At 28.3% G+C, this 72,089-nt stretch overlaps 7 protein-coding genes and 1 pseudogene across 14 annotated transcripts in view; 6 read left to right on the top strand and 2 right to left on the bottom strand.

Annotated features, from left to right (window-relative positions):
* The window catches only part of LOC107644759 (uncharacterized), a 2,359-nt gene extending 2,340 nt beyond the window's left edge, over positions 1–19 (top strand). Inside the window, exon 1 of the mRNA XM_016348684.3 lies at positions 1–19. This exon is cut by the window's left edge and continues 2,340 nt beyond it. The gene's annotated coding sequence lies outside the window, so the exon portion shown is untranslated.
* An 850-nt stretch (positions 20–869) lies between these two features.
* Positions 870–5,261, top strand: LOC107644758 (hydroxymethylglutaryl-CoA synthase). The gene is made up of 12 exons (XM_016348682.3): positions 870–1,220; positions 1,324–1,430; positions 1,874–2,006; positions 2,310–2,453; positions 2,982–3,140; positions 3,321–3,394; positions 3,477–3,552; positions 3,645–3,700; positions 3,800–3,887; positions 3,982–4,122; positions 4,243–4,392; positions 4,857–5,261. Exons 1-12 carry the CDS (start codon positions 1,146–1,148, stop codon positions 5,028–5,030), a joined length of 1,377 nt encoding a protein of 458 aa, XP_016204168.1. The 5' UTR covers positions 870–1,145; the 3' UTR covers positions 5,031–5,261.
* Positions 5,262–6,144: 883 nt separating this feature from the next.
* On the top strand, positions 6,145–11,980 carry LOC107642210 (peroxidase 66-like). Its single transcript, XM_088488143.1, has 4 exons — positions 6,145–6,363; positions 6,461–6,649; positions 8,241–8,507; positions 11,654–11,980. Exons 1-4 carry the CDS (start codon positions 6,163–6,165, stop codon positions 11,978–11,980), a joined length of 984 nt encoding a protein of 327 aa, XP_088344269.1. The 5' UTR covers positions 6,145–6,162.
* Positions 11,981–14,114: 2,134 nt separating this feature from the next.
* Positions 14,115–14,914, top strand: LOC148566354 (peroxidase 66 pseudogene; annotated as a pseudogene).
* A 14,682-nt stretch (positions 14,915–29,596) lies between these two features.
* On the top strand, positions 29,597–39,216 carry LOC107642209 (MADS-box protein AGL42). Of its 8 annotated transcripts, none has more exons than XM_088489179.1 (9): positions 29,597–29,722; positions 30,520–30,713; positions 33,699–33,774; positions 34,810–34,871; positions 34,993–35,092; positions 35,189–35,230; positions 35,351–35,392; positions 35,888–35,932; positions 38,624–39,216. In XM_088489179.1, exons 2-9 carry the CDS (start codon positions 30,529–30,531, stop codon positions 38,753–38,755), a joined length of 684 nt encoding a protein of 227 aa, XP_088345305.1. In that variant the 5' UTR covers positions 29,597–29,722; positions 30,520–30,528; the 3' UTR covers positions 38,756–39,216. The 8 variants fall into 8 exon arrangements, with proteins under 8 accessions (XP_088345305.1, XP_016200995.2, XP_088345303.1 ...); XM_088489177.1 differs by lacking the exon at positions 29,597–29,722 and adding an exon at positions 29,761–29,895; XM_088489176.1 differs by lacking the exon at positions 29,597–29,722 and adding an exon at positions 29,781–30,324.
* Positions 39,217–48,382: 9,166 nt separating this feature from the next.
* Positions 48,383–51,610, top strand: LOC107644757 (uncharacterized). The gene is made up of 4 exons (XM_016348681.3): positions 48,383–48,781; positions 48,859–48,947; positions 49,170–50,285; positions 50,756–51,610. The coding sequence occupies exons 1-4, from the start codon at positions 48,550–48,552 to the stop codon at positions 51,533–51,535; spliced, it is 2,217 nt and encodes a 738-aa protein (XP_016204167.1). The 5' UTR covers positions 48,383–48,549; the 3' UTR covers positions 51,536–51,610.
* A 12,836-nt stretch (positions 51,611–64,446) lies between these two features.
* On the bottom strand, positions 64,447–68,446 carry LOC107644754 (putative fructokinase-7). The gene is made up of 7 exons (XM_016348679.3): positions 68,061–68,446; positions 66,996–67,204; positions 66,585–66,797; positions 66,303–66,500; positions 66,031–66,171; positions 65,729–65,845; positions 64,447–64,797 (listed from the first exon to the last, which is right to left on the bottom strand). The coding sequence occupies exons 1-7, from the start codon at positions 68,098–68,100 to the stop codon at positions 64,660–64,662; spliced, it is 1,056 nt and encodes a 351-aa protein (XP_016204165.1). The 5' UTR covers positions 68,101–68,446; the 3' UTR covers positions 64,447–64,659.
* A 2,654-nt stretch (positions 68,447–71,100) lies between these two features.
* Positions 71,101–72,089, bottom strand: part of LOC107644756 (agamous-like MADS-box protein MADS3) — a 5,403-nt gene continuing 4,414 nt past the window's right edge. The window contains exon 9 of the mRNA XM_088488949.1: positions 71,101–71,619. Coding sequence (XP_088345075.1) covers positions 71,520–71,619 — 100 coding nt within the window. The 3' untranslated portion in view covers positions 71,101–71,519. The remainder of the gene's footprint in view (positions 71,620–72,089) is intronic.

Raw genomic sequence — 72,089 nt, 5'->3', positions numbered from 1 at the left:
AAGTATTTGTTTCAGGAAGCTCCTTTACTCTATAGTGCACATATTACAAAAAGAAAATTAATACAAATAATAATATTATTAAACAAAAGTAAACAAATGCTTGAACAAGACAGTGTTACTATTTTATTTAACATGGGAAGATGTTATTTTATTCAAGAATCAAGGTATGTCAAGGGAACAATATTTTACTTACTAATGAAGATACTCCCAACCTAAGCTCTGTGTTAACTTTGAGTTTGCATCACTCTATTATTGTTGGTCCAATCTATCCTATTCCTATGTAGCTATCTATGGACCATGATAAGCCAAAAGGACAAAGACAAAGACAATAAACATGTCTTCATCATGGAATTTTCAAACTACACATTAATAGCTTCTTAATTTTCTTATCCTCTACCTAAATTTCTGAAAAGAACATAAAACAAATTCTAATTAGCTCATTTTAGTTAATTCGGCTATAAATGCAATAAAAGCTCTTTAGGTGAATAATCTTGTAGTCAAATTTTTTATTAAGTAGTCATTAAGTCTAGTATCTAAAAATTTAATTTTAATGCATTGTCAAAAAAAAATAATTTTATAAATACATCTAATTAGATAACGTCAAATTGATAAAAATAATTATATTTTAAATTGATCATATAAATAATTATTTAAAAAATAAATATACAAGATGTTTTAGTGTTTTACACGGTTAATTTATCAAAATTAAATTCTATTTAAAGATCAATTAATGATGATCAATCATTTGAACCAATTAAATAGTAATGATTAAGAAATCTAATTTCACCCACAGATAAGAATGACAATAGTAATTAATGGGTAATAATGAACCCCTCATTCAACTCAAAGACCCATCAAAATTTCCACATAAGGAGGGGTTAGTTGGGAAGAGGCACAAAATCTACCACACAAAACAGAGCGCCAAAGAAAAATGGCATCAGCTGAACAGGGCAACTTCCAAGTCAGCATCTTTTTTGATTCAATAAGCCACCATTTACTCTTTCTCTTTCTTTCTTCCATCACACTTACAAGTTACAACTTTCCACTTGCACCACCTACTCCTCCTTCTCCTCCACCTCCTCCGTCTTCTTCTTCTTCTTCTTCTTCTGATCTTCAACAAGTGAGAAAAAATCTACCCTTTTTCCATGGCTTCTTCGCACCCAAAAAATGTGGGAATCCTTGCTATGGACATCTACTTTCCTCCCACATGCGTGAAACAGGTATGTCTGATTGTGATTGTGATTGTGTTTTGTTGCTATTTCGTGATAAAGTTGAGATTTTTAACGGTTTTGATTTGTGGGGTGTTGCGTGATTCTGATGCAGGAAGCTTTGGAGGCTCACGATGGGGCCAGCAAAGGGAAATACACTATTGGGCTTGGACAAGATTGCTTGGCATTCTGCACTGAGGTTGAAGATGTTATCTCTATGAGGTCACTTACCAATTTTTCATTGCCATATCCCATTTATCAATCCTATTTATCATTAGATTTGAATTTCTTTAATAGTTTGGTTACAGCATAATATGTTGTCCTGAGATTCTAAAGAGAAAAGAAATTTTATTTACTTGGAATTTCTTTTATATATATTGAGGTGTCTGTGTCGAATAATACATAATTAGGAGAATTCTATTAAGAGAAATCAATAACAAATTTAACATGTTTAGGATGATAATATTTGATATGCATAAACATAGATGAGTGAAAATTAAGTATTTGTGCATCATAAGGGGGTGCCGTTTATTTCAGCTTTGATAGTTGATCAATGCTGCTTTGTGAACCTGTATGATGGAGCTGCAATGGCTTGGCTTACAGTGATTTTATTTTATTTTCTAATGTTATTCTTTTTGCTTTTGTTTTGGGCTGTTGAACTGCAGCTTGACAGCTGTATCCTCGCTTCTTAAAAAGTATAAGATTGATCCGAAACAAATTGGACGCATGGAAGTTGGTAGTGAAACTGTCATTGACAAAAGCAAATCCATTAAGACCTTCCTGATGCAACTCTTTGAGGTATCTCTATCTCATTCTCTGTTTTGGTTTTGAGTGTTGACCATAGGAAACAAACAGCATACCGATGGGGACTCACTTTAAAAGATTGTAGATCTTTCTGCTTATAATATTAACTTATGTTGAATTTTACAAACATAGAAGCTTGTAGCAGCATTCCCTATGGCCCTATCCCCTACCACTTTTGTCCCAATTATTGTTTTCTGAAATATAGATGAGTCAAAATTCAAGGATAAAAAGGAAGGAAATATATCTGTATGTGCTTATGTGATTCCTGCATCTTATATTAACTCATGTAACAATCAGGAGAGTGGTAATACTGACATCGAAGGTGTTGATTCAACAAATGCATGCTATGGTGGAACAGCAGCTCTGTTCAATTGCGTGAATTGGGTGGAGAGTAGTTCATGGGATGGTCGCTATGGACTTGTCATATGTGCAGATAGCGCGGTATGAACTCGAATCTATTTCATGGAAATCCAAGCACTTGTCACTTGTGACTAGTATTTTTTAGAAATCAACAATTACTTTACATATATCAAATGATAACTAACTTGAAGAATAACGTGGTTGTGAAAGAACTTAAAATTACAGAAATTCCTAGCTAATGCAAGTTAGATGTGGTATTTCTGATCTTGCGATTTCCTAGAATCACCATTTTAGGTTTGAGTTGGTTGTGAAATTTCTGTGGCACAGCCTCAACTTATAATTCAATTCTATAATCTGCATGTTTATAAGTGAATTTCACCATCTTTTGCTCATTGATGGTACAAAATTAACTTCACAGGACAATGTTTTAGGAAGGCAGTATGTAGCAGATTTCTTATTTAAAAATGTCTTCATGTCTCAACATTTGTTAAAAAATTCTTACTACTATTTTAATCCTGTTACTTTCTCCTCAAACAATGAATCAAATGCTCGATTGCACATCTATATACACCATCGAACAATTATGACAGTTATGAACTTTATGTTCAGGTCTACGCTGAAGGACCTGCACGTCCTACCGGAGGAGCAGCTGCTATTGCCATACTTGTGGGGCCAGATGCTCCTATTGCTTTTGAAAGCAAGTTCAGAGGCAGTCACATGGCTCATGCCTATGACTTTTACAAGCCAAATCTTGCAAGTGAATACCCAGTAATGCTCTGTCATTACCTCTGAATTTTTGTGCAGATATTTAGATAGGTTTAGATTTAGCCTCTGATTTATGCCAATTACTTGTTACTCGTGGGTGCTTCTTGATTTGTTCGGTATATATATTGAATAAAGCATAGACTAGTTATGACCTTGCTACCCTTTTGGTTTGGCCTGCTATAGGTTGTTGATGGAAAACTCTCGCAGAATTGTTATCTCATGGCACTTGATTCTTGCTACAAGGTTTTCTGTGAGAAGTAAGCATGGACTGAACTTGAAAGCTTTTTCAACTTTTCTCCTTTTGGTTTTGGTTCTCCTAACATCTTCTTCCATGTTTAGATTCGAAAAGTTGGAGGGGAAGCCCTTTTCAATGGCAGAGGCTGATTACTTTGTGTTTCATTCTCCATATAACAAGGTAATGCAGGCTTTATGTTTTTTCGATATTTATGACATGAATAGACAATGATTACCTATAATGTTTCTCTATGTAACTTGTTCTTCTTGCAGCTTGTCCAAAAAAGCTTTGGTCGGCTGTACTACGATGACTTCCTGAGAAATCCCAGGTTTCAGTGAACCATAAAAGACTCTATGGTTATAAATAGATGTTTTCAACTTCCAATTTATAACTATTTTGTTCTTTTCATTTTCTTCATGCTATACAGTTTTGTTGATGAAGCTGCCAGAACATCCTTGGAACCTTATAAATCACTATCGGGTGACGAAAGCTACAATAGTCGTGATCTTGAAAAGGTAGCTAATTTCATCGAGTATGAGTGTCGTTAATTGACGAAAACATTATCATAAATTGAACTCCGGTTGGTTTGTGATCATTGTGATTCTACAGGCAAACCAGCAAGCCTCGAAAAAGATATATGACACGAAGGTGCAGCCCAGCACGTTAATACCGAAAGAAGTTGGTAACATGTACACTGCATCTCTTTATGCAGCATTTGCATCACTCCTTCACAATGAGAACAGCTCACTGGTAAGGTTTTTCACCCTTAATAGTTCCATTCTTTCTTTGTTCTTCCTAGAGCATCTTTTATGAGGTGAATGGCTGATCCCAAATGACTGATTATTTTCTTTATATTTTTTTTAAATGTAGATTGGTAAACGTGTAGTTATGTTCTCATATGGAAGTGGTTTAACGGCTACAATGTTCTCCTTCAAGATTCAAGAAGGTCAAGGCCCCTTTACTTTGTCCAACATTGTAACATTGATGGATGTGGCTGGCAAGTTGAAGCAGAGAGTTGAGGTATGCTGTCTTTAACAATTTGATTAATCAATCTCTCATGATCATTTTACATTAAACCTGACATTCATAGAGCTTTGCACTTAACCATTACATTTCAATAACAATATTGTATGAATCATTATAAAGTTGCTCTAAGCATCTCATGTTAACAACAGATGTCCAAAAAGTTTGTAAATAAAGAAATCAGATCAAACTCCTCTGAAGTGAGAAAGTAATTGTTTAGTTACTCTTAAATTAAGATAGAGGCTCACATATGATGGAAGTTATAAATACGTACCATTTCGGTGCGCAAGGCACGACGAATGTACAAAAAAACTTCTCTTTTGTTATATCATTATTGAGATTGAAAGCATATGCATTTAGGCAAGCTACCCATGTACCTAAATTACTTCATGTTTTGACTATGATCCTTTTATACAACATGCAACTAAAATACTAAACTAGAATATATGTATTTGTTTCAGTTTCCTCCTGAAAAATTTGTTGAAACAATGAAGCTGATGGAACACCGATATGGGGCAAAGGACTATGTGACAAGCGGTGACTGTAGCAACTTACCTGCAGGCACCTTCTATCTTACCAAAGTTGATTCCATGTACCGGAGATTTTATGCCAGAAAGGACACTACCAGCACATGACATGATTTTTTAGTTAATCATCACTTATATATTCAAATATTTATACTTCATTTTTTTTCTTTCTTTCTTGATTCAACTTCTGTATTTGATCCCTTGAGCTTATTTATCTAATTTGTTTATAAAAAATGTTTTCATTTCTTTTTGGGGTAAGTTTGTACTTTGCACACAAAATCACTTTGTTGATTTGTCAATTAATTTTAAGCTCAGCTCTCTAATAATGCAAATAGAAGAGTATATTTCTTAATGCAAAAAGGTCCATAACCATATATCATATGATCATACATTAGTAGCTTTATTTCCAAATAAATGTGTAATAATTACAAATATAAAAGTAGTCGATATATATTTTTAATCAAAGATCTTCAGTTTATATCTAATATAGTAAAATGTATAATTTATTTTATAAATTATGCATCAAATTTCTTGTATTCCAATTATATATTATAGATTTAGATGTACAGATTTAAATATTATTTCCTACTCTTAGACACCAACTACGATAGTCTTCTTTCTTTTTTCGTTTTTGAAAAAAAAAATCTCTATCTATGCACAACACATGATTCTTCAATAATTATTTGTGGAGAACTATGATGATTGAATTGAACAATCCCTTTCTTAGTTTGTTTTTATTTCTTTCTAGTTATCATTAGATAAGATAAAAGTAACCTTTCTAAGAAACATAGCAATATAATATTGGACTCCACGCTCTCATCCATCATCACCAACTTTACAACTTGATAGGCATAAACCAATAGAACAATATTAATTATTAATCATCGATCAATAAGAATATATTATGCAACTTTAATGGTATATATATCCCTAAATATTGTAGTAGCTATCAAATAAATTGCTTTGTATATTGGCCAAGAAATATATATGTGTTATGTGTTTAGTAGGTAGTGAATTGAATATACTTGATTCTAAAGCAGAACAAGAAGTAGAGTCAAATATAAATTGCACGTATACACTAATTTTCCAATCTTGAGTTGCTTCAAAGCACATTATTATTAATTCTCAGATAATCACCTAATCTTATTGAGTTTGTTAGTACCGACTAAATTTTCATTCTAGCTATATATACACTACAAATTTTGTTCCAATTTTCATCAAATCACTTGAAACAAGAAGCATGAAATTTCCAATAATAGTTCTTCTCTTGTTGACACTATCAACAACACTATTGAAAGCAGAACTTGATGCTAAGTATTATGAGAAAACATGTCCACAAATAGAGGACATAATTTCAGAGACGGTTCAAAGTGCTTCTAAGCAAGACCCTAAAGTGCCAGCACGTATCTTGAGGATGTTCTTCCATGACTGTTTCATAAGGGTATGCATGTGTATATATAAAAATGGATAATGTATGTACATATTACTATATCTTAGTAGCTTTTTTTTCATATATATATATATGGTTATGATTATAGGGATGTGATGCATCAATATTGTTGGATTCAACTCACACAAACAAAGCTGAGAAAGATGGGCCTCCAAATCTGTCGGTTCACTCATTCTATGTAATTGATGATGCAAAAGCCAAGCTTGAGAAAGCTTGCCCTCACATTGTTTCTTGTGCCGATATAATCGCTATTGCAGCTAGAGATGTTGTAACCTTGGTACTCTAATCCCTTTCTACTAAACATTCTGAAATCAATTAAATGTTGTTGGGTAGTTTTATCAAACTATATAAATTCAGGGACGGATCCAGAGGACAAATATAGGCCTTGGCTCCTCTAATTTTTTTGAACAAAATTAACAACTTTAAGTAGATAAAGTTATTATATATTATATAATTTTATTTAAAAATAGAGTAAATATTTATTTTAAATAAATAATTAAATTATTAAACTTAAAAACAAGTAACAATTCTTAAATTGAGAAAAACATTATTGCCAATCACTTTTTGATTAAATAAATTTTTAAATCTTTAAATATTTAAATTTTTTTTTCTTTTTAAATATTTTTTCTCTTAATTTTCACACCTATTATCATATAAAAATATTTTAATATTTATAATAACTAAAATTTTTTTATATATTATAGTACATACATGAAAGTAAATTATTTTAAAATTTATTTATTTTTTCATGATATTATATTAATAACATATTAAGAAATTTTATTAAAATAATTATATTTTATATATTTTATTCATAAATATATTTTAAATATATATAATAAAGTTATTAGAATAACTTATTTATATTATTTTACAGTATATTTTTTTATGATATAAAGCATAAAAATATAACTTACCGTCATAATAATACTCAACAAAGTAAACTAATAAAAAAAAGGATAATTTTTATATTTTATCGAATCTAAAATAAAAAATGACAAGAACTAAGATAAATTTTTTATATAACAAGCATTTATTAGTAATTTTTAATAAAAAATATTAATTATAATTATATATATTAATAAATATATAATATTATATTTAATTATATAATATTTTAAATTTTTGGCCTCTCTTATACCAAAATTTTGGATCGTCCTTATATGTAATCTAATCTTTAATCGATATCAATTATTTTGCATATTTAAAATTATCGGTTTTTTAAAATTTGTGTTTAAAATAGTAATTTATTCTTTTAAAATCATGAAACTTTTAGAATAGAATGAGAAATAGTTTCATTTCTTTTTATGATATTCATTTCCAACATATTAAAAATGTAAAAATATTTTATATAAATATCTATTTATATATATTGGTAAATCGACACAATATACTTAAATTAATTAAAAAAAAAGGTAAAAACTTAAATGCAATTAATTTAATATGAAATTGATAGTTGAGAACTATTAAATAATAATTTAGTCAAACTTATTAAAATATTTAGCAATTCTCAACTATTAATTTCATATGAATTATACCTAAATTTTCATCTATCTAAAACCAATGAAAGGTATCAGAGAATAGAGAGCAGAGCTCAGAATTGAGATTTGCGTCTGAGTTGTATTGTTGTGTTTTCTAGAATGAATGATAACGGAGTACATGATAGAGTACATAATAGAGTATATAGGATAGATATACACAGTTGCGAGTGTAACAGCTCAACATTCTAGATCAGATTAGAGTATAATAACTAACTAAAAGATTAGAGTAATTTTTACACAATTCTACATACTTTCTTCAATTAAGTTAAACATTATTCTGTTATTCATGGGTTACTAATGATGATGAAATTAAACCTTGGTTATCAGTCTGGAGGTCCATCTTGGGAAGTTCTAAAAGGAAGAAAAGATGGAAGAATTTCAAAGGCATCAGACACAACAAACCTACCAGCACCAACCTTGAATGTTACGCAACTCATTCAGAGTTTCGCAAAGAGAGGCTTATCAATCAAAGATTTGGTAACCCTATCCGGTGGCCACACTCTTGGATTCTCACACTGTTCTTCTTTCCAATCTCGCTTACACAACTTCAGTTTCTTGCACGATATTGATCCAACTTTGAAGGCTCACGATTCGGTGGTCTAGGAACCTTTGGACCACTTAGTGGTCCAAGTAAAAAAACATGTTTTTTAAGATTTTTTAACAACTGTTACATAGTCCTTTAACTAATTTTAATTATAAATTGACCCTATATATTTTATATAATTATAAAAACGATTTTTTATTTTATAAATAATTAATTTATCATGTTCATTAACAATCAAATACAAAAACAACAACAATTAGATCATCCATGGATCCCAATTTTCTTAAAATATTACATTCGATCCGAGACATTCTTGAGGAGTCATGAAATCGTGTTTCGCTGAAATCCAATCGATTGGACTATCAAACCAATCGATTGAAATTTAACCCAATCGATTGGATTTCAGTTTATCACTAAACAATCGATTGTATATTGCTGGTAAGCATGGTTTTGCATAAATCAATCGATTGGTGAAAGTAACCAATCGATTGAACAATGAATTAAATGTGAAATTTATGTAATTCAATCGATTGGTCACGGCTAAACAATCGATTGGTCTCAATATTCAATCGATTGGTTACGGCTAAAAATCGATTGAATTATCATCAATTTCAATTTCAATCGATTGCATATAAAACCAATCGATTGATACTGTAATTATATGTACTCCAATCGATTAAAATAACAAAACAATCGATTGGAACATTGTGTTTAAGTATACTTCAATTGATTGGTGGGGGCTTGATTTCGTTTAATCTATCTACCAATTTTAAAACTTCTTCTTTAAATATGATCCGTCTAAGATTATTATTACTATTAGTTGCCAAATTTTTGAAATTTTGTTAATTTGTTTTTTCCTGCTACTATTATTATTATTATTATTATTATTATTATTATTATTGTTATTATTATTATTATTTTGAATTTCATTTGAGTATTTAGCTAATTAATGATAATTATCTTCTTATTCATCTATCTTATTATTAAAATTCTATCTTGCTTTTGTAAAGTTTTATTTTGATTTAGATACTCTAATCTTATCTTTTCCTTAATATTAACATTATAAATTGGTGAATAATCCATCACCAATTATTCAATCCCACCATTAAAATCGTGTATCACTCTCTTTATAAAAAATCTCATTGTTTTTCTTTCGAACATCCATCCATCTACTAAATATCCAATTTTTTTTATTTTTTATCCGTCTATTTAATATCCACCTTTTGTTCATCGTTAATCGACAATCACCGTTGCACCAATCAATCACCGTTGCACCAATCAGCAAAGATCCAATCAATTTTTTTCATTGTAGTGTTCAGAAAACAATCCATCGTTTTGATTACAAAATCGAGGTAAGTGGATAGAATATCTAATTTTCCTATTATTCGTTTCGATACTTTATTCGTAAAATTGATTATGTAATGAAAAAATATTTTTTTATCTTTTATTAACTGACAAGACATTGAGAATTACTAAAAAGTAAATAGATGTTACATCCACTAACTCTAACAAATAAATACGCACTAACCAAAGTATTATAGTCTATCTAGATTAATTATAAGAACTGTGCATATTCCAAAACTCCTCGACCGATGCTATAATCTGTGGCTTCTTATGGTTGATCCGACTCCGGAGTATATGCACCGCGGTTATCATGCGAATATCGTGATCATCAAGCTACAAATTATACATTATGAATTAGTACCAAAAAATAGGACCTCCATATTAGTTACTGTTTGTCACATCAAATTACCTCCATGTTAGAGAGGACCTTATCCACTCTACTAGACAATTCTTGAACTTTATTTAGATCCTCGCTTTGAATAACATCGTCATTAATAACTTGGTCATCCCGTAGAAAAAAAGAAAAAATTAAAGTTTAAATTACTCGTAATACGTTATACTAGATATTAAATAACCATTAAGGATTACCTTTGCACTAGGAATTGTAGTTCCAAGTTGATCACCAAAATCAACTTTGATAAAATCACAGTCCAGTGACATATTCTGTGTGTTGGTAGCATCATTTGAGACCCCCACTATATCTTCGTTAGAAGGAATATCCATGATTATTATCAACGGAAGAATATATTAGGAGTAGATTTGGTTGAAAGGCAAATAGTTAAAATAATTTGTCAACATATACAAAATTAGTCGGATTGAACATATATATATACCCAAAAAAATAACAAAATTTGAATTCTATCTTTTAAAAAATTTGCGAAACAGCCGAATAATCTTAAAACTGTTTAAGATATCTTATCTTTTAATTAAAAACAAATACTTTTCAATTTCAACTTAAGAACATATTTTCAATTTAAGAAATTAAATTTGATCAATTTATCTAATTATATCTTATCTATAATTATCTTTAATTAGAAAAATACTCAAATGAAATTTAAAATAATAATAATAATAATAATAATAATAATAATAATAATAATAATAATAAACGTAACTTCTAATTCAATACGCATGGTTTGGGTTTAGTATATAGCGATTTTGAAATTTCAATCGATTGGATTACAATACCAATCGATTGAAAGCTGAAAAAACACATTTAGGACACTTTCCAATCGATTGAAGTTTCAAACCAATCGATTGAATTAGAAGTTACGTGCAAAGTTCAATCGATTTTTAGCCGTAACCAATCGATTGAATATTGAGACCAATCGATTGTTTAGCCGTGACCAATCGATTGAATTACATAAATTTCACATTTAATTCATTGTTCAATCGATTGGTTACTTTCACCAATCGATTGATTTATGCAAAACCATGCTTACCAGCAATATACAATCGATTGTTTAGTGATAAACTGAAATCCAATCGATTGGGTTAAATTTCAATCGATTGGTTTGATAGTCCAATCGATTGGATTTCAGCGAAACACGATTTCATGACTCCTCAAGAATGTCTCGGATCGAATGTAATATTTTAAGAAAATTGGGATCCATGGATGATCTAATTGTTGTTGTTTTTGTATTTGATTGTTAATGAACATGATAAATTTATGATAAATTAATTATTTATAAAATAAAAAATCGTTTTTATAATTATATAAAATATATAGGGTCAATTTATAATTAAAATTAGTTAAAGGACTATGTAACAGTTGTTAAAAAATCTTAAAAAACATGTTTTTTTACTTGGACCACTAAGTGGTCCAAAGGTTCCTGGACCACCGAATCCTGAGCCAACTTTGAACACTAACTTTGCCTTAGGGCTCAAAAACAAGTGTCCTAACCCTAATACTACAAACCCTAATGCTGGAGAGTTTCTTGATTCAACTGCTTCGGTGTTTGATAATGACTATTACACACAGATTTTGGGAGGAAAAGGCTTGTTTTCTTCGGATCAATCGCTGGCTGGCGACTCCAGGACTAGATGGATCGTCGAAGAGTTTGCGAAAGATCCGAGCGTGTTCTTTGAGGAGTTTGTGGATTCCATGTTGAAGCTTGGAAATGTAGGGGTGTTGGAGAATGGAGAAGTGAGACTTAATTGTAAGGTTGTGAATTCATGAGAAATTAATAATAAATTCACGTGCAGTTAACTTAATAGAAAGTTGAGAGTTGAGAGTCGTTGAACAATTTGATAATTTGACTAAATTATTATTTAACGACTTTCAACTATCAATTTCATGTGAAATTAACTGCATTTGAGTTTTTAGCATAAAATAAATGATAATAATTTATCATGATGAGTAAGAAGATAAATCGATATGTTGTTAATTTCTTGCAAAATTGTTGTCATAATGATGTGTGTGTTTTGTTACTACTTGATCAAGTTTCAATAAAAATTCACAATCCAATATGGCCTCGTCATTTAATTTAGATGGAACAAGAGTTTATATATTTTGAAATTTAATTTCTCAATATTTTATTATTTTTTATATGTAACTGTGAATTGAAAGCACTATTCTCTCTTTTAAATTTATTTTAGAAAAATATCTTTATTAATAATTATATTATAATATTACAATTAATATTTAATAAATAATACATAATTATAATAATTTAGAAAAATAAAATAAAGTCCAATAATTTATCTTCCGACTGCACACATGTGTAGAATAATTTTTAAGAAGGAGTCATGTATAGTAAATACTGTCGATGATTGTAAAATTGTATACTAACATTGATATAATATTATTTCATGTATATGTTTTGCAGGCATCAAAGAAAATTGTTGAGTTATTTTTTAGTAGATTTAAATTATTTATTGTTTATTACAGAATTTTGTGCATTAGAATTCTCTAATAATTTATTATTTATTTTGAGCTAATTTTGATATGTTCTTACTTGACAGTAAAACAACATATAAAAATTTATTGGTAGATCTAAGTATTATTAAGTTATTTATAGTCACATTGAGTATATATGTTTGATTTATTGAAGAAAGTAGATTACTAAAACCAATTAATAACTATTTTAGAGTTAATATATTTAACACTAGCTTAAGAAAAAACAAATAATACATAACATGTTATATTTTTATTAATTAAATTATTATAATTTAAATTAATCTTAACAAAATCATTTAAAATTATAATTTTAATTTTATTACGTACATGACACGAATTAATACACTTATTTGTACTATTGATGAGTGATCCATTGAATTTTTATTGGTCAATACTCACATACACATGCATAGAATACAGAAAGTAAGCATATTTTATGCTAAAATTATATTTTATTCAAACAAAAATGGGTATATTATAGTACATACATGAAAGTAAATTATTTTAAAATTTATTTATTCTTTTCATGATATTATATTAATAATATATTAAATAAATTTATTAAAATAATTATATTTTATATATTTTATTTATAAATATATTTTAAATGCATATAATAAAGTTATTAGAATAACTTATTTATATTATTTTATAATATATTTTTTTATAATATGAAACATAAAAATATAATTTACCATCGTAATAATATTCAATAAGATAAACTAATAAAAAAATAATGTTTATATTTTATCAAATCTAAAATAAAAAATTATAAGAATTAAGATAAATTTTTTATATAACAAACACTTATTAGTAATTTTTTAATCAAAAAATATTAATTATGATTATATATATTAATAAATATATAATATTATATTTGATTATATAATATTTTAAATTTTTGGCCTTTGTTATATCAAATTTTTTGATGTCCTTGTATGTAATCTAATCTTTAATGGATATCAATTATTTTGCATATTTAAAATTATCGGTTTTTTAAAATTTGTGTTTGAAATAGTAATTTATTCTTTTAAAATCATGAAACTTTTAGAATAGAATGAGAAATAGTTTCATTTTTTTTATGATATTCATTTCCAACATATTAAAAATGTAAAAATATTTTATATAAATATCTATTTATATATATTGGTAAATCGACACAATATACTTAAATTAATTCAAAAAAAAAGGTAGAAACTTAAATGTAATTAATTTAATGTGAAGTTGATAGTTGAGAACTATTAAATAATAATTTAGTCAAACTTATTAAAATATTTAGCAATTCTCAACTATTAATTTCATATGAATTATACCTAAATTTTCATCTATCTAAAACCAATTAAAGGTATCAGAGAATAGAGCAGAGCTCAGAATTGAGATTTGCGTCTGAGTTGTATTGTTAGTGTTTTCTAGAATGAATGATATCGGAGTACATGATAGAGTATATAAGATACATATACACAGTTGCGACTTGCGCGTGTAACAGCTCAACATTCTAAACTAGATTAGAGTATAATAACTAACTAAAAGATTAGAGTAATTTTTACACACTTCTACATACTTCCTTCAACTAAGTTAAACATTATTATGTTATTCATGGGTTGCTAATGATGATGAAATTAAACCTTGGTGCGTGATCAGTCTGGAGGTCCATCTTGAAAAATTCTAAAAGGAAGAAAAGATGGAAGAATTTCAAAGGTATCAGACACAATAAACCTGCCAACTCCAACCTTGAATGTTACGCAACTCATTCAGAGCTTCGCAAAGAGAGGCTTATCAATCAAAGATTTGGTAACCCTATCCGGTGGCCACACTCTTGGATTCTCACACTGTTCTTCTTTCCAATCTCGCTTACACAACTTCAGTTTCTTGCACGATATTGATCCAACTTTGAACACCAACTTTGCCTTAGGACTCAAAAACAAGTGCCCTAACCCTAATACTACAAGCCCTGATGCTGGAGAGTTTTTGGATTCAACTACTTCGGTGTTTGATAATGACTATTACACACAGAGTTTGGGAGGAAATGGCTTATTTTCGTCGGATCAATCGCTTGCTGGCGACTCCAGGATTAGATGGATCGTCGAAGCGTTTGCGATCCGAGCGTGTTCTTTGAGGAGTTTGTGGATTCCATGTTGAAACTTGGAAATGTAGGGGTGTTGGAGAATGGAGAATGGAGAAGTGAGACTTAATTGCAAGATTGTGAATTTATGAGAAATTAATAATAAATTCAGGTGCAGTTAACTTAATAAAAAGTTGAGAGTTGAGAATCGTTAAATAATTTGATAGATTTGACTAAATTACCATTTAACGACTTTCAACCATCAATTTCATATGAAATTAACTGTATTTGAGTTTTTAGCATAAAATAAAGGATAATAATTTATCATGATGAGTAAGAAGATAAATCGGTATGTTGTTAATTTCTTGCAAAATTGTTGTCATAATGATGTGTGTGTTTTGTTACTACTTGATCAAGTTTCAATAAAAATTCACAATACAATATGACCTCATCATTTAATTTAGATGGGAAACAAGAATTTATATATTTTGAAATTTAATTTCTCAATATTTGATTATTTTTTATACGTGATTGTGAGTTGTGTTATTTGAATAATTTGTACTATTAATGAGTGATCCATGATATTTTTATTGGTCAATACTCGCATACACATACATAGAATACAGAAAATAAGCATATTTTAGGTTAGAATTATATTTTATTCAAACAAAAACTGGTAAGACCCACATAATTTATCATTTTCTCTCACCTTTTATGTATTCTCTCTATATTTTATTATGTATAAGAGTAGGAAACATTTTTATTTGGAGTAGAAATATTTGCATTTTCTTTAATATTTTTTTATGTAAAAGAACTTCTTTTTTTTCATTCTCTCACTTACCTTTTATCTTATCAATGACAATTATTTTCCAATTATTGTTCGAGTCAGTGGTGATCTTGCTTGTTCTTGATTGGATCTGCATTGCTCTGTCCTGTCTTGTGTATGTTTGGGCTATCCCCTTTTAAGTTGTGCTTTGGTTTCAAAGCCCAAGCCCAAAAAATATATGCTCAGGAGAAAAAAACAGTGAAAAGACCAAATAATAATGTGTGACAAAAAAAAAAAGTAGATAGTGTAAATAAGATAAAATATGTTTTTTCCCCTTAATATTTTTAAAATTTTTAAACTCACTTCCAACATTTAATTTGATACAACTTTATTATAAGCGTTTAAAATAAGTTTTGTTCCTATCTTTCCTGTTAATTTTTTACCGTCAACTATTAATTTTATTATTACAATTTGAAAGAAGTTTCAATTTTACTCCTTCTATGAGTTCTATCCAAATCCAAAATTATATTCTAATTTTGCCGTCATCTTCTCCAATATTAACTCTTTTTTTTTCTTTCATCTCCTCCGACCTAATTTCTCCATTACCACCACCAAATTCTTCCTCCGCCGCCACAAACGGCCTTACCACTGCCACTCACTTAGATTGCGCATACAAACAATAGTAATAACTAATAAAGGACCTAATTAGGCAAGTAATAATTCTTTCATATTCATAAAAATAAAAAATAAACTTCAGGAAGCCATCAACATATATACGTACTATAATATATAAAAAGAACATACCCAGTTAGAGAAATGGTACCAAAGCAAGAGTAGATACTGAAGGGGTGGTTGAAATAGGAAATTTTGATGTGGTAGCACGTAGCAGTGTTTGTGATGATGGGAGAAAAAAAGAGTGATAGTGGTTTGGTTTTGTTGACCGTGGTTATATAAAAGTTAGACAAGGGAGAAATAAGGAGAAAAAGAGACGAGAAAAAAAAAAATTTAGGCTATAAGTATAAATTTAATTTTTTAAATATTTGAAATAAAATAAAAAAAATTATTGAAATTATTAGAAAAGCTAGAAGAAAATAAGTATATATATATTGTGGATTTTGATATTTTATATTCTAAATATATATTTTTTAATAATATAATAATAATTTTTAATATATACGATATATTAAAAATATTTTATAAAATTTAGTAAAGTAATTTTATAATTTTTTAAAAACGTGTGATGTGATATGGTCATGTCACTGTCAATTAAAAGATCTGCGGCAATATATAGCAAGCATGCTTGATTGCTTTTCCGTCCATCTAACAGTCTTAAAAGCTGCACAAGCTTTTCTCACCAAAGGCCACAGTACTCTGATCATTTTACCATTGACTCCTTCTATTTTTTTTTTTTTTATCAAAGATACGAAAACTTGAACTCGTAACTTCTTAAATGAATATGGAAAAATTATGTCATTTGAGTTATTACTTATTAGTCTCTTTGTATTTTTTTTTTGTTTGTTATTAATCTAAATTTTATATTGATTAATAAATTACTATATATATATATATATAAAGTAAAATTTAGACTTTGATATTTACTTAATTAAGTATATGAACTATTTATTTGATCAACTCAAATTAATTACTGATCAATATTTATATTTAGAAGGAAAAAAATGAAGAAAATAAAAGCTGCATTGCATATGCATCATTTATTTCCCAGTTAATAGCCATCATAATCATTTACAGATTTTTATTCCCAATCTGCATCTTTAAATTAAAAGTTGATGACAAAATCTCATATGTGATATGTCTTTTTGTCATAAAGTAAATAATGTAGAGATGTCATTTCCATTGTTGGTAACTTGGTATTATTATGCTGGTATGAGATATATATGGAATTTGACTCTCTCAAAATGAAAAAAGTGGGGCAGTATACTATTCTTAACTTATTGATGATGTATCAACCTAACAAAAATTAAAATAATAATATAAATAAAAATAATACATTAGTCTCTCACTATTCTTTTATATTATGATTTTTTATTTTTCTTTTCCATCAATTTATATATGTCATATCGTGCGAGTTGACACTCAGATATGATGAGAAAATAAATTAAAGATATCTTCTTTGTCGGGATTCACCTTCAATTTGGGTCTTCTATACCATTAAACCCGTGCCATTTTGAATAGCTTTTTTTTTTTTTAACTAAAACATAAAGAAACTTGAACCTGCAATATCTAACTCGTTAACCCATTTTCAATAACTTGTTATTCATATAAATAATATTTTTATACTTTAATGAAATAAGATCATAAATTAATAAAAAATATAAATATAGTGTTGTTTTTCAAATTAGTTAAAATTGATTTAAATATTAACTAAAAATAATTTTTTATTTAATAAAACATAGCATTTTATTATATGAAATAATATTATTTTATTGAGAAATTACATTTTGAATATAATTGTATTAATATATATACAAAAAAAATAAAATCATCAAATTAATTACTTTTAAAATATATATAAAATATATATTAAAAATTAATTAAATAATATTTATTTATAAATATATAATAATTAATTTAGAAATTATTTTTTATATCTGTATAGTATTTTTTATTTCAATAATGTGAGATGATGAACTTATAAGTGTATTAGTTTAAAGGGTGAATGCGGATCAGATCGGATAGCCAAAATTTTGATCTGATCCGATCCGCACTAAAATCATCAGATTGGATCGGATCCAATATCTATTTTTTTTAGTTTGGATCCGATCCGATCCGATCCGCACATTTGCGGATCGGCACATTTGCGGATCGGATCAGATATATATGCAAAATACAAAAATAATTTTAAAAGTTTATTTTTATTAAAAAAATCAATAAATTCATTTTTTTATTCTTTTAAATATGTTTACACTTAAAATAATATTAAACATACTTTATTTAAATAATAAATTAAAATAATACAATATATATGATAATTATTAATTGAAATAAAATATAAAAAGAATATTTACTTATTTATTTCTTTATTTTTGTGAATACGCGGATATGCGGATACCTACACAAAATCTGCAGTCCGATCTTATTAGTGTGTGAATTCGAGCTGATCTGATCCAATAGCCTTGTGGATCGGATCCATATCCGCTCGAATCGGATTTAGATAAATATTGCGGATATGCAGATCGAATTCAATCCATGAAGATCCCTATTTTAGTTTTTTTCTTTACTTTCTTCCTTTTTTTTTTTCTTTGAAAAAAAAAATCTGAAGTCTTCCTTAAAGAGCTGGATGATGATCGAAGATGTTGTTAGAGAAGTGTGATTGTTGGAGAGTGGGGCAGCAAAGAAACACCGCATCCACATGGCACCACCGCCAAGTTGTACCTTTGAGGTTGCCATTTGAAAGCTAAATAATCAGCAATGGAATGAAAGATCAAAATGGATTTGTGTCGGCAAGGCATGGTGCATTATTATCCCAGAAGAAGGATGATGGGTGTACGAGTTAGGTTGACAATCTATACTTTATTTGTGGGTATTCAGTTTGGACTAATCTATTTGAATAGAGTTGTTCATTTAATTTGGTGTAGGTAGGATAAGGTGGGATGCGAGTTTACTTGTGGGTAGGATAGAGTAGGGTCGGATAAAGTAGGGTTTAGAATTTTAGAGTGCGGATAGGGTTAAGGTAGTGTCCAAATCCTACTCTACTCTATTCACTGTCCGTCTTAGTGAGAGCACATCACTATGAAATATAAAGTATTTTTTAGATAAATTATAATGATATTTTGATATTTTATTGATATTAAAATATAAATTAGTTTTTTTATAATTTTAATGTCTTATTTATTTATATAAAGTATTTAGAATATTTTTTGTTTTAATAAATAATAATACATATTATTTTTAAATTTATTTTAAGAATACATGTTAAAAATAAAGTTAGAGTTTAGACATATTGACACGTGATAGTCTTTAGATGTATTTAAACGTGTTCGAAAAAAACTTTTTTTTTATTAAGATACAGTTGGACATAACAAATACGTGTGTTGAACGAGTGCTTTATCTAAAATATATTCGACACGTAAACACAACAATTCAACAAAATGTCTATATTTTATAGGCACACCATGATGTCATGAAAAAACAGTTATGGACATGTTCATATCCACTCTATTAGGGTTGGGTTAGGATTATAGATAACTTATCCAAAATAAGGCAAAAGACTAAAATCACAATTAGGTTTTTGAATATTTTGACATGGAACTAATTTGTTTTTTAGGAAAAAAAATAAATTATATTATTTATGATAATAAATAATATACATGTTATATTTTTTGTTAATAAATAATGTGAAATAAAATAAATTTATTCATTTATTTTATTATTTACAGTGATATGTCGTGTTATTGTCATAAGAACATAAAAATAATATCATAAAAAAGATAGTAAAATATTCATTATCTCCAGAATTTTTATATAATTCTTATTAATTGTTCTTTATTTATCACAAATCTTAATAAAATAAATAAAAGTTTACTTCAAAAATTATTATTATTTACGTGACAATTTTTTATAAAAAGACACATCATTATAGTTAATTATGTATAAAAATATTATCATTAAATTTTACATAATTAATTGATAGAAGAACATAATATGTATATTATTTATTATTTTAAAATATTTAATTAGTATTTTATTTTTTTTAAAGACTAATTAATTCGAAGTTAAAATCTTTATAAACCTAATTATAACTTTAATCTACGACAAATGTTAATGTGCTATGATGAAAATAAAAAATGTAATATTTTTTAAAATTAATTTATTATTAATGATAAAAATATAAATAACAACAAAGGACGAGTCATTTTGATACAAATTACCCAATGAAAAATGAAAAATGAAAAACACACTAAGAGCATAAATGTATAACATTATTTGACGAAAGTGATGTGTGGTAGACCCAATGACTTTGAATGCACTGCAATCACTTTAATTAATAATTATTTTATTATATTTTGTGTTTATTGGTATACCATGAAATTAATTACTTCAGAGAAGCAAGAGCAATTATATATTTATAGGATTTTTTATCTAAATAAAATTTAATTATCTTTCTAATTTGTATAATCTTTCAAAGATTTATTATTTGTGCATTCTTTTTGTATTGACAGCAAAATACATGTTAGAAATTTTGGCAAGATAATACAGCATGAGAAATATTAGCAGTCATTACTTTTTATTAATATTAGCTAAAATTTTGGGTTAAAATTTAATTTCTAGTATTTAAGATTTAGAATTTAATTTTTAGTATATAAAATTACTTAAATATTAATCAATAATAAATTTTATTAGTCATATAGTATTGCTCATATAATAAAATTATTAATTAGCTGTATTGCAGTATGCCATTATTTATTTTTTAACAGTTCATTTACATTTTATGTTCTGAAATAAAGAGTAAAATAAATGAGGTCATTAACTTTGAAAATTCTTAATTTTGAGTTCCTATGCTATCTTAGAGAGATGTATGTTCGGTGCATTTTAAAATATCAAAATATAAATTTTAATAAATTTTAAAAAATCATTAACTTTTTTATTTTAGATTCATAATTTGTAAAAAAAAATTGAGTTTGAACTAAAATACAAATGAAAAAGTTTTCTTATTGATATCTATTTTATAGTTAATAGAGAGGAAAATAAATGAGGACATGCATTGTTAACCTGCTTTTAATTTAATTAAAGTTAGGATTTAGCTAATTAAGATTTTTAAATGTAGAAAGCTTGTGTTGGAAAATTAAAAATTGCAAGTTTCTATTCATTTATTGTATAAACAAAACAAATGTATAAAAGTTAAAAAAAATTTAAGTAGTAGGTAAATTTAAAGGGGAAAGAGATATTACTTTAAGTTTTGTTGATTTATTACGTGATGATTTTATTGAAAAAGATTGAAGCTGTGGGATTTATTTCACTCAGGATTGGGTTTTTTATCAGGTGTTTGTACTAGAAAAAAGTCCTCTCAATGCTCTAATGTCCACACTGAATATGGACCGAACTGTCTCACAACGTTCTGAGCCCAACTCACGTACAGATATTTTTTGCAGATTGCATACGACTATACTATAAAATTGATTTAGATCTTTCATCAAAGAAATAGAACATATACTAAATCTATCATACCCAAATCAACATCAATAAATGATTCAATACCCATCATTCCTTTTTTGTTTGAAGTATAAATAATCTTAATTCTTAACTAATAATAGTTTTAGGATATTTTGTTAGCAAAGCCCTTAATGTTAATGGACATTATCAAAACATGTCAATAAGTTGTTGAATTTTTATTTAGATGCCTATATACAGATATAATAGAGTGCATCTAATTTAGTTATAAAAAAAATATGTGTAACAATATAATTTTAATGTATTATCAGTATAAAATATTTTATATAATGATTTAATTATATATTTCTTTGAATGATCACACACATAAATTATAAAAAATAGTTATTTTATTAATTTAACGTTAGAGAATACACATATAAAATTATTTGAAATTAATTATATATCAAAATTAAATTCATATGTATAAATTAAACTATCATTTATATTTATTTTGTTGGCAAATCAGCAAAATATAAGTAAATAATCAAGCTAACTTGCTAACAAAATTCCCAAATAAAATACAAAAACGTAAGATTTATTGAATAAAATTAAAAGGTAGATTGATAATTATTTTTTACATACAAAAATGGAAAAACAAAAAGTATGCGATTTGACGCGCCATGGAAGGAGAACCACGTGACTATGTTCTCTGTCTTTGGTCCCTTCTTGTTGGATGCTCGCCACTACATTGAACAATGATGCGTCTTTTGGCGTAGTACATTAATATTAATTAATCAATTAATAAGTCCCTCTTTTTTATTTAACCTCTATATATTCGGAGGTCACTCATGTTTTATTTAAAAACATTGCACAAACTTTTTCAAATTATTTTGCTTCAAATAGTTACTACAGCATCTTTCATAAAATTTCCAAATCAAAGGCAGGAGAATATAGTTTGCGGACACATAAAAACTTAAAAAGTGACTAATCACGGTAAATTATTTTCATGTAGATGATGATGAAAGATTGTTAGATAATAACCTAATAAAAAAATTAAATTATGCGTCTTTATGTGAAGGTTTCTATTGATAACATTTTTATTTTTCAAGAGTACTTTATTAAAATTGATTTTCTAAATTTTTTTAAAAAATTATAACATTTATATTTAATAAATTAAACTAAATTTAATTTTCAATAAGTATAATCAGTAACAATTATATTTGATAAAATAATTTTAAGATTTTAAAAAGATCATAATAAATATAAATATAAAAATAAATTTAAATATTTATTAATATGAAATTATACAAGACTTTTTAATTTTGATAAGTATAAAGTCAACTCTAAAAAAATTCTCTCTAAATATTTTTTAAAAAACTTTATCAAATCAAATAAAAAATAATTTTATATAAATAGTAATCAGCAACATAAAATATCTTTAATATCCATAAGAAAAATATAACAACTTAGGAGTGACTTTAAATATTAAACAATTATACAAAATATTGTAACTTATTATGTTTTCAAATGGTCTTTTTATTTTGATCATATATGTTGTGTTCATAAATTCTTTGGCGAAATATTAGGGCTAGCAATATTAATTTTATTTGTGGGTACTTATCTCTGAAAAAACAACCATTTGTACTCATAAATTTTATGAATGCGAAAGAAATATCCGTTAAAGAAGGAAACTAACTTGTATCCATTAAAGATGGATTCTGTACGATAAAAGTACACAAATCTTAAATTTATGTTGATTTTTTAATAAAATTTCAGAATTACCCAATCCTTTATCTTTAACCCCTCCTCTCTTCTTTCCCAAATCTTAAACACCTCCATTGCCACTACCTTAACTACCCTCTATTCTCTACTACTCCACTAGCCACCACGGCCGCCATGCATCTTTCTACACTAATGATGACAAAGACGACAACAAGGCAACCAGGCAATCCATCTGTTCCCACGCAACGCTACCACCTTCAATTGCAGCCACCCAAACTCCGCGCGGCCCCAGCGCCGCCTCAAGCCCATGCACAGATCACCTATACCTTGGCACGGTAGCAAGTTCAGAGTTTAGAGCCACCGGATTCAAGCTCCAACAGCGCCGTTGCACAGAGATGCCGCAATGCCTCTCCGGTCAAGACCCCGTCTAATGCCGCCACAAGAAGGAGAAGCTCCGGAAGCGAGACTGAACCGAGATCTAGCGCGCAAGGTCCCTTCCTGTGGTGCGATTCAACTCCTCCTAGGTCCACTTCAAGCTCATGGACTCCATAGAGAAAGATCCTATATTTACAACAGTACAAATTACAAATTTATTATATAATTAACGAAGTTGAACAAATCTCCTGTAACTAATAATTTATTTGTTTTAATCTATACCCAAATTGAACTAATTGAGTGTATTATTGTTCAAATTCTCTCAAAAATCTCCAATCATATCTATGTTAGGATACTTGTCAAGTTAGAGAATGACTCTGATAACCACAACGACAATGGAGGTGCGTGGCGTTGACCGCGACGAAGACGCGGGGTTTGGGGGAGAGAAAGGGGGAGAGGAATCCGGTTGGAGAGGTTGTGTCGGTGATCAAATTTCTTGGAAATGGGTTCATGAAGATGGAAATGCCGTCATGGTAACGGTGGTGGAGTAGTAGAGAAAAAAGAAAGTGGTTAAGGTGGTGGTAATAATAGAGAGATGTGAAAGTTTGAGTGAGAAAGAAGAGATGGTTGAGAGTTGATGTTGAAGATACTGGTGGGGGTAATTTTGGAATTTTATTAAAAAATCAACGTAAATTTAGGATTTGGGTACTTTTGTCGTACGGAATCCATCTTTGATAGATTTGATGGATACAACGTTAGTTTTCTTTTTTAATAGGTATTTTAGTCAGCGTTGGTAAAGATCATGGGTACAAATAGTTGTTTTTCCAATTCGTATGAGTAGGATTGACAATTTAATCCACTACGAATCACATAAAGAGTAAAATGGGTTAAATTGTAAATAAGATTGAATGCAAATTTAAACTTAATTTTATTCACTTCATCTATACATCTGATATATTATTGTATATAATTAAAAATTATTATACATATATAACATATTTGATGGAAATCAAACCCATATTTTCTTTTTAATAATTTCATTAAACCGTTGAATCTGTTATCTAGATTATTTCTTTATATCATTGTAATTTTTTTTAGTTAGAGTACATAGTATATAAGATGTAATAACTCAACAAATACTTTCTAAGGGAATTTTTCATTCTCTTCAACAATGAGAAAAACTTATTTCTCTCCCTTAATCCCTTCTAGTTCATCAAACTATCAACATCACAGTTTGAATAGCTTAGGACATGAGATTTTCTTCATGGCGTGAAGAGCAACCAAGCTGTGAATCAAATTTAAAAAAAAAAAGTTGTGAATTGAGATCAATCTAATTTTGCCATTTTCTTTCGACATTTTCTTTCCCCCCATTCTTACCTCTTCCTTCAAACTCATCCAATAGAGTTTGATGAGAGGCTATTTCACAAGATTCTTTATTGGTGAATATAGTTGTTCCGATCAACGAGTTGGAAGGAAGAAGATATGAATCCTTATTGATTCATTGATTTCTCAAAATGGCGAACATGGTAAACAGATCCTCCCATTGTAGAGGTCGTAGAGCTACATTGGCTTGCTTTCATTGCAACAAGCAAGGCCACAGAAGATGTATGCTATAAAAAGCACGGGTACTTCTCCCATTTCTATCAACGGCAGCAACATAACACCACCATCAATCACGTGATCATTGAGGGGCATGATAATATACTCAGTGACAAACAATCCCAGTTCAATTGTCTCCAAGAGAACATTGGAATATCAAGATCTGAAAAGATTTGTCTTATTAGAGTTGATCAAAGACAAAAGTGTGCAGCAACAACCTCATAATACAAATCAAATTTTGACTAATTCCATTCAGACTTCAACTCTAGGTAAAATCATTGTATTACATTTTAATGCGAGAATTATGAGTATTATCACTCCAAAATCTTGCGTCTTGCTTGAACCTATATCTGAAATCCATCATCTTGGTGACATAAAATCTCGCAAGTCCACTCCATTTCCTATAGGATTCTGAGTCTCCTAGGGTGTGTTTGGATTTGCGTTGGAGAAGAGAGAAGCTCGTTTGAGTTCCTTGAACGCTTTATTTTTATGTTTGACAACATTTTTATGCTGTAAACGCAGAAGTGATTTCTGTCTTCAACCCACATTTACCAAAAGCTAAAAATTCTAGCTTTTTCGTTCACCTTTTCATGTCGGATTGAACTTTATGTTCTATATACCAATTATGTCCTTTATTATTCATATGTTTATGGTTTTTTTTATAATACTTTTTTCTAATACTCTCTTATGTATATTATTATTTTTTATAAAATTTCTATTTTTTTATGTGAGTTCTTTTACTTTTATTGTTATTTCTTTTTTATATGGAATATTTTTTTTTACTTTGTATTATGATTCTATTAATCCTATTAGAGTACTAAAAAATATTGAGAGTACTAAAAAAATATTAAAATTTATTTAAATATTTAAAATAAAATTATAAGATAACATAAAATAATTATTTAAATTCATGTCATTTTTTATAATTTTTTATCTAAAAATGATTTTGAATAATGTAATCCAAATAATATTTAGTTTACTATAATCCATTTTGAATAAAAATTACTAAACATAAATCACGTTAATACTAACTCACTTTTGATCAAAATCAATTCTATAAAATTAATTTTATATAAACCTCCATTTACAAACCGTAATCCAAACACACACCTAATAGTGGTAATGATGCTTTACAGGGTTTGGCACTAAAATCTACAGAGCTCAAAGAAACATAGAAGATTCCTAAGTCAGAAATTGGAAAGAAAATAATAGAAGCATCACCATGCTAGCTTACCTCACCCCCCGAAATCCTGTATTTTGCTGGAGCCACTTGATGAGAAATCAATGGACATGGAGAATGTTAATAATGAGTCATCTATTCAGATTTTAAAACGTCACCTCCAAAATCTTGCGTCTTGCTTGAACTTATATTTGAAATTCATCATCTTGGTGACATAAAGTCTCGCAAGTCCACTCCATTTTTCTTATTGGGATTTATTACCGTGATCCATTTTCTCCTTAGAAAATATTCAACAAATATTTTTTAAGAAAATTTTTCATTCTCTTCAACAATGAGAATAATTTATTTTTCTCCCTCTTTTAATCTCTTCTGGTTCATCAAACCATTAACATCACAGCTTGAACAGTTTAGGACATGAGATTTTTTTCATGGTGCAGTGAGCGTGGAGAGCAATCAAGCTGTAAATCAAATTTAAAAAAAAAAAAAAAAGTTGTGAATTGAGATCAATCAAATTTTGCCATTTTCTTTCTATCCCTAATTTTTCTTTCGACATTTTCTTTCTCCCATTCTTACTTCTTCCCTTCAAACTCATCCAATAGAATTTGATGAGAGGCTATTTCACAAGATTCTTTCTTGGTGAACATAGCTGTTCCGATCAACGAGTTGGAAGGAAGAAGATCCGAATCCTTATTACTCTGTTATTCATTAATTTCTCAAAATGGCGAACATGGTAAACAGATCCTCCCATTGTAGAGATCGTGGAGCTACAGTGGCTTGTTCTCATTGCAACAAGTAAGGCCACACAGGAGATGTATGCTATAAGAATCATAGGTACTCCTCCCATTTCTATCAACGGCAGCAACATAACACTACCATCAATCACGTGATCACTAAGGGCATGATACTCAGTGAAAAACAATCCCAGCTCAATTGTCTCCAAGAGAATATTGGAATATCAAGATCTGGGTTCACTCCAAAGCAAAGATTTGCCTTGTTAGAGTTGATCAAAGACAAAAGTGTGCAGCAACAACCTCATAATACAAATCAAATTTTGACTAATTCCATTCAGACTTCAACTCCAGTAAAACTATTGCATTACATTTTAATGCGAGAATTATGAGTATTATCACTCCAAAATCTACACTATGGGTCATTAATTTCGGTGCAACAGATTATGTGACTTTTGACTTAAAAAATTTTGCAAGTTTTTAAAATATTGCTCTAATCAATCTGATATTGCCAAATAGGACTAAAACTGTTAGCACTATCATTGGTACAATCACATTCTCTACAATTTTTTTCCCCAAAAATGTTTTATACTTTAATTAATATTATAATGTATTTTTTTATTAATATTACTTGAAATAAAGTAATATATAAACAAATAAAACATTAATTTTTTGCAGTTATGACTAGGTAGCTAGGGTCTGATGAGAAATTTTAAAGTGTGAATAGGATTAGAGTTAACAAATTTTTAGTGTGTAGACATAGTATAAAATTGAGTTTTAGAAAAATTTTAAATTTATAAATATAGTTAGAGTAGAGTCTAAATTTTATTTTATTATATTTATTTTGTCAATCCTACCAAATACTATTTTAAATATAATAATTTCAATATATATTATTACAGAAAAATTTAAACATAATTACTCAAATAAAAGTATCCTTATATAAAAATAATAATTAAAATATTAGATAATTTAATATATTTAATTAAACTATTTAATATATTTTATGTCCACATCTAAGTTAATTCAATACTTTTGTTACATTTTAAAATATTTTAAAGATATTTTATTTTTGACAAATTTAAAAAATATGTTTGTTAATAATTTGATTAATCGAAAGCCTTTTAATTTTAGTGGCTTACTCATAAATATACATATTGGATTAAACCAATAGAATTTCTTATAATAATAATAATAAAAACATGATACTTATACCAACAACAGCAATAATATTAAGAGTTTAACTAGCACATACGTAATTTAAATGATATTACTTGTTAAAATATTAGATGTATGGATTTTCTTATTATTAATTAGTAAACTAGATATATAACTCTTTATTTATTTTTCTCTAATAGTTAAGATTTTTATGATAAATAGACTAATCATATTATGTGTATACTATTATACTAAAGTTATTAAATTAAACATAATATAAAATATATATTGAAAAATAAAATATATATTAAAAATAAAATAAATAATACATATATTTATATATAAATATATAATAATTAATTTAATAATTAATTTTTAGTGTATACAATAATATTTTTATTTACCGACATAGTGCTAATAGAGTTTTTATCATTAAACATTATTTTAGAATTCAATTTTTGTTATACAACAAAAATTTTTAGCAAAAAACAAACAAAAATAGATGAAAAGACTCAAAAATAAGTTTACCTTTTAAGTTTAGGAAAAATTTTTGGGTGAACGATATGTTAGAGATATTATCATTCATATATATCTATCTAGCAGTATAAAATTTTAAATTTTTAGACTAAATAATTTCACGACAATTAAAAAGTTAAAGTCTTTTAAGTTTTTAAAATATGTATTTTAAAAACATTTTAAAACTTCCAAAACAGATAATCTTAATAATTGTTATCAAGAGATTATGTAATATTAATATTAACAAAATAATAACATAATTTACCTTTAATTAATACCGTAAACTTATGAATCCGTCCTCTGATAAATATGGTTGTTAATTACCCTTAAAAATAACGCGTCAACGAAACCATTATTTTATCTTCAGGTCTAATTAAGGCTATAATTACAAGAGTTGTCCGATCCAACAAAAAAAAAAAAATGCTAAAGAGAGAGAGAGAGAGCGAGATTATGTTTATTTTCATTATATTACTTTTTAAAAATTTAAGTAGATAGGGAGAAACATGAAAATAAACTTTTAAATCATACTGATATCATAATATAATTCTTTTATTTATTTTATATTATTTTTTATATAATAAAAATAAAGTATAAACTTTTAAATCATACAAATTCTGATATCATATTATATTATTTTTTCTTAAACACTTACACTGATTAAAAAAGAAAGATCTCTATCAAATTTGATCCCTCTAATAATAATGGAGTGAGTTTTGGCTTTCTGTGCTTTGAATTACAGAAGCTTGTATATTTTGTGCCCTACCTTTTCTTGTTTTTACCAAATGGGGGCATCCACCAACTTCTGGTATGATACCAAAAGTGTGATTGAGGAAATAAAAGTGTGTGAGGGCCAAATAATAAGTAGCTACCTGCTGATTATTAATTAAATCCATGTCAATCTGCTGCAACTTTGAATCTATCCCTCTCTCTAGGGTTCCTGATTAGTGCTATTTTCATTTCCTAATTGAGCTATTTATAGTAATAACATATTCCCTCTCAATAATTCCTCTGTTCTTTGTACATATGAACAGATACTCCATTTTAAAGTGTGAAGCTTTCCAAGTATCTTTTTTTTTTTTCTGGGCTGTTCATCATATTTTTTGTACAGTGTTTGATATTTTTCCCTGGGTTAATGTCTCCATAATCTCATTTTGGAGCTTGTGGGTACCACTGTTTTTGATAAAAATAGAATCTTTACTTCTGTTTTATCTGGATTGTGGGTTCTCACTGTCCATCCATTCCATTGCAAATTCAAGCATATATATGTTTCCAGCTTCATATCTAGCTAGCTATAGCTGCTAGGAATATAAATAAAAACCCTAGCTTTCTTTCTCTGATTCTTGTGAAAGAAAGAGAGAGCACAAGGGAACCTTTCTGAGAAGCTTTAATAATTTCCAACAATTGCATGTGTGTTCTCTTTTTCCAACCTCCTTCTACAACCTCCATAGTTTGTGCTTGAAAGGGATTTTTCTTTTTCTTTTGTTTTTTCTTTTTTGAATAAATGAACAACCTACAACCTAGCTAGCTAGCTTCTTAGTTAATTTTTGAATAATTTAATTAATTAATTAATTAATTTTTTTTTTTTTTGTGGGGGTTTTGTAGAAGAAGAAGATGGTGAGAGGAAAGATTGAGATGAAAAGGATAGAGAATGCAACAAGCCGTCAAGTAACGTTTTCAAAGAGGAGGAGTGGGCTTCTAAAGAAAGCACATGAGCTTTCTGTTCTTTGTGATGCACAAATTGCTCTTATAATCTTTTCACAAAGTGGGAGGCTCTTTGAATACTCAAGTACTTCAGAGTAAGCCCTTACTTAATCACTTTATTTTCTTGCTTCATCAACATTCATGTTAGTGTTAGTTTCATTCTTTAATTTTTATTCTTCTCCTAATTAATTAGTACAATACTACTACTTATTATTGAACTATTATATATATGGTTTAATCTTGGAGAAACTAAAGGTTTACTTTAATTTGCTCAAACTATGATACATGTGTTTTGTTGTGAGTTGTGCTAAGTCTTCCTCAAACTACCTAGATTTGATGATCAAAGAACATGGATCTCATTGAAAAAAAAGTGTGTGGCTTTCCGTTTATGGTAAGCTAACTACTACTGGTAATTACAAAAGTATATACACTAATTTAGAAATACTCAACACTTGCTAAATTGTAGTAGTAGCATTTGGTTGCTGAATAAATTGGAACTTGAAATACTCTGCTATGTAATTATTTCAATGCTCTCCGTATCAAATAAGGTAAAAAAAAAATGGTTTTTTAAAATTTTTTCTAAGATATTATATAGTGTATTTTTCATTATACATGTTTTAAGTGAGATTAAGAAAAAAATATGTGAAGAGCAAAGATATATTGTAGTATTACAAAAGACCATCACCTTTTGCAACATTACTTAAGAAAAAAAAAAACCTAAGATTACCTATTTTTATTTGATGTTGAGTTTAGTTCTGCAATCTGCTCTGTACTAATTATATCTTTATCCTAAATATAACAAAGAGGAGTGCTAAGGGGCCAGCAGATTTTGTGAGTTGTAGCCATCAATTAGTCATCAATAGTGTATTTAATGGTGTGAGATTTCATCTAACGGTGGAGAATCACTCATTTTTTTTTTGCTGGCTAAGTATTGGCCAGATTTTAATAAATCTGCTGGCCCCTAGACTTTTCCTATAACGAATGCTGCATTCTTTTTTCTTTTTTTTTTCTTTTCTCCCCTATAATTTGCTAGATTATCATTGATCCTTATTATGAAATTATTTATTTCAAAGAGACACATGCAAGAGTCTCTTGAGTTTTTAAGTTGAAAAGTGAATTATGGATAGGTCTTTTTTGTTTTATATTAAAATTCTATTTTTTGTTTAAAAAAATGAGAGTAACAATTTTATAAAAAAAGTAAAAACTAACATGGACTAAAAGTCTGATTGATTTGTATTTGTAATTTTTTTATTTTTAATACTTTGTGAAAAAATATTAAATAAAAAACTGTAAAATTATATATTTTATTTTATTTTATTTTTTACAAAATTCTTTAAAAAATATGAAAATAGAATTGCAATGAACTTGTAAACTAATCTCTTTTGTCCTTTGTTCTGATCTCTTATTACTTCTTGAATATAAAAAAAAAAACACTAACTAAAGTAGTAATTCACAGAACTATAGTACAATTATCTGCATTTTTTATGATAATAGTTCAGGAAATTGCATTCTCATCACGTCTTTCGAATACTAATTGAGACATACATGGTGGGAGTTTTGGCAGAACAAGAAAGGGGGGAACATGTTCAGGTGCTGCCATGTGTTCATGCGGTTTATTTTTCCCATGACCAACTTTGCTCATTCTAAATTCCTTTCTTTAAACACTTTTTTTTTTTAATATAATTTAGAAAAAACTTTCAAGTATACCCGTATATTAGTGTTTTAGTCATTTTTAACGGTTGATCTTAATTATATATTATATATATTTTTTGTAATTAAGATCAACGGTTAAAAATTATTAAAACACCATTATACTTGTACACTTTAAAGTTTTTCTATAACTTATTTTATGGCAATAACACATCTATGTATATATATGTCTTTTCCTAACCTAGGAACTGGGAAGATATTGTAGCTATCTTTTTTTTTTTTTTTAACTCTTAATAGTGTGTTTTGATTTTGGCTCTGCTAGTTAGTAGCAATGAAGAAGTTCTATGAAGCTATAATATCTTCAAAAAAGATTATACAATAGAAATAGAATAGTGGGTGTAGATAGGCCTACAATGGGTATGTAGCAGCAAGATTTCCAAATCTAGGGTTTTGACATATACATTTCCTATCTCAATAGATCTTCAATTAAGAGGCTATATAATCTAAATGTTGCAATGTAGGGTTTGTAGCCTTGAAGCACATGCATATTTCATTTATTTGCTTCTCTTTTATTGTATTATGTTTTCTTTTGTTAATTGAATGAAGGAATTTTTGTTAGATAGTATATATGTACTTAAATGCAAGGCTAAATATTCATATTTACTTTAGATGAATATAAAATTAAATCTGATGAATTTCTCCTTGTTTTTGTCTGAAATTCAACTCATGTATAGTCAGACTATTTTCTGTATGATAGGTGAACATATATATATTTTTAAAAAATAATATTATGTACATACAAAAATTAATCACCAAATTAGTTATCATGTAGTTAGATATATTTAAACATGTTACATACATTTTCAATGTGTATTTATGAGTAGTTGATTTGACTATTGATTTTTAGTGTGCATTTAGTGCAGTTATTTTTCCTCAGTGAATTGATTTTCATTTTTTTGTAATTTAAATGTTATATTTAAGCATTTAATATTAATTTTTGAAAATAAAAAATGAACCCATAAGATGTGATAAATCGCAAATCTTGAATGCAAAAGGCTAGTTTTTTTTTTTTTTTAAGCCCTAATTATCATAGCAAGTAAACAGGTTAATCCAATAGGTTTATGTCATTTAGTGCATGGTGGGTCAATAGATCCCTGTTTTTTCAACTCATGATGTAATAATACTCCTTATTTTCACATTTTATGCTCCAACTTTTGTATCTCATAACATTCATGTAGAAAATATGGATTAACCTGAACTTGGAGATTTTTTTAAAAAAAAAATCATATTAATTAACTGTATATCTTCATCATAGGAATGCCTGCAAAGTTTTTTGCTGACATTAATGAATAATATAATGTTCTGATTGCTTTGTTTTCAATAGCTACCTCTTAACAGTATATGTTTTTAATTTCTTTGAAATGTTTCAGCATGGAACAAATGTTGGAACGCTACCGTCAATATGTAGCAGATGATGGTCGTATCAATAATATTGGAGAATTCCAGGTATAGTAAAGAGAATATCTATAATGGTATAGTTAAGTTACCATTTACCGCTACGATACCAACAGTATTTCTGTCAACTTCTGCTAACTTTTATTTATAACTGTGTTTAATGGAAGTGTTTTTCTGGATGTGTCTAATAAAAATGTCTTTTTTATGACTGAGTCTAATAAAAGTGTTTTTATAAATGTATTTTTTGGATGTGTCTTTTTATACATGTGCTTAAAATATAATAATTAATTATTGTTGGCAATAAATTGACAGATAACCTATTGGTACCCTATATTTTTCCTTTACCAATATATATAATATATATTGACTATAATACCTTTTAGTTCTTTTAAAATTTCAGGATTATTTAATAATATATAGTTTTATTTATTTGTAGTATGAAAACCTATATATATTTCATCAAGACAACTATTTGGAGCTAGCAGCTAGCTACTCCTAATAAGTAATAAGCATGCGATATTGATATTCATAGCACATTTAATTTGATAAGAAAGTGAAGATTATTAATAACACACGACCAGATCAATATATAATATTCATGTCATGCCATGCTATTAATTTTTTGGGATTATTAAAGATATAACTATTTATGTAATTTTTTCGTCAATTTAAGTTTTTAGAAAAAGTAGTTTCATTAGATGGTATAAGAGTTTATTGGCATCTAGAGTAAATAAATTTATTAATGTGGCTGTTTTATTATTATACTTCCTCCTTCTTAAATTATCTGATTCTTTTTTATTTTTTTATTTTTGTTACATTTTTAGTTTTAAGAAGTTATTAATTAATTTGTTTCACTATAAATTAAAAAAGTTAGAAGAATAGAATTATGAATGGAAAGAGAAATTAATATTAAGAACATTTTTCTTTTTTTTTGTTTGTTCTTTACATTTTTTTATAAAATTTAATGATTATTTTAGTAATTATATAATTAAAAAGAGACAGATAGGTAAGAGTAACGTTTTATATATAGTAAAAATTAAATTATAATGGATTGTAATAAAATTGGTTTTATGCTTTGACATGCAGCAATTGGAATTTGATCCCCCAAGCTTGGCTAAGAAGATTGAACTTCTTGAGCTTTCTCAAAGGTCAATCCTGTGTTTAAATACTAATCCGTTTATTGCTGTTGTTCATATTCTAATACTGAGTATTATATTCATTAATATTTGGTGTGCCATGAAATTTTAATTCATTGTTTGAATTTGTTAGGAAGCTAATGGGACAGGGCCTGAGCTCTTGTTCATTTGATGAACTCGTTGGAATTGAGAATCAGCTTGTGTCAAGCTTGCAAAACATTAGGCTCAAAAAGGTCATTAATAATTCACAACATTATATTATATTATATAGATGTATATATATATAAGAACAAGACGTTCTTAATTTAATTAATTTAATGTACTTTCAGGCTCAGCTTTATAGAGAGCATATTGAACAACTACAAAATAAGGTACCTGAGCTTAGTTTGGATGCAAATTATACATCTTTAAAGAATTAAAAAAAATTGTATAAATTATTTTAATTAGGTTTCATGGTGGACATCTGACACATTTTTATGTATTGAATCCAGGAGAAGGATTTGCTCCTAGAGAATGCCAAATTAACTGAAATGGTGAGTTACCATTTTCTTTTCATGATTTATAGCTGGTTTGACAAATTTATTTAGAAAGTTATTTATAATTTTATTGTGTTTGGTAAATAAAAAAATAATGCGATTGTATTTGTAGTTTTAAAAAGTTTGAAGTATTTTGAAACAAAAATATTATGTTTACACTAAAAATTCGTTATTAAATAAGTTTTTATGTATTTGTATATAAATAAATATGTAGTTTAATTTATTTTTAATGAGTTTAGTAGCTTATTTTTGTAGATATTTAGTATGGTTGATTTTGAAAGCACTTAAGAAAATATTTTTTAAAGTTAGTTTGTGTTTATTAAAATTAAAATGTATAATATATATTTATATATTAATAAATATTTAAATTTATTCTTATATTAAAAAGTATAATTTTTGTCTCTAAAATTTTCAAAATATCTGTAACGTAAAATTTGTTTCAATTTTGTTTCTAACATTTTAAATATATTTCAATTATACCTTTGAGGGTAGGGGTGGCAATCGAGGAAGTCCGCTCCGTCAAAAGCCCGCCATCTGGTGGGTCTACTAAATCTCTTTTTTTTTTTTTTATGAACTATTAAATATTAAATAATATATATAATTTCATAACTATTTTAATAAATTTATAATTTCTAAATCTACAAACAATAAAGTCTTCATAATTATAAATATATAATAAACATAATTATAAATAAAATTTTTTGAAACAAAATATAAACATTGTTCAAAATATATAATTAAACATCTTCAAATTTATAATCAATCAAATATAAAACATAATCCAAAATATAATTTAGAACATCTTTAATTATCTACAACCTCTTGTGTTTGTAAAAAAATGTCCTTGACCAAAAAGACGCCTGGTTCGGTGGGGAAGCCCGCTCCGTCCTGTCAAAATCCACGGATTAAGCGATGCGGGTTAGACAGATTTTTAGGTTTGACGGTTTTAAATTTTCAGTCGTTCAACCCGTCTTTTTTAGTGGGTTATACGGACTAATCTGATGAATTTTGGCCCGTTTGTCACCTCTTTTTGAGGGTTAACACTATTAATGGAGATGCTATTGTGACAATTATGTGCTGACATGTCACTAAAACGTGGTAAAACTCAGCTATTAACATGTCAGGGTAGTACTGTCATGTTATTTGTTATCCAACTAAGGAATATAATTGAAATATAAAAAACCAAGTTGAGTTGGTCTAGTGGTGAGCTCATTGGTTTGCTTAAACAAGTGTTTTAAATCCCGCCTTGTGCATGCAGCAACCTATTGGCCAGTGACAAACCCTTAAATGGAGCTTAGTACTGAGGCGGATTAGTCCTTGGCCTACCGGGTTGGAGGATACCGTGGCCAAGGATACCGTGGAAAAAAAAAAGAAATATAAAAAGTAAAATTAAAACTAAATGTTAAAAGATAAAATGTGAACATTGAGGATAAAAATAGAATTTATTACTCTATTATTTTTAAATAAAAAATATATTAATAATATTCTTAAAATATATCAGGTTTATTGAGATTTATTTTAATACAATAATATTTTTACTAAAAAATTATGATAAGAACTACATATTCTTCTTACAAAATTATAAAAAATATTTTAAAAATGTATCATTTTTAATACATAAAAATAGCTTTGATACCTTTAAAAATTTCTTTAGTAATACTTTTAATAATTTGCTAACAAACATGTGATTATGACAACTAATTAAGTATTATATAGACTTATTAGTAAATTATATAAAAATATTTTAAAAAGTATCCAAGTGATTTTTATATAATAAAAGTTATATTTTTTAAAATATTTTTATATAATTTTCTAAAATTTTATAGTATTTATAAAAAGATTTATTTTCAATAAAAGATATTATTATATTAAAATGAGTCTCAATAAAGGATATTATCAAAAACTTTATTGAATAGTATATTCTATTTTTGTCTTAAATGTTTATATTTATTATTGATCTTTGGTTTCAATATTACTCTTGATGATTTGTTTAATCATATCCTGGACAATTTTACATTCCTACATTGAGAGGGTTGTTTTCACACAACTGTCAAGGCAGTATCTCTGTTAATAGTGTTAGTATTTAAAAATATAATTAAAAAATATTTAAAATATTAGAAATAAAATTAAAATAAATTAAACGTCTAGTGTATTTTTTAATTTTTTTTTTCAAATTTTTAGACAAAATATATATTTTATCCGTTACTTTATTGTGATCAAGTTTCATTTGGGTTCAAAATTCTCTTTCTATGTCTATTATAGTCAATTTAAACTATGAAATTTATTTCATCAAATGTATTTATTGAAAGTTATTTATCGTTTGATTTATCGAATATATGTATTACAGTTTTAAGAAGTTATTTTTCAAAAGAGAATTTTGATAAACTGCGGGAAAAAATAAAACCTTTATCCGATTTTGTTTTTGGCGAAAAATTAACGCTTTTGGTTGGGCTTGTGTTCCATTTTCGTTCTAACTAAAGAAATTCTTTACTACATTGTAGGCCCAAGACCTAATCCCAATAACGTAGTGATATTTTTTTCAAATTATTATATTTCCACATGAAAAGCCCATTTATCCGAAGGTCATAAGAATAACTAAAGTATACCCAAAAAAAAAAACCTAAAAATTATTCCCTGACCAAAAAAAAAATCTAAAATTATTCTAAATAAAGACCAAAAATAAATATTCAAAAGAGAGAGAAAATTAAAGAATTTTACATTTTCGCAATCACAAAGAAAAAACCCAAAAGCGTAAACTTTATCACACATGCACAAAAGAAAAAACTTCGTATTTGTTATTCAAAAAATGTTCTATAAATATTAAATATCATTCTATATGTATTTGTGTATATATATATGTTGTTTCACACATTTTTAACAAAATAAGTCACTGGAATAGTCAATTATTTTTTAGCAAAATAATGAAATTTTTTATGAATACTAAATATATATATTTTTAAATATGTAACAACTGATTTTGTGTCTATTAAGCATGGTTATTAACTATTAGTTTATATTTTTTAGGTAATAAACTTTTTTTGATAAATAATTAGCAAACAAAATAATAGAAGCACAATGGTTAAGGGTTTGAACTATTATTATCAAATTTTTTTGTGTATAGTAGTTTATGTATTTTTAGCTAGGAGTTGTAGGACTAAGATCATGATTGGCTATTATTAGATCTAAATTTATGATAAGTGCAACAAACTATTTTTGTTGATGGCATAGTGTGTGCAAAGAAAAAAATCAGAAGAGCGATGGGACAAACAGAGAGACACAACATTATCCCCTAGTCCAAGTAACCAAAGTTCTGTTCTTGTGGAGACTGAATTGTTCATTGGACTTCCCGAATGGCGCTAGGCGCTAGTTACACTACCCTAAACTGTTTAGCGGCGCCCAATCTAGTCGCGGGTGACTAACTGCCGCCAAGCCATTTTGTGGCGGTTCAAACCGCTACTAAATTCTCTCAGAACCGCTGCAATCTGCCGGTTTTCGTGTAGTGATGCAACATATTATATTAACTCACTAGTATTGTACTATCATTTTGGAAGAAAAGAAGATCATCCTCAATAATGTGTCATAAATCATGCTTTCATTTCCTAGTGATGAAGAAAAAATGTAGTATATATATATATATGCCGCGTTTATTATTTGCTAAAATTTTTCATTGTTACTACCTAGGTCTGTTTTGATTTCCTCCCTATTTTTGTTGTAAGTTTTAAGTAACCAAGGACAGACATAATAAAAACAAGGTGTGTTGTATCGTATTATTGTATGTACCTATGTATGCTTACATGATGATTATATTATTTGTCACGTCCATTATATATTCTCTCTCTCTCTATACTTTGGCAACCCTTGAAGCAAGACAGAATTATTAATGTTTGTTCACTAAATAGATATACTAAGATTGAGATTTAATTTGTGTGTCAATCATGATGATGATATGGGGTGTTTGAAAATACTCCTTTCACGGGGACAATAATGATAGCAAGAAGCTTGTTCTCATCTGAGTTACGTTGTTGTTATCTACATCAATCTGGTTCCAAGGAGAATGATTTCTTGACAAAGTTTATTCCTGAAATCTTCCTATGTTTTCCACCTCAAAAGACATAATAATTGAAATGTACGGTCACTCTGACAGTAAATGTATGTTACTAGCTCAAATGACATAGACTTCACATACTCAATTAAGAGGTTGCGGGTTCGAGTCTCCTATCTTTCCAAATTTTGCCAATGAGTAATAGCTCAAATGGCATAGACTCCCCATACTCAATTAAGAGGTTGCGGGTTCGAGTCTCCTATCTTTCCAAATTTTTAAGGCCAATGAGTAATAGCTCAAATGGTATAATCTTCCCATACTCATTTAAGAGGTTGCGGGTTCGAGTTTTCATATCTTTGGTAAAAAAAAAATGTATGTTACTAGCCATTTTTATGTATGTATGGACGTATAAAAAAAATATTTTCGGTTTTTTTAAAAAAAGTTAATACGGTTTCAGGTAAAGTTTCCTACTTATATTATATATATAAAGGTCGTTATAATATTTTTGTTATTAGAGTAGCGCAGTCGAAAGCGTGACCTTCTAGCAGTGAGTGTATTACAAATAGTATTGGCTTCAATTGCAACAATACCTAACAATAATGTTATACTACTAATCAAATCATCTTTTTCTCTTTTTTTTTTATGTCATGATCATCATTTATTATGTTTTTGGTATCAATCATACTATATGTACACTAAAATCAACTACTAGTATATAATTTATGTTGGAATATAAAATATATATTGAAGATGAGTTAAATAACACACATAATAATATGATAGCTAATTTTAGTATACAAATAACATATTTATTTTGGTATTTAATAAGAGTTTAATTTTGATACACTGGCACTATAAATTTTTTTTTATATAGTTGTCTAATTTCATCCGTTTTTTTGGATAACATGTGATCAATATAAAATATAGTTATTTTTGCTGATATGACATTACATAATGGAATGGAACTACTTTAATCTTACGGTGCATTAAAATTAAATTTATTTAATAAATAAATTTAATTAGCCAGTTATAATAATCTTTTTTTTTTTTTTGAGGTTGGGAGTTGTGAAAAATGCTATTGTTTGGGCTACTAACAGAGAGGGATTTGGGCTACGGTGACCCATCTAATTGGACTATAAGTATAATAAGAGAAGAGATACCAATGTTTATTAAATTGCTGACTAGAACAACACCAAAATAAAAAAAAAATTAAAAAAAAAGAAAGCAAAATTTGCATAGTATTTAATTTAGAAAGGTAGAGGTAGGACAGAACTGTACATTAATAATCATTGAAAAGCCTAATAAAAAAAAACGTGTTGAAACGTTTCAAACCCTTCCAATAATAATGCATCCTCGCCTGTGACACTACATGAGTTATTGGTTCATAAACTTATTGCTTTGTTAGATTTCATTACCTAACGTAGCATATAGTTTGGGTCGGATTTGATTTAATTTGCATTAACATGGAACATACAAGAAAGTGAAGAAACCCCCCCCCCCCCCTTTTTTTTTTTTTGGGAAACACATTGAATAAATAATGATATGTCTTTTAAGGCTCCAAAAATGAGAGCATATGAAATTGCCTTTTAAGGCTGCAAAATTGAAAGAGAAGAATGTAGCTATAGATAGAGAGGACAATACTAAAAGACACAAAGATGCAATAATGAAAATCTCTGTGATTGTAATGTGTCCCTATGTTGTCGACCAATGTATACCACATTAAGACCCTACACCCATCATATAATTGAAAAGGTACCATAGCCACATAGCCATAACTTATATAACAGACGCTCCTCTTTTCTCATATCTTTCAATGCCTTGTCATCTTCTTAACTGTAGCTACATAGTTACCACTTTCAATTCCATCTCTCAATTTCCATCTCAATAATGTTCCCTAAAATGCCACATAGTAATATCTTTCTCTACAAAAAAGATGCTTCAAATAATTAAAGAACCACTTTGAATTTTAATAGTATATATATATATATATATAGTCGGCTTGAAATGTGAATTGTGTATATATCAATTTTTATCTTAGGATGAAATTTGTTAGCATAACAATGCAAAAACTCAAATCTAAAACTAAAACTTTTTATTCAGATGCATTATTTGCAGAATTTGTTGCCATTTATATATATATTTTTTTGCAAATTCAATACATTATTCGAAGAGAATTCGAATCTAAATTTGCAATAAAATTTGACAAAATTACTTAATCTTCCACAAAATTAGTTGAAATTCGTGTAGCATTTCGCAACAAAATTCACATTTAAATTACTTGTGAATTTTAAAATCCATAATAATTATTATCCACAAGCTCATATGCTACGGATTTAAATTCGTAACAAAAGTCACAAGAAATAAATTTACCTATGAATCACAACAAAATCCACAGCTAATATGTTATATATATATATATATATATATATATATATATATATATATATATATATATATATATATTTACCAAAGATATGAGACTCGAACTCGCAACCTCTTAATTGAGTATGAGGAGACTATGCCATTTGAGCTATTAGTCATTGGCATATTAGATATAATTATATAAATAGATATATTTCTAGGATTCTAATGATTTTATATATTCAACGTATAATATAATTAATTTTGAAGTACTTTTATAAACATTCAAATAACCTAAATAATAAATACAACATTATTGCCAATGAGTAATAGCTCAAATGACATGGACTCCCCATACTCAATTAAAAGGTTGCGGGTTCGAGTTTCCTATCTTTCTAAATTTTGAGTTAAAAAAAAAATACAACATTATTAGCCGATTTGTTTTTTATTGTAATTTTTTTTAATTTTATTTTTGAAAAATTTAGGATTTAAAATTTAAAATTTAGGATTTAAAAATAAATATTACAAAAATTAATTGATGTTAGCTAAAAAATATTAGCTCTTTAATTGAATTCAAATTTTAATTAAAAAAATGGACTAAAGTTAGGTATGTTTTTGTAAAAAAAAAAAAAAAACTACTTTGATTTCACACGTGTATAACAGTAAATTATTTCGCATCATAATTTCAAAATGCAAACTCAAAGTGGTATGAGGCAAAAGAAAACAAAATGTGTAAACAAAGAAAAATGTATGGTTATGGCTACATCATCTGAAATCATATGGTAGCCACTCACAAATACCGATTCTTAATACACTATATTATTATATTAGGAGAATAATTTTGTTAGATTTTCCAATTTTTTTTTTTATATATTTTTTTCTTCAACCCCCCGCGAAACAGGATCACTTCAAATTTTGAAGCAGAGTTAGTGTTTGTGTTGTCTCTTTCTCTCTCTTCAATTTAGATAATAACATAGGATATTGATTTGAGTATGGGAGCAGTGTGTAAGATGGGTCAGGAATAATGTAAGGAGGAATCTGCAAAGTTTTGCGCAAAAATTGAATCTTGCTCTCAAGATGACCTCATGTGCTCTCATTCAAACACAAAATATTAATAATATAAATAAAAAACTATATCTTATACGTTATTAAATTATATATCTAACATAATATAACGGATAAGATAAAGATAGATGTTCCTTTTCAAATTACAACATCCCATTTTTATATTATTAAAATTATATATACATATTCTTTTGTTGTATTATGCTCTCTTCAGAGATTTGGAAATTGTACAAGTAATAAGGTGGATGTTAAAACACAGAATAGTACAGTACATACATTTTCACAAACTTTTTTGCATTGCTTATTTTGTTATTATTCAATTCCCATGCTGTAGTGAGAATTGAAATTAAAATGCTACTTGCCCTCTAATGAAATATCAGAAAATTTCACCAGGCAGCAATTTTTTTTTTTTTATTAATTTTAGCTAGTATTTATTAGCCAATATAAGTGCCAAATTACTTTTAATATTGATTTACGTATGTAAATTCTAATAAATATAGATAAAAATTATATTAATTTATGTATATAAATTCTTATAAATATAGATATAAATTATATATTTTGTGTATACAAAACTCTATAAATATAAGTACAAATTAGGTTTAATTATTCTGTTGGTCTCTATACTTTCGCAAAATTTTCAATTAGGTCCTTATACTTTTTTTTCTTTTAATTGAGTCATTGCACCAATTTTTTTTAATTGGGTCCCTACATTTTTTTTCTTTTATTTAGGTCTCTATACCAATTTTTTTTAGTTGGTTCCCTATAAAATTAAGCCAATTACTATTACGAGGGACTTAATTGAAAAAAAATTAGTGTAGAGATCCAATTAAAAGAAAAAAAAAGTATAAGGATCTAATTAAAAATTTCACGAAATTATAAAAATCAATAGAGTAATTAAACCTACAAATTATTATTGACTATCAAATATTAATCTAAAATAATAATATTTATTGATCGTGTAGTTGGTGAAATATAATTGAACATTATATATTCTTCACAATTATGTGAAAAAAAAATATTTAAAAGATTTTTAATTGCAAGGATTCACGTGCTATCTATATATCTCTATGAAAGTTCATAAGCTTTAATATAAATAAACAAACATACGTTTAATTAATAGTATTATATATCTAAGCAATTGACAATTTAATTTGGAAATTGAATTAGTAATTTGCTGGTCCATATATAATTAATTATAAGGCCACACATATTGGGACCACTATTTCTACAACCCCATTTCACTATATCGAAAAGGACACCACATTTTAATTTATTTTCTCTCTTTCTGACTATGTGAGATGTATTGAAAACTATAGTGTAGTAGTGTCTCATCAAAAGAGAATAAACAAAATTTGAATAATAGCATGGGGCTTGTGTTAGTGGTCCCTTTCAATTTTTACATGATTACCATTACCACTAGCTAGTAACAATAACTAAGATAGTATGTAACAAAGAAAAATAATGTAGTAGGTTTTTTTACTTACAATTGTATATATGTCTTGTTTTTTAGACCACACGACAAGGAGATGGCAATTTTCCAAATAGGTTCACCTGTCGGAGAACCTGCAAGTACTACTTTGTGGGTCACAAATAATACATGGAAGTTGGAACTCCATTATTTCCAATTTTGGGTCTAAATTGAGATCAGATCAGATATATGCATGAGATAATTAATAAAGTTCATGACTTGTTTTAATTTAAATAAAGGAATTGAGCAAAAAATTTGTTTTTGTTTGTTGGTGAATGATTGATTAATGTAGCATAGAGGTAAATGAGATTATTTAAATGGACCAATATCCTCTTTTTAATTATGTTACGTTGGTTTTGAACATGATCATATCATCCCTGTGAAAAGAAAGAAAGTAAAAACAATAAAATTTACCCAATTAAAAAAATCACGTTTATCGATAATTTATTTTGTTTTTGACAATAAAAATAACTATTAATACATTAGATATTAGTCGTTTTATACTTTGTCGCTAAAAATTTTTAGCAATAATTGACAATTACCGGTAAAAATCTTTTTAATAATCGCAAAAAGGACATCATTGTCATTATAACATATAGTAATAATAATAAATATATAATAACCGCAAAAATATTTTAATGATTATTATATTATTGCCATTAAAAATAAATTTTGTTGCAGTGAATCGACTCAACTCGAAGTCATTTGATCTTAGTTAGAGTTTGTTTATCTCAAAGCCAGATTTTATTAAAATTTTTAACATGGTTTGTAAGATTTTACATAGTTAATTTTATATTATCTACCAGATATTTTCTTAAAAGGAAAAACAAACCATACCAATAATGCATTGTCTTAAAATTTATGGGCAAATGTGATACTAAACCATTTTATAGTTTATCACTTGATTCTCTTCAAAAAGTTTAAGCATCCCCTAATATTTGCAATGAAATTATTTAGGTGAATATTCAATTCTGGCATTATTGATGATGAGTTGTTGTATGGAAGAGGACGATTGATGAATAGAATACTCCATAGATCACAAAGGAAGAGAGATTTAAAAATGAATGAGGTTATCACATTATTTCTGACAGTGTTGTGGCCCAGGTTAAGAATCAGTCTCGGTCAAATCCTTGTCTGTGTTGATGATATGGTCCAGCAAAAAATTATTGTGTCCTCTATTCATTAGATGCCTCATGTTCCTCATTACATAATACATATTTTGTTGATGAAAGCAAGGAGCCAATGATCATCACAACTCCATACTAATTAACTATTGCCAATCAATATTTTTCATAAAATCACTTATTTCACAAATTTAAAATTAATAGTAGAAGATAATATTAATAATTATAATTCAGTCTCTTTATTTATTTGTGTATAGGCTTTTTTTTATTTATTTATCTTATACTATTTTTTCATTTTTAAAATTTATCAAATATTAAATTCTTGATTTTTCGAACTCAGAACTCTAATATTATGTCATAAAATCACCCATTTAATTTTCTTTTATTTATGTCTCTTGTGAACATGGTGCATTTAACAAATTTTATAAGCATGATGATTTTTTATTTTATGGTAATAAAATTTGTGTACCGACATATTTTATTAGGGATTTACTTGTTCTTGAGTCACATAGTGAAAGTTTGATGAGTCATTTTGATGTGTATATGACTTTAGATATATTGTTTGAATATTTTTTTTGACCCCACATATATAGAGATGTTAAAAAATTTTGTACTAAATGTATTACATATAAATAGAAACATAAAATTCTAATATCATGTCATGAAACTATTCATCTCAAAAATTTAAACTTATAAAAAAAATTAATAGTTAACACTTGTTCAAATAAATATTTATTCTGGACATGAGTGATATTTATTTCAATTTTATGTTTTATACTAAAAAAAATTTACTAGATCATGATTAATATTTTTTTTTATCTTGCATTTGAATCAACATATTATTAGCAAAATGCATTTTCATTTTTTTAACTAAAATTGTTTGCCTCCTAATATAACATTCCTTTTTATGTTTTAAAAAATAAAATATATGTATATATTTAAATATTTATTTATTTAAAAATAAATTAAAATAATGAATTAAATATTTTTAATCATTATTCCCAATAAATTTAGTATCCGAACTCAAATATTGAAACAATCAAAGAATCTTTAATAAATAGAAGCAGAAAAAAATACAAAAAATATTCCATTTTTTAAAAATAACTGTCTTTTTATTTTTTAAATTTATTAACTTAATTTTTCAATGAACTTAAAAAAATAAAAAAATATATATTTCAAAGAGGAGGGAGTATTAATTAGAGTTTGATAGGAGAAACTTCTCATTTATTTCTATTGTAAAGTCTCCTCTATTGAGATGTTCCGTGCCACACACTCAAAAGTTGGATAGTGAGATTATCCACAAAATTCATCCAATTCAATATATACAGGGAATAACGATGCTTAAATATATGTCTATCATAATTTCCACTTTGGACTGATTTAATCATTTATGGGGAGTGAGTATAATAAAAGTTGTATGAGATTGAGGGAGCAAATTATTGTCTCCCTTTATCACTAATTTTCATCTTTAATGATATTTATTTTTAATTTGGCAAATCAAAAATTAATCAATCACATAAAAGCTAACACAACATTTTAATACAATCAAAGGAGAACTATGGCCCAAAATTTTTAATTTTTAAAATTTTTTTCTTCTTTAACAAATTACATTTTTGTTTGTCTTATAAAACCAGCTAGCTTGCTCCATTTCTGGTCCAACTAACTACATATATAACATTGATATAATTTTTAATTGAAGTACTTGGAATCAAATTAATATATAAGATAAGAATCTTAACATAAAGAATTGAGGTAGCTAGGATATCAATCTGGCTATGCCCCACAAAAGATTTGAAAATAATGAAAAAATGAAGAGGAAAGTGAGAGGGAATGGGATAGTTAAATAAAATAAAATTATTATTAGATTAGGATAGAAAAATAGTTAAAGGGTGGTGGTTGTTGTTACATTGCAGATCCCCAATAAATTACTAGGTTTTGAATTAGTTAACGTTAATTAGAAACAAGTACGAATGTGGGAATCACATTGTTGTACGGGGTCGGCAGCGAGCAGAACTGTGCCTCCATGTTATTCATCACATGACATGACATGATGATATCATATCATATCATATCAGATCATATCATATGCTTCTAACCATAATAATGTTATCGAAATGCATTTTCACAGAGACAAATTAAATTGAAGAGAGCGTGGTCATTTCGTCATCTTCTCCAACTCACTTCCCAATAACACATACTCTCCACTCTCCACCAGAAACTTGCTCTAGCTCCTCCTCTGCCAAACCCTGCTCGGAAGTGCGTGCAATAATAAACAAAATAATTAATGAAAAATAATATTAAGAGTTTAATTTTAATGTATTGGTAATATAAAATTTATATGATCACTTTTTTTAGATAATTATATACTAATTAATATAAAAAATAATTATTTTTATTTATATAATTTTACGTGATTAAATACATCTGTAAAATTATTTTATACTGATATTATATAAAAAATAAATTCTAATATTAATAGCAAAATGTTTTTTATTTATTGATTTAATTTTTAAAATTAAGTTAATTCTATTCAATAATGCTAAAATTAGTTATTCTATTTATAGATAAAAATTCAGTTACTATAGAGAAATACGTTTCTAACCATTTAAAAAATTTATGTATTATTTTATTATGATAAATTTAATTAAAAAAAGTATGAGAAGTCAATGAAATATTTATATAATGTATATAACGGAGATTTAGAGAGTATTAAAAATATAATCATTAGTGTTACCTTTTTTCATTAGTTGAAACTTTTAGGATGAGTGGTATCATGACATGATATTAAAACTCTAGATTCGAAAGGTCAAGACTTCGATCCTTGGATTAATATTATGTTGAGAGATGGTCCTCCAAATATATGTAGTTATGTAGATTGGGCCACACAATTGTAAGATGTATTTAAAAAAGATGTAAAAGAATGGGGGTTGTGAGTGTACTTATTGTGTGACTATTTTATTATTAGGTAGCTAAAGGATCCGGCTTTCTCGCTTCTTCAAATCATTCATCACCCCCATCTCTTCTCTTCTCTTCTCTTCTCTTTCCCTGTTCATTGTGCTCAACTACATCATCATCATCATCATTATCAATTATGGGAAAGGATTGGTATTGGTCTAGTAGATCTTCCAAGAGAAGTAGTAGTAGTAGTAGTGCTACAACAACAATATCACAAGCTGAACCACCACCACCACCACCACCTCCTTCCGGTTGCATGTGTGCCGTCTTTCACTTGTTTCATTTCCATCCATTTCATCCCTTCCCTACCACCGCCGCCGTACATCACCAACAAAAGTCATCACCACAAGATCTTCCCCTTCCCCAAGGTATGTATCTATATAGCTACATTATTCCCTTCTTTAAACTACATTCTTATGACTTGATTATGGTTTATTTTCATCAGCACCTAGGAATAGCTTGGAAGAATCACACCATCTTTCTACTACACAACCCTCAAATATCATCGAACAAGAACAACACTTCAAAATTCCAGTAAGTAGTTTTTTGTTCTAATTAATTAACCACACTTATGTTGCGTTTTCATTTTCAGTATTTTCTGTTTTTAAAAAAGAAAAAAACAAAATAGTACTGTGTATACTGTCTTTTGTTTTTTCTTTTGCAAAATTTTTAAAACAAAAAAGAAATGCATTCTTTAGTTTGCATCAATTGTTAGTTTATGAATATGATGGTTTTGAGTGGAAAAAACTACTACAGAAGAAGATACAAGTGATGAAAACTAGTGAAGTTGACATGTGTTGTTCATCAATGGAATCTCCGGGGACATCAGCAAAGACACCAACATTAGTAGCAAGGTTGATGGGTCTTGATCTTCTACCTCCACCTTCTTCAAACTTGTCATCACCCTCTTGTTCATCTTCATCATGCATTTCCACACCAAATCTGCACCTCTTATCCAAACACAGGAACAGCACTGACTGTGTTATTGTTGATCACTCCTCACCAAGAACAAGATCAGATCTTGACTACTATCACCACAGGCTCTCCCTCCAAATCAACACCAACAACAACAAGGACGAGGATTTGGAGATGATGCGGTTCTCATCATCATCATCATCATCATTACTCTCAAAAAGGAACAACCATTTTGATGACAACCATAATAATAATAATAATGTCTCTAATGGCAGAACAAGTTCTTCTTCTTCATCATCATCACCAAGCCATTTGGCAAGGCAAATTGTAAAGCAAGTTAAGAAGAATGTGATGATGAACAGTGGTAGAAAAGTTGGACAAGACATCACCAACACAATCAAACAAAGAGAACCACAACTTGTTACCCAAATCAAACTTAAAAAGAAACTTTCTTCCAAGCCATCATCACCATCACTTGATAATCATCATGATTCAAACTCATCATCTTTTTCTCCAAGGTTAAGGTTCATAGAAACCAAAAACAACAGCCACAAGCCACCAGCTGCTCCACCATCACCACCACCACCACCACCACCACAACAAGTGGAAGAGCTTCCAAGAGTTTTGATAAGGCCAAAGGAAGAAGGGTCGTTGCAGCAGAATCAGAAATCATCATCATCAGTGGCAAAATGTACTAAGAAGGTGAACAATGAAAAGTTCAGCTCATCATCAAGGCTCAAAAAGCAAGAGGAGCCATTCATAGTTCGACCAACTTCACCACCAACAACTAGAACCGGTGACATCATCATCAAGAATGCCACAAAAACCCATCATAAGAAGACTCATCCATTGTCCAACAATCTTCTCAATAACATCAACACTGTCGTCCCCAACCTTTTCCCTATCAAGACTGAAGCTTCTCCTCCACCAACCAAAATTAATCACAATAAGAAGCAGGTAATAATTAGCCATATGTACTTTCATTCTTTCAGGTGTTTTCTATTCTTTTGTCCATAAAAATGTTTCAAAATTATTCAGGACTTGCCATTTAGTTCAAAGTTTAATTATATGTCCCACCTATTTTGGTTTCTAATATTTGAAAATATATATTTGTGAAGATCTTATTTTTAATAGACATACTTATATTTTAAAAACTAAAATTTTAAGTTATATATGAGGTCATATTTAAAAATTATATATTTATATAAATATTTGAGTCAAACCCTTTTGTTATTATCAATCAAATTGAATAACAGAAGATTTGAAAATGTTAAAAATATATTATATGATCATGTATGTGTAGAGCAACGGTAAAGTTTGTTAAATGATTCAACTTTTGTTTATTTTCAGTCAAACTTTTTGTTTGTTCACTTATTTTAACGATTTTGGAGTTTCTTCTAATTTTTTTCTTATCATGGCATGCACAGTCAGAGGTATGTGACAAAAGTAGCCCCCAACAGTTATCTAGTTCTTGGAGCCATCATCACAGTCACAGGTACAAACAAGAAGGGATAATAAGCACACTCGCCACCCGAGATTTCAGCACAAACGACATCGTTCAAGCCAAAAGCACTAACCAGAATAATGCATATTCATCATCATCCACCACTGGAGAAGAACTTGCAGCAGCTGCAGCTGCTGAATCTGAACATCACGGACCAGAATTTCAGTATATCACAGGAATCCTAAGCCGTACTTTCAACAAGGAAGAACAACATGCCACAACAACAGGTCAACGCTTCTTTCATGACCTCGAAGAACACCCAATTTTGAATTCCCATGTTTCCACTCCCGAAAACGTTAAAGATTGCATCTTTTCGATGAAACAAAAACTGGGTCTGCGCTGGAATCGGAGGTTGATGTTTGACTTGGTGGATGAGGTGTTAATGGAGGTTCTTAGGCCTATAAAAAGCGAAGAAAAGAGTAGGCTTTGGTTTTTGCATGGGCGTTGTTGTTGTTATTACCAAGGGACGGTTGAAGGATTAATGGAGAGAGTGTGGAAGAGGATAGGGAAGTTCCCATGCAAGAGGTGTGAGTTTTTGGAGGACATTGATTGGTTGATAGAATCAGAGGACATGGAGAAGGTGAAGGTGGAGGTTGAAGAAGGTTTGGAGGAAGAAGGAGAAAGGTTGGTGGCAGAGATTGAAGGGAACATATGGAACACATTAGTGCATGAATCCCTTATGGTTATGGTCACTGCCTATTAGGATGCTATTTACATTTTACAATTGTAATGTAAAAATGCCAAAAAGCAAATAAAAATATTGTTGTAATTTTTTAAATATTGTGATCACAATTGCAATTGTATATATCATACTTTATAGAGTTGTTTTTATGAGAAATTAATAATTAAAAATTATTTAATATTTTTTAATTATTAATCTCATATGAAAAATAACTATTAACTATAAAGCCTAAGGTTGAGCATGCTTTTCAATAGAATCTGTTAGCTCTTTGAGCTGTTTTTTTTGGGAGTGTTAGATAAACAATGATTATTTTGAACAACATGAACAACTACCAATCAAGTAAAGATACACTACATCTTAATTTATGCTACTAATTTAAATTTATTTTTTTAATTCTATTAATTTATGTTACACTTGCGGTACATAGCCGGTCCCAAGCCCGGATAAAGGAGGAGGGTTGTGTTAGGTCTTCGGCAACCAACATAAAAATATAGCCGAACCCCCATGACATGAATCAAAGACATTATTGCGCTAAAGCTAGGTCGTTGCCCGGAAGCAACGCGCCGTATGGCTCGAGTACGGTGTCGAAGCAAGAGCCGCTGCATCGGTGCCCGGATGTAGTGTTAAATGAGCAAGGGTTCTCGCGTTTTCGTGAACGGACGAGGGTAAATAAGCTAGTTCACAAAGGAAAAGGTAAAGGTCGAAGCGACAGAAGGTTGAGATTTGGGACATGGAACATAGGCACTCTAACAGGAAAGTCCATGGAGGTGGTGGACACCATGACAAGGAGGAAGATTAACATTATGTGCCTACAAGAAACGAAATGGGTTGGTGCAAAGGCTAGGGAGTTGGATACTTCTGGTTTCAAACTTTGGTATACAGGAAAGGTGAAGAATAGGAATGGGGTTGGAATAATTGTGGATAAGCAGTGGAAGAAAGACGTAGTGGATGTCAAGAGGGTGGGAGATCGGATCATCTCTATCAAACTTGTGGTGGAGGGAGGTGCTTTCCATGTGATTAGCGCCTATGCACCGCAAGTGGGTTCGGACGAACAACACAAGATAAGGTTTTGGGAGGATCTAGAGAGTTTGGTTCAAGGCATACCTTTGGGAGATAAGATTTTCTTAGGAGGAGATTTAAATGGCCATGTTGGGAGAGAAGTGACTGGATATGGGAGTATTCACGGAGGCCATGGTTTCGGGGTGATCAATGCCGAGGGTAAAACTATTTTGGACTTTTCCTCAACTTTTGATCTTCTCATCGCAAATACATGTTTTAAAAAGAGAGACGAACATCTTATAACCTATAAGAGTGGCATGACAAGCTCTCAAATCGACTTCTTCTTGTTGAGGAGAGTCGACCGGAAATTTTGCATTAACTGTAAAATTATCCCGGGAGAGAGTTTGACAACACAACATAGGGTGCTCGTCATGGATTTTCGCGTTGAGCAAAAAATGAGGAAAAGACATCATACGAAGAACCCAAGGACGAGGTGGTGGCGGATGAAAGGGGAGGAACAAAGAAGCTTCCTAAGACGGGTAGGAGAAGAGGCAAAGTGGGATGGGAATGGAAGCGCGGAAGAAATGTGGAGGGAGATGGCAGAAGTTATTAGAAGAACAGCAAAAGAAAGTTTTGGTGAATCTAAAGGAATAGGACCAAGAGACAAGGAGTCCTGGTGGTGGAATGCGAGTATACAAGAAAAGATAAAGATAAAAAGGGAATGCTTTAAAGAGTGGTCTTTATGCCGCAATGCAGATAACTGGGAAAAATATAAGGCGGCTAAAAAAGAGACAAAAGTGGCTGTAAGTGAAGCAAGAACAAGAGCATATGAGGGTCTCTACCAGTCTTTGGGCACAAAAGAAGGAGAAAAAGGTATATATAGAATCGCAAAGAGTCGGGAAAGAAGAACGAGAGATTTGGATCAGGTTAAGTGTATAAAGGATAAGGATGGAGAGGTGTTGGCTCAAGAGGAGAAGATTAATGAAAGGTGGAAGAGCTACTTCTACGAGTTATTTAATGAGGGACAGAAGACTCTTCCGAGCCTTGGTCGATTATGCACAAGGGAAGAAGATCAAAACTTTAACTACTATCGAAGGATTCGAGACTTCGAGGTAAAAGAGGCTCTAAAGCAGATGAAAAATGGCAGGGCAGTAGGACCTGATAATATCCCGATTGAGGTTTGGAAGGGTCTTGGAGGAAAAGGCATCAACTGGTTAACCAAGCTTTTTAATGAGATTTTAAGGTCAAAGAAGATGCCTGATGAGTGGAGAAAGAGCACTTTGGTACCTATCTACAAGAATAAGGGGGATATACAAAGTTGCGGAAACTATAGAGGGATTAAGCTTATGAGTCATACTATGAAGTTATGGGAAAGGGTGATAGAACGGAGGTTGAGAAAAGAGACACAAGTAACAGAGAACCAATTTGGATTTATGCCAGGCAGATCTACCACTGAAGCGATATACCTATTAAGAAGGATGATGGAGAGGTATCGTAGTAATAAAAGGGATCTACACATGGTGTTTATTGATTTGGAAAAAGCGTATGATAGAGTACCAAGGGAGGTCTTATGGAAGGTTTTAGAAAAGAGGAGAGTAAGGATCGCATATATTCGGGCAATTAAAGACATGTATGATGGGGCCACAACTAGTGTGAAGACTCAACGTGGTGTGACAGAGGAATTCCCTATTGGTATAGGATTACACCAGGGATCATCCTTAAGTCCATACCTTTTCACATTAGTCTTGGAAGTACTCACAGAGCACATCCAAGAGCCTGTGCCATGGTGCATGCTTTTTGCCGATGATATCGTCCTTATGGGAGAGTCAAGGGAAGACCTAAATAAGAAGTTGGAGTTATGGAGAGAAGCTCTAGAAGTGTATGGTCTGCGCATAAGCCGTAGCAAGACGGAATATATGGAATGTAAGTTCAGTCTGAGAAGGGAAAACTCCAATATAGAGGTGAAGATTGGAGAAAACATCCTGCGAAAAGTTAAAAGTTTTAAGTATCTTGGGTGCATCATACAGGATAATGGAGAGATTGAACAGGATGTAAATCATAGGATCCAAGCAGGTTGGTCAAAATGGCGGAGTGCATCTGGTTTTATATGCGACAAAAAAGTGCCTTTAAAACTTAAAGGTAAATTCTATCGCACCGCTATAAGACCGGCTATGCTATATGGTACGGAGTGTTGGGCGGCTAAAGGGGAGCACGAACATAAGTTGAGTGTGGCAGAGATGAAGATGTTGAGATGGATGAGTGGTCATACGCGATTGGATAAAATAAGGAATGAAGATATAAGGGAGAGAGTTGGAGTAGCACCCATTGTGGAAAAGATGGTTGAATCGCGTCTCAGGTGGTTTGGACATGTGGGAAGAAGACCGATAGAACATCCAGTCAGGAGGGTGGATGAGATGGAAGATGGACAAAGGGCGAAAGGCAGAGGAAGACCTAAGAAGACCATCCATGAGGTGGTCAAACGAGATCTACATGTAAACGGTCTCTCTGTAGACATGATACATGACAGAGCACAATGGCGTCATTTGATTCACGTAGCCGACCCCACTTAGTGGGACAAGGCTTTGTTGTTGTTGTTTGTATTAATTCATATTATTAATATATTGTTCAAAAATATTGTTGATTACCTATATTTTTTTTTCTTGTTTAGCGAAAAAAAATATGAAAATAACTACACCTTTTTAACATAATTTAACATCTTGTTTACTTGCATTTGAATGATCAAACAGAACATGTGTTGTGAAACATTGTGGAACCTGCATTAGGGAACGGCGTCGTTTTGGAAGGGAAGGGTGACATGGGCCACAGCGGTGTCACGTGGGTTGTTCACGTGAGAAAGTGGTGGGGCCAACATCGAGCAAGGAAGAAGGCGTTGGAGTTGGGGTTTGAATTGAGGGTAGCCCTTCGATTGTAGGGTCACACGTGGAATTTGACCCCTCGACAGGACTGCCCAATTGATTGGTTATAAAAGGACAAGATTTGACAGGGGAATCCACACCCTACTCTCTAGCTAGCTACAATCCTTTGACACTTAACCTTAACCCTCCCTAGCTAGTAGCTACGTCTCCTCTTAGTGATCTATAACATCTATTCATTTGTTTCAAGATTAGTACACATACTCGTATATTGTATTGGTTTTAGATAATTGATTGGAGATAAATTTTACGTAGATATTTTAAATAAAAACTGATTGGGAGTCAGATAAAATGTTTTAAAAAAAAAATTTTAAAGATATTTTTTAATAATTAAAATTTAACCTATATAATCGATTAAATTGTATATTTTTGTTAAAGTTAGACCAGATAAATTAATTTAAATAAAAAAATAGTAGTGAATCAAATCTTAAACTGGTCTAAATTAATATTATTTTTTTATAGAAAATGATTAAAATACTTCTATTATATATATATTAGTTTTGAGAATCCTAAATTCTAGCCCTTTACTTCTCTGTCGTCGTAGGATTAGAATTTAGAGTTTTTAAAATTATATATATATATATATATATATATATATATATATATATATATATATATATATATATATATAATATGGACATTTTAGTTATTTTTTATAATTGGGATATTATAGTTATTTTTTATAAAAAATATTAATTTAGACCGATTCAAAATTTAATTTATTAGTTTTTTGGCTAAATTGATTTGTCCAGTCTAATTTTAATAAAAATAACACAATTTAATTGATTATATGTGTTAAATTTTAATTATTAAAAAAATATTTTTTTAAAAAGACGTTTTTGACATCTTTATCTGAGTGGCTCCCAAACTGATTATATATTTATCCTAAATAAATTTATATTTTAAACATTTATATGTAAATTAAATTAGTCCAATTTGATGTAGCAAGTATTTAAGTAAATCGAATTCGATTACTAGAGCAGAAGATACATTATATATAGGGTAAAGTATATTTTTTGTCCTTAAAGTTTGACAAAAGTTTCAAAAATACCCCTAAATTTTATTTTGTTTCAATTTTGTCCCAAAAGTTTTCGATTTACATTAAATATACCCCTAACGGCTAAATTTTCAAAAAAATTAAAACCAATATAATAATAATGTATGAAAATTATGCTTGATTTGCTTGTGTTGAGGGTTGGTCTTATGAAATTGTTGTTGAATTGGTCTTAAATTTTTTTAAAAATTAGCCATTAGGGGTATATTTGATGCAAATCGAAAACTTCTAGGACAAAATTAAAATAAAATAAAACTTAGGGATATTTTTAAAACTTTTGTCAAACTTCAGGGACAAAAAATATACTTTACCCTTATATATATATTTTTTATTTTTAATTTTTTTTTTTATAAATCTAATAAGCCTAATTAAATTTACTTGTAAAAATTGAATCAATTTAATTCAATTCACAAGTAAATTTAAAATTATGCTCTGAAAATATTCAATTTTAATAAAAACTTGTAAATAATAAAAAAAATTAAACTTAATCTACTTGTGAACAATAAAAACTTTATTATTATGTAGATCTAAATCGAATTAGGCTGATTAAATTTACCAAAGAATTTAATTCATATTCCAAAAATGATACAATGTGTCTTCTGTCGAATTAGTCTAATTTAATTTACTTAAATGCATGTAAAATTAAATGGATTTAATTCGATTTACATATAAATACTTAAATAGAGTTTTTATAATCAATTTATATAAATCTATTTAAAAAAATATATAATCAATTTTTATTTAGGACATTTGTATAAAATTGATCTCCAATTAATTTATTAATGTAAGTTACCCTTATTTTTACAACAATGTCTTTTGTTGTTGTTTAATTTATTATTCATGGTTATTATTATTTAACTTGTAATTTTAAGAAATTTCACAAATTAATGAATAGTATATTTTATCTTATTGCAGCCCTACACCGTCACCAATAATGATGTATACTATAGAAAAAATTTTAAGTGTATCGAAAAATATCAATATTTTAGTTATTTTAACTGTTGATTTTAATTAATATATATTATATATATTTTTATAATTTAAATCAACGATTAAAATAACTAAAACATCAGTATTTTTGGTACACTTAAAACTCTTCCTATACTATATAGCACTTCTTCCTTGAAGATCACAATCATCAATTATTACTGATGAATATGTTAGGCAAGATTAGAAGAGTGCACAAATAATCATCGAGTTATTCTAATTTCATACTAATTTAATGAAAGATAGGTATGATTATGTCTAAATAATAGACTAAGTTATTAATAAATCTAGAAGATATAGGAGTAATAGAAATCAAATAAGCTAAGCCAATGTGTGTATACAAATCTCTTTTGTGCCCACATTTTTTTTTTATGGAAAAGTATAAAGTATTAATATATTATTTGTCAACTTATTATCAATAATAATTAATTATTATATTTTAAACATATGTATAAGAAAATATATCCAAAAAATATATATAAAGACACTTTTATTAAGTACAGTAATAAAAAAGATATTTTTATTAAATACATCTACAAAGACATTTTCATTAAACACAATTATAAATAAAAATTGATAGAAGTTGACAAATATACTATTGATAAGGTAACGGCGTTGGTAAAGCCAACTTTTTTCCCTGATATTTTCCCATTCATGTTCCATTCAATGTTAACATTATACCAGATCTTGCTTTTTACTTCTTTTAAGATTTTGTAAAACTTTAGCTATCATATCTTTACGAGTTTGATTTTACGTACTATATATTAGGATAAAATTTACACTTTTATTTAATCAGGTGACGGAGTGGGTTTATAAAACCCAACATCGTTAAACAAACATGTCATTACACTATGCAAATATTTTTTGTGACAGATAAAAAATGAAAAAGAGTATAATAATTATAGCTTTGACAATTTATATTGGGTAGAATGAATTGTGTTTACAAAACAACATACAGTTATTGTAAATAAAATGAAGTAATAATACTTACAACATTGTACTTATAAATTAGTATTAGCTTTATATAATTCATTCAGGAGAAATTTTTCCAAACAATAATTTTTAGTATTTTTTATTATTATTTAATCAATATAAATTTATTAATTCACATGTACAAATTTTAAATATATGAGTACAAATTTTATTAATTTATGTATATAAATTTTAATAAATATAAGTGTAAATTATATTTTTTGTATATAAAATTATTATAAATAATGATATAAATTATTACTGACTAAATATTAATCAAAATAAAAATATTTATTAGCTACATAAAATTATTAAACGCATAATAAAATTTTTAAATATATTTATTAAAAACTAAAATTTATATTTTAAATTAATCTTTTATCCAAATAATTATTCATGATCAATTAATGCTTGTATGGATGTTGATCCTACCGGTTTGACCAAAGTAAACTCTCGTTTGCCAAGGTACATTTGATTAGACAAAAATCACCTTGTATGGAAGGGAGAAAACACAGTTATAAACAATAAAGAGGGACATTAGAGTTGAGAGATATGGTTGCATCGCTTTTTGAACTAGCTTAGGTAGGATAGGATAAAAAGGGGAATATGCTCAGAGAATCATATTCTCTTTGGTTCTTACCGCATGGAAGTTTGAGATTGTAACGTAGCGCAGACATTTATATCCAAAAAAGTAACCTTCTCTTTTTTCTGAAATATATTTTTTGGGATAAAGTTTTCTTTCTAAATTTTAAAAGGAGATTTTGAAAAAATGAGCGTTAAAGTGAAGCCCAAGACAGACCTTTTACTTTTTTTTCCCTTTGTCTAACTCAAATAACAAAAATTTCAGGTATTAGAAAATTAAAAGTATTATCAGCGAAAATTCAATTATTATAGAAAATGTTGCTATTTTTCAGCGTAAATTCAAAAACATATATATATAATTTGTTTATAGTGAGAAATTTTGTGTAAATTTTATGTTAGTGTAAAATTAAATTAATATAGTTAAAAAAATGAAGGATACAGTATATATGATATTTATTATATTTAATAAAATTTCTCAATTTTATTTATTAAATAAAACAAATAAGGGTTTACTTAGAAAGCAAAGTTTTTTCATTCGACGTTAATTAATTTTTATTTTTTTATTCTAAATCTTAAAATTTAAATCCTAAATTTTAAATCTTAAATTTTAAAAAATTAAAAATTAAATTTATATTAACTAATTAAAAATTAATTCTTTATGTTTATTTTGAAATTAAACTCATATTCAATGGGGGCTTGACCCCACCATACTCGTCACTGACTATATTCTTTGCAGCTGAAAATATAAAAGTAGACTAATGAAAAGGAAGAAAATCCATTGATATATTCCATCTTTATTAATATAGCTGATGTCACACAAATTTAATAACTACCTGATATGGCAGCTATGAATCCTGTAATAGTGTAATGTGCATGTTACTATACCACAAAAAAAAAAAAAAAAAAAAGAGCGGGAAATTTCAAACAGCAAGACACAATAATGAATAATGATAACAACAAAAGCCTAAGTAATTAATAGGGGTGACATGCATACATGTGGATTTAACTGTATTTCAGCATAAATGGTGGAACAAGGCAAGAGATATCGAGACTATGAGATCATTGGCTATCACCATTTTCATGATTTATATATATGTTTTATGTTTCTTGAACAACATATATGATGTTATATATCACTTGTTGCTTGCGCTATGTTTGTTTGTGTTTTTTTTTATTGGATTAAAATAAAAAATAAGCTTTTGAGAATTTACATTTCGAACAACTTAATTTTGTTAAAAAAATATATTAATAAAGTTTTCAATAATAATAGATGTAGATATATTATTTTTATATTAGTCCCTATAATTAGAATAAAAGATTTTAATTTAAACATAATTGATTCATATCTATTATCATAGAAGACTTCAATAGTTTAAAATGTAAATATTCAGAAATTTATTTATCAATTATTTTCCTTTGTTGAATGATGATGCAAATAGCTGGTTTTGTTGTTTGTGATTTTTCTGGTACTATGATGAACACTAGTCTATTTTTAGGAGGGTGGAACTGAAGTTTGAAGAGATGATGATTAATTGAATGATTCAACAATAATGAGGTCATTCATTAGAAGAAAAAAAGGGATCACTGAAAAAGCTGACAACTCCCTTTAGCATCAAAAAGGAAAGCAAAAGAAGTAGAAATGACAAACTTTTTTGGCTATTTTGGTGCAAATCTATTTTGATTATCTTTACTACAAACTTTTTCAACACTGCTTTCTACAATAGATATACATGGGAAAGATAAGGGAATAAAGGGAGATAAAAAGAAAAAGAAAAATAAAGTTAATTATTATTTATTTATTGGGAACGAGGATGGGGATTTGGGGTGGGTTTAATTTGTTTAATTTACACGATCTCACCATCTATCTACTACAAAGTTCCATCTTTTTTTCTTCTTTTATTATCATTTATTATTATTATTTTATTATTTCTTTCAGTTGAAAATTGGAGGAAATATAATAATATATAGAGAAAATTCCACTCCCATCCCTTATGAGATGCTAAAATGACACTCCCCTCCTCTTTATTTTATAAATGTACATTCTCCTCCCTTCTAACTTTTTAAAAACCTCATCTTTAATTCATTTTAAATTTTTTGTGTTAGCTAATGTTAACTTTATCCATTTTTTAAGAAAAAATAAATTATTTTTTAAAAAAATACCCATTAGCAAAAAATTTTATTTTTTATCATTAAATTTTGCTTACCAAAATACTCTTTAATAAATTAATCTTTTATTGATTAAATGTATTTTTTTTAAAAATTAAATAATTATATTATTTTTTTCTAAAATATCCTTCAATAATTTTTTAATTATTAAATTATAATTTTACCAAAATTTTCGTTAACAATTTTTTTATATTTTACTATTAATTTTTCGATATCTATATATATTATTTTAACATTAAATAAAAAATTTTAGTAAGATTATTTTTCAATATCAATATATATTAGTTGTTATACATATTAATAGTAGTAATATTTTTTTTATTTAATGTTAAAATAATATATATTGATATAAAAAAATTAATAGTAAAATATAAAAATAATTGTTAACAAAAATTTTGGTAAAATCACAATTTAATATTTAAAAAATTATTGAAGGTAGGTATCTTAGAAAAAAATAATTTAATTATTAATTTTTTAAAAGTATTTTGGTAAAAATATAATTTAGTTAATAAAAAATAATTTATTAAAGGATATTTTGATAAGCAAAATTTAACGATAAAAAATAAAATTTTTGTTAATAGTATTTTTTAAAAAAATAATTTATTTTTTCTTAAAAAATGGATAAAGTTAATATTAGTTAACACAAAATTTAAAATGGATTAAAGATGAGGTTTTTTAAAAGTTAGAAGGGAGGGGAATGTACATTTATAAAATAGAGGGGAGGAGGGTGTCATTTTAGCATCTCGCAGGAGAGGGAAGTGGGATTTTCTCTAATATATATGAAATAAATGGAACTTCTTTTGGAACAAAGTTCAATTCTCCATTAGAAAAATTGAAATAATAAATGAAATGGAATTTATTTTTAGTTTAAAAATATGAGTTGTTCTATAAAGTAATCATATTATTTAGGATTTTAAAATGTATGTATGTATGTATGTATGTATGTATATAGTTGTTTAAATAATTAGTGGTTATATGAAAATGTTTATATATATCTTTTTTTGCTTTGAAATTAATTAATTTACAGGAATGCTTGAGAATATAAAAGGATATATAAAAAACGAGATGATTATTTTTGCAAGATATATTTTAATTATTGTGTAAGGTTTATTATCGATAAATAATATAAGGAAAAGTATAGGTAGACAATGAAAATATTAAATAATGTGAATAATGGATATATCAGATGTTCAATTTACTAGGTGTGCGGATGGTTATTCTAATATTAAGGTTTAGGTGAATAATTTGAAGTGTAGTATATTTTACTTAAATTATGTCAATTTTAATATTCGTTGTTCAAGAAAATCATTAGTTACCTAGCATAATCCATAATATATAATATAATAGCTAGGCTATCATGAGATGCATGTAACATTACAGTGGAATGCAAGTGAAATAGATATAGTCTTGGTAGAATGTCATGGATTGAGTTCAAATTAAAGGTCCGCTTCTCGTATGATGAGTTTCCATGTTAGGAGGAAAAAAAAGTTGATTTTCATCTATAAGCTGATGAACATTGTACCTTTTTAATATGACTAAACATATATCTCTAAGGAGAAATTAATGTATATATAAATTTTGACAAGATCATGGTAGAATGAAATAAATTAAACTAAACTAAGTTGGATTGGTCTTGTACTTAGTTCACTAGTCCGCTTAAGTAAATATCAGATGTTTAAATTTTGTTTTATGCATGCAGCAACGAATTGGCAAACCTTTAAATAGAACTTTAATTCGCGACGAATTAATCCTTGATCTATTGAACTAAAGGATACCGTGGAAAAAAAAACTTAGCTAGCGATTCTCCAATAGTTGTTAGCTAGTCATATATATGGTACATAATTCTCACACTCAATTTGTTTTAGTGTTAACGTTGCAAGTGTGAGTAGTATATGAAATTAGTCTCATATTGAAAAAAATAAAAGAATGAAGAATTTAAATGAAAAAACCATTAATTTATTACTTTAAGATTTTAAGTTTAATATAGTGTCTTCGCTTGATTTCTCCCAATCTCCGATGATTAAGAGCTTATGTTTATGTTCTCTTATTTGGCTCCATTAGATCAATTGTAAAGATTTAGAGACCAAAATTAGACACTAATTATAATTTAACAACCAAGATTTTAACAACCAACAATCTCAGTCAGACAGTCACTATTCCCATAATTTATTGCTGTACTATTCATATTTAGTCAGTATTAATAACAGATTGTGACTGAAGTGTAGTTATTGAGGAGTCAGGTATGTTTCCAAGTATAGGCATTATGGCAAATAGTCACACTGAGATTCTTAATTGCAAGAAAAACAGAGTAATTGAATTCACTTCTCACTAGCCCCCACCAACAGTTGGCACCTGCCACCATTTTAGAGTACACTCTTGTCTTCTTATTCTTCTTCCTTCAATCATAGATTGATGCTAACCTTGAAAGCATGCATGCCACACATTTTAAAATAAAGCATGCTTACAATTTTAAGAACTAAATTGAATCTCTGTCTAATCAGTGGTTGGTGACTTTATAAATGATCCTGATTGAAATAAATAAATAATTCAAGAGAATGTTCCATGGACCATGCACCATTGTCCAAGACAAAACGATTTAGACAAAGCTTTTCAGAAGACAAGTTATAATACCATGCCATGGTTTTTTCTTTTTTAGTCAAGTTGGGTTGAATAGCCCTCAACTCTAAATATTATAACATCACAATACTCATGTATACTATATACTCACACACACAACATAAAAGATTTTTATTCACTAGGAGTGGATAAGTTTTTACAACACAAATATTGGAGGCTAGAAAATTATCCATTCAAAAATTGTTGTCCTTTCTTTTTTCTTTTCTATGGACTTGAAAATTTTAAGTCTAACAAGATTTTTTTACACTGTTTACATTATCCATGAAGATATTGTTGGGCTTGTAGCCATTTTCTTGAAGACCTGTTTGGAAAGATAAGTCCTCCCAGTGCACCAAAATTCATACTAATATATAGCTTTTTTGGCCCCTGTAATCTATGATCAGGTATTTAATTTCAGTAAGATGCTATAATGAAGTTGACAACTATGGTTTGTGAAAAACATAATCATTATTTTAACTCTACAATTATTTTATCTAAATCAGAAGTATTCTTCCACAGGAGGAATTTTCAAACCAAGTAAGACAGACCAATCCATGAATATGTTATTGAAAACAATGCAGAACTTTCATATCATTGAAAGATATAAACATTTCTTCATTCCATGACTCAAAAACTGAACCCCTTTCATATTATTTCTTAAATCTAGAGCACAAGCCAAAACTTGAGACAGCAAGGCAAATTGAACTTACATATGGAAATTACAGTTGAAAGTTTTTGATAAAAAAAATGTTAAAAAAAATTAACAAGAAGCTCAGCATCACCTAAGCTATAGTTTAACTACAAATGGAATATGTTATAACCAAAAAATCTGAGTTCTATATTGAAGCAGATTCTAGTAAGAATTGCAAGATAGCTTCCTTTGTAGGCATTGCAGGAATGGCACCTCTCTCAGTCACAGTGATGGCGCCGCATACATTTGCGAAATATAGAGCTTTTCGCAGCCGTTTCTCATCCTGCAAACAGAGAAAAAAAGCATATACTTATATTCAACTACTATGACTTCATGACATCTTTAACTCAGACACCTAAATTTCAGGGTTAGTTTAAACTTTTCGCTATATCTAGTGCGGTTCACTGAAGGAAAGTTTATGTATAAATGTTTGGTGTAAGGACAATTCTGTCTGTATGCATGTCATGGTATAAAAATCTCAACCATGCAAGATTTTAATGGAGATGTTCAAATCCATTTGAAACTGCTGAATTTCATTAGCAAGGATTAAAGTTTCTCAAACTTCAGTTTCTTTATGCCTTGTCACAACATGCCCAAGTATTATGCACGAAGCGACGCGAGCTAGACAAAAATATTGAAAAATATAGGAGTCGTCACCAATTTTTATCATGGAAAAATAGGAAAAACCTTTAAATTTATAAAAAACTGATTTTTTAGAATTTGGATTTGGGATTCTAAGTATGTGTAGAGAAGCAGCATGCAACTTTGGCTAAAAAAAATGATCTCCCTCCTTTGCAAATGCATAACTATACCCATTTGTATTACTCTTAACCTAAAATGTACTTAATGAAAATGATTGAATTCGATTTTTAATGTCATTTGCTATTCTTAATGCAATCTAATCCTAATTGATGCATAATATCTTTTTCTACTTTTTAATTTATTTTTAGATATATTAGGACAAAATACGGTGTTCACACCAATGTTTCCTTCCCCAACATTAGAATCCATAAAATATATATGCAAAGACTAGAGAGGAAAAAGGTACAGAAAGAACATCAGAATTGAAATGTCTTTCCCTGTTCCTAGTCCCTACTGCACTATCAATATGCATAAATAATTTAAGTTTCCAGCATCATCAATGATAAAAATTAAACAGAAAAATTGCTACTGAATTTAATCTAGAACTAGAATGAACCGAAACTCCTAAATACCTGAAGAATACTTGGGTCAGAAGCCAAGTTGTAGAGAAATCCACCGACAAATGCATCACCGGCACCAGTTGTGTCAACAGGTTTGACTTTAACACCTCCAACTTTGCCCCTGAATTCCTGCATGAAATTCAGCAATCAGAATTCGTTGAATCCTGCATCAGTTCATTTTGTACCGCAATATCACATTACATTATGAATCTCATTCACAAGTGACCACCATTAACACAGTCCACTCGTACTATTCCCTTATAGAAACATGCAGAAATGATAAATTGTGCTTTAAATTATTTCAGCATGCATACCTTGGTGTAATATCTACAACCAGATGAGCCTTCAGTAACAATTAGAAGTTTGAGATTTGGATGAAAAAGTTTCGTCAATACAACATTATCATCATAAGGATCATCACCACCCGTCAAAAATGTAATCTCTTCCTCACTTATCTGCATATATATAAGAAAACAGCACATCAGGTCTACTAAGAAAAATGACAAACTTTCAAAATTAAACATTTGTAATTACAATTAGACAATTACTGTAGATTGTGTTAGAATCATAGCCCAATGTATTTTACCTTTATGACATCGGCTTGATCCCAAATACTCATTATGCCCTTGCGAGCAGCCTCGGCTGATGGCCATAGTGCTAATCTCAAATTTGGATCATAAGAGAGAATACTACCAGAATTGCTGGCAATTCTCATAGCAGCAAGATGAGCGGACTTGCACGGCTCGTCAATCAAGCTGATGGAGCCATAATGGAAGACTCTAGCCTGAAATCAATGTTACATATATGAGGCTTTTAAGCATAGGTTTAAGGCCACAATCCATAAAATACAAACAGAAATTAAAAATACCTTCTTTAAGAGATTTATATCAAGTTCTGATTCATGAAGAAGCATATCAGCACTTGGATTCCGGAAAAACAAGAATTCTCGTTCACCGTCAGCTCTAAGTGTAACAAAAGCTAATGCAGTTCTAGCATTCGGGTCAAACCGCATGCCAGACATGTCAACATTGTTTTCCTTCAATATATTGGCCAACATGTAACCGAACTCGTCTGCTCCAACCTAATACACAGATTGCAAGAAATAAATATATGATTTTCTATTCAGGGTAAATGTCCAAAATCAGCCACAGCCTTCTTGAGAAAGCATACTCGGCACAACATGAAGGTTTGAACAAAATTCTCTATTACAATGCACTTATAGATGGTAGAAAGAAACTAACTGATCAACTGGACCAAGAGCAAGGATAGTAAACCGAACCTTTCCGACGAAAGCCGATGAACCTCCAAGTCTAGATATACCAACAGCTACATTGGCAGGAGCTCCACCGGGAGCTTTCTGAAAAGCCGGTGCTTCGGCCAGCGACACTCCTCCCACTGTTGGCACAAAGTCTATCAGCAGTTCCCCAAAGGAAACAACCAGCGAACTTGTTTCCTTTGCGTCTTCTTTTGGGATATGATTGGAATTACCTGCGAAAAGGCCCTACCTTCAGATTCAAACCAACAACTCATTCTTTTTGCAAGCAAAAATGTAATTACATGATGAAAATGAACAATTGGACACTTCAGGATACTGCCATTAATTAGGTAAGCTGGTTAAAACTATAGAAAGCAAAATAAAAGTTATCTTCATTGTGAGAAGACCATTTCTATTCTCTTTTCTCTAGTATACTATGAAACATCTTGTATGCTAATTAGTTAGAACCAGAAGAACCAACTCATCTGTATTCTGCTGTGTGTTCTTTCCTCCCAAATTTTGGATTTGCATATTAAATTAAATATGCCACTAGCAAATATGACGTTCAAGTACACAGATATCAAATACTAACATTCCAAAAGAATCATTTTGTGATCACAACAAAGGGTCAAGTTGCATGCCCTGGTCTAAATCACATGGATCTCCCCACACAAATATATGATCCAATCCAATCATAATTTCCAAATGAACTATCCCACAAGAGCATCAGAGAAATGCAACCAGAAAGTGGATCAAATAAAGACAACTCCATACATGATGATTTTGACTTTGCATGGAAATTCGCAGCTGCATAAAGATAACATCACCCGCCCAGACACAGAAGAACAGAACAAAACACAACACACTCTACAAAGGTTTCCAATCAGATTTAGCTCAACAAATCAGAAACAAAAAAACAAAAGAGCATAACCCAACATCACAAAAACCTCAAAGATATAATCTTTAGCTCGAAAAACACACTCCCAACCTATACAAATGAATCCCTCCAAAGCTTCAAGTGATCGAAAACCAACCAACAACAATAATAAAGCGTGAGGAGTGTAAAAGAGAGAAGAAAGATGAGAAAACCTGAGTAAGAATTGGCCATTTGATTTGCAGAGTGTTGCATAAAAACAACGAAGAAGAAGAACAAGAACAAGAAAAAGAAGCAATGTTAAGCAGTTGTGCAGAGAGAGCGAGAGTGTGTGTGTGTAAATGGAGGAAGGTACAAGGTAGATGAAAAGAAGGAAAGAAATTGGTGAGTGACTCGCTTTTAATATAGAAAACTAATAAAACGCACTCTCAGAGAGAGAGAGAGAGAGAGAGAAGAGGTGACAGAATGGAAATGGAATTCAACAACAATGAGCCAGCCAGCCAAAGCACACAGTTTCTTACTACGTTTTTATTTTTCTTTTCCCCTTTTCACTTTTCTTCTTCTTCAACCTCTTGTCAAATTCTTATTTTTAAAATGTTCTACATCTTGAACTAAATTAGCTAGTCTGTTTAAATCAGTATCAGTTCAATTTTTTTTTATAAATATAATAATTTTTTGTCAATAATAAATTTTAAATAAAATTTTAATTTATAACAGATTAATTCTTATTTATAGTACACACTAAAAAATATCCTAAAAAATTAAAAAAAAAATTCTACATCTTCATTTCTTTTTCATTTTCTTTTTTCTTTCCAAAATTTTGTGTCAAGCTTTTTTTTATATTTGTATTGTAAAATATTTTATATAATTATTTAATTATATTTATTTATTTATATAATTATTTTAATATATATATTCAGCAATAAATATGATTTTCTTAATTTGTAGTAGTCAGTTTAATATTTCTGTTTAAAAAATACGTTATATTATATATGATTTTCACACAACTACATTTATTTTTCCTTGATTTCTTACCCTTTTATGCTATATTATAACATTTTATGTAGATATAACAGGTTGGATATATATATATATGAAAAGATGCTATAGTCCATATAGAATAAATTTGTGGATGAGTTGCACTAAATTTTTTTAAGACTTTAAGTGATATTGAAAATTTTTATTAATAAAATAATATTATGCATAATATATCGTTTAATTATAATCTAGAATAGGTGTAATTTTGGACGCTTGTCCCGTTAATTATAAAAAAAAAAAAAAAACGTGTAATTTACTTAAAGAAGCTTGTATGAGGATAAGAATTTTCAAAGTTTGATCAAATAGTATATTCATATTCACCAACTAGAAAGAAAGCAAAATGGTTTTCGGTTTGGATAGACACATAGCTTCCCTTCTATTTAATCTCAGTATTCAACATTCCTTGAAAGGTGTAACTAAGAAGAAAAAAATCTACTCAAATACCTCCAAAAGGAAGAGAATTTATTTGTATTATCCACGTAAACCGGTGATGTAATTTTTAATTAGTTTAATTATTCTGTTAGTTTCTATAGTTTCGTAAAATTTTTAATTAGATTTTTATATATTTTTTAATTGAGTTTTTACACTATTTTTTTTAATTAAGTCCCTCTTGATAGTAATTAATTTAATTATACAAGAATTTAAATAAAAAAAATTAGTGCAAAAATCCAAACAAAAAAATAAAATGTAAAGACTTAATAAAAAAATTAATGCAAAGACTCGATTAAAAAAATATAAAAATCTAACTAAAAAATTTATAAAATTATAAAAATCAATCGAATTAAACTTGTCGTATTTATTTATTTATTAAAAAAAATTTAATAATTAATTTTATTTTTTAATTTAATAATTTAACAACATATTTTTAATTCATATTTTAAATATTTTTAATTAAATACCGACCAATATCCAGCATTTTTCATTTATTTGTCTTTTTCAGTAAAGCCATACATGGACAAGAAATCCGTGATTATTTGCAAGGAAAAAAAGGTGACACCTTTCAAAATTTACGATTATATATTATCATTTTTTTTAAAGCACTAAGTGAATAACGTCTTTTGCGGTTTTGCCAACACCAGTTTAATTTTTTATAATTTCCATAGTACATCTAGCTAGCAAAGCATATATGATCATGGCGGTGAGATGATGATGAGTTATATAAAAAAAAAATATTTTTTTATTCTCTCAATCTGATAGACTTCGTTATAAATTAGAATTTGTTATTAATCAACAGATTATTACACATATAAATTAAAATTCAAACCTCAACATTTATTTAAATAAATTAATAAATTAATTAACTACTGAATCAATCTAAATTAATTATACAAAAAGTTAAATATATGAACCTAGGATTTCTCCTTTCGACCTAGATTCGTGTATAGTACTGACACATTTAAGAATTAAATAATTGGGCTGGACCCACTCACATGCTTTAAACAAAGGCCCATCTAATTTGTAAATTATATAAAAAGGCCCATTCAGTTTCTTTTTTATTTTTCTATTTTCACTATTTCCTTGTAAATTTCTAAAGGTGATCATATTTCATATATTGTGAGTTTGTGACATAGTAATTATTCATTTTATTTTAAAAATTATTATTTATTTATTTATATTTATTATTTAAAATATTATAGATGTAAAACATAATAAGAAAAACTTCTTATATTAACTTTGGACAATGCTATATTATTCTTGAGTTAAACGGCACCTTGCAAAAAGAGTTGATGCTTGATGCACCAACTTTGGACAATGCTTGACGTTTTAAATCGTAGTTTGTTTTACGATGAAAACTAAGGTGTAGTCGACTTCACGTGAAGTTGATAGTCAAAAGCCGTTAGATAAAAATTTAGATAAATCAGTCAAATCATCTAACGACTCTCAGTTATCAACTTCACATGAAGTCGACTACACCTGAGTTTCCACCTTGTTTTATACTTTTTTTTTTATAACAAATATTAAAATTTTATTCCAAAAATTTAAGTTCTAGAAAGTGATAAAAAATCATAAAAATAGTAGCATGCGGTCTTGAGATGTTTTTGACTTATTGTCAACGGAACCAAAACCTAAAATTGTGACGTCTTCCATAGAAGAGTTTTGGGCTTTTGGCTGGCAACATTGCATCATCACCTATTGTATCAAATATAATACACAAGTATATATCACGTTTAAGTTGTGTTACATAGCAATTCGAGACCTAATTGAGATAATATAACAGTACATTAAAATTAGTCATCATATATTTATGTATTTATACACCTAGTACATTTGCATTAAAAGATACTAATTTCTTCAATTCTCCATAAATTTATTTCAAATTAAAGTATGTGGACAGAAGAAGCGGTCAACGTAACAAGGAGCTTTTCCTGAACCATGTGACATTATAGCTACATTGATAGTTTGTGAAATCTAATTAGATTTTTTGTCAGAAATTATAATGGTGGTTTAATGTTTAAAAAAATGATGAAACTAACTAGGAATTTCATCCAAAAACTAAACATATAAGACCACCTCAGTTAACAACAAAAATTCTGACAAAATTCTAATTATTTATTGTACATTTTGCTTTGATAATAAGAAGGCAAGGAAGGCATAGAAGGCAGAAGCAGTAATCATAATAAGAAGAAAACGAAGGTTCACACAAGCCAACCATTGTTGTTTCTGTCATGGCTGCTCTGACCATCTTGTTGCCTTGTGCCACTTGCTTTTCCCTCCTGATTATGATGCTCAAACATGCTGCACCAATTTGTATGTAATAAACATTAATTTGGTTATGCAAAATAATTAATATTATAGTGTATTGTCATGACAGATTTTAAACTAAGAAAAATGTTATATGCACTACTTTTGTATATACATATTTTATTTTGTTAAAAGTGATTCATAAAATTAAAAACTGTTAGATAATAATTTAATCAAACATATTAAGTTATCTAATAATTTTTATCGATTATTTTTACATAAAAATAACTTGGTTATTTTATCTTTTGTACATAAAAGAATTAGAAAAAAGATATAATAAAAGATGATGCAAACATAATTTTTTCTTAAATTAATAAGGTTGTAATCTCAAAAAGTGGTTGTTACTTGTTAATGCAACTATTATAATTTATTTTGGCAACTAAGAGAGAGAAAATTAAAATTTTACTTAAAATCGAAAAAGTAAATTATGAAAGTAAAATATAAAATTTAAAATTGTTTATAAA

Source organism: Arachis ipaensis, chromosome B5, assembly GCF_059453495.1.
Source record: "Arachis ipaensis isolate K30076 ecotype BB chromosome B5, ASM5945349v1, whole genome shotgun sequence".
NCBI lineage: Eukaryota > Viridiplantae > Streptophyta > Magnoliopsida > Fabales > Fabaceae > Arachis > Arachis ipaensis.
This window is presented reverse-complemented; position numbering and strand designations above follow the sequence as displayed.

What these genes read in the sequence shown, in the direction of transcription:
- LOC107644758 (XM_016348682.3), top strand. Translation starts at nt 1,146, where the DNA reads ATGGCTTCTTCGCACCCAAAAAATGTGGGAATCCTTGCTATGGACATC. An exon ending in TACAAGGTTTTCTGTGAGAA is followed by an intron (nt 3,395 to 3,476) that starts GTAAGCATGGAC and finishes TTCCATGTTTAG; the next exon opens with ATTCGAAAAGTTGGAGGGGA. An exon ending in TTCATTCTCCATATAACAAG is followed by an intron (nt 3,553 to 3,644) that starts GTAATGCAGGCT and finishes TTCTTCTTGCAG; the next exon opens with CTTGTCCAAAAAAGCTTTGG.
- LOC107642210 (XM_088488143.1), top strand. Translation starts at nt 6,163, where the DNA reads ATGAAATTTCCAATAATAGTTCTTCTCTTGTTGACACTATCAACAACA. An exon ending in TCCATGACTGTTTCATAAGG is followed by an intron (nt 6,364 to 6,460) that starts GTATGCATGTGT and finishes TTATGATTATAG; the next exon opens with GGATGTGATGCATCAATATT. An exon ending in CTAGAGATGTTGTAACCTTG is followed by an intron (nt 6,650 to 8,240) that starts GTACTCTAATCC and finishes CTTGGTTATCAG; the next exon opens with TCTGGAGGTCCATCTTGGGA.
- LOC107642209 (XM_088489179.1), top strand. Translation starts at nt 30,529, where the DNA reads ATGGTGAGAGGAAAGATTGAGATGAAAAGGATAGAGAATGCAACAAGC. An exon ending in GAATACTCAAGTACTTCAGA is followed by an intron (nt 30,714 to 33,698) that starts GTAAGCCCTTAC and finishes GAAATGTTTCAG; the next exon opens with CATGGAACAAATGTTGGAAC. An exon ending in AAAACATTAGGCTCAAAAAG is followed by an intron (nt 35,093 to 35,188) that starts GTCATTAATAAT and finishes ATGTACTTTCAG; the next exon opens with GCTCAGCTTTATAGAGAGCA.
- LOC107644757 (XM_016348681.3), top strand. Translation starts at nt 48,550, where the DNA reads ATGGGAAAGGATTGGTATTGGTCTAGTAGATCTTCCAAGAGAAGTAGT. An exon ending in AGATCTTCCCCTTCCCCAAG is followed by an intron (nt 48,782 to 48,858) that starts GTATGTATCTAT and finishes TATTTTCATCAG; the next exon opens with CACCTAGGAATAGCTTGGAA. An exon ending in AACAACACTTCAAAATTCCA is followed by an intron (nt 48,948 to 49,169) that starts GTAAGTAGTTTT and finishes AAACTACTACAG; the next exon opens with AAGAAGATACAAGTGATGAA.
- LOC107644754 (XM_016348679.3), bottom strand. Translation starts at nt 68,100, where the DNA reads ATGCAACACTCTGCAAATCAAATGGCCAATTCTTACTCAG. An exon ending in AATGGCCAATTCTTACTCAG is followed by an intron (nt 67,205 to 68,060) that starts GTTTTCTCATCT and finishes GCCTTTTCGCAG; the next exon opens with GTAATTCCAATCATATCCCA. An exon ending in GTTGTAGATATTACACCAAG is followed by an intron (nt 65,846 to 66,030) that starts GTATGCATGCTG and finishes AATTTCATGCAG; the next exon opens with GAATTCAGGGGCAAAGTTGG.